The sequence below is a fragment of the Castanea sativa genome, chromosome 1 (genome assembly GCF_040712315.1).
Source record: "Castanea sativa cultivar Marrone di Chiusa Pesio chromosome 1, ASM4071231v1".
Lineage (NCBI taxonomy): Eukaryota > Viridiplantae > Streptophyta > Magnoliopsida > Fagales > Fagaceae > Castanea > Castanea sativa.
Genome location: NC_134013.1, coordinates 30,620,454 through 30,692,542, shown reverse-complemented (window position 1 = coordinate 30,692,542; position 72,089 = coordinate 30,620,454). Strand labels below are relative to the sequence as shown.

Sequence of the window (72,089 nt, the reverse complement as noted above, 5' to 3'; positions counted from 1 at the left end):
TCTTTTAGTGAAATTGTGGACCACATGACTTGTCCGCCGTGAGGACCGTGGAGTAGGTTGTGATCTTAGAATTATTATTTGTGATTATGGTCTTTTAGTCAGAATTTGAAGGGTACTTTGTGTGCTTCATGCTCGGTAGGGTCACTGAGTCAACCGGGCCTGACCCATATGCAAGCCCATGCCCGTACGGCCATACCTGTCTCAGCTCACTTGTGGGCTCAATTAATTGTCTTTATTTCCACATATTGTCTTAGATGCCCATGTGACTTAACTGACTATAATATGGTCTTGGTTCTGAACACAAGAAGTAAGAAAGATACGGGTTTTGTTGCTTTCAGATTTGGAACTGGGCTTCATAATATGCCATACAATATAACCCATCCCGAAATATGTTAATTCTATTGTTGGTGTGGATTCAAAGGAGCAAAGGAAACAACAGGTTGTTAGTGTTAGAAATACCTGTAATACAAATTGTTAGTGTTGGAATCAAGAATTAGCATAAACTGTTTCTATGGATGCACAAGAGTTGCTAAATGAAGCAGAAAAACATTCTATTCCAAGAAGATTAAGTATAAAGGCCCAACAATATATTCCTTCTACTAGTAAACATATAACTATAATGTCACTTACATATACCTTTTTTTTCTTTTTTTGAGGAACTTGTCACTTATATATACTTATGCAACAATAATAGGCATGTCACGCCAATCACAATGTATAACAAACTTTGATTGTCAATTTCTACGACTGACACTCGTATGAGAAAGAATCCTTTCACATAAACACCCTAAAAGAGGTTGTCACAATCATAACATTGCCCTCCTTAAGTGAATAGAGAAAGCAAGAACGCTAGTAAACCGAAAACCATGCCAAAATTTTGAACGGAGCTCGCTGAGGATGTAATACTAATAGGGGCAGGAGCAGGTATATCAGCAACCGAATGTATGGGAGCAACTTGAAAAGCAAAAGGATTTCCAGACGAGCCCTCTCCCTTGACAACCTTGATGTGGAGCTTTTGGCCGACCTCACAATGCTTCCCAATGCCACAATAATAGTAAAAGTCCCCAGTGTCATTGAGGTCCAGAATGGTTGGTCCCAAGTAGTACATGTCAATGACATTTTTTTGAGTGCAATCTTCGAAGTCTTTCTTGTCAATCTGTACCACGTTGTTGGAACCTGGCCTGTATGGGAAAACTGCAATTTTGGCTTCTTAGTACATGTCCATATATATATATTTGCTGAATAGCACGGTCATTTGTTCAATTTTTTGAACACTTGAAGCAGCAAAATTTTAGACAAATAATGAAATGATCCATGTATATAAATTATATACAGAACATGTTCTTATAAAGTGGTAAAAACCATTCCAACATACAATAATTAGTAGTAATAAAGAATTTCTGTGTACTTTTCCTCTGCATTTACAAGCAAAGGGTGCACAATACAAGCATAAAGATATATAGTTAAGTTAAGCCACACATCGAAGCAAGGAGTTTCTAGCTTCAATATTTGTTAGAGGTAATAGGTGCTGCGAGTGCAGGATTGTTGACTTCAAAAGGGAAAGGATTTCCAGACGAGCCCTTTTTCTTGACCACAGTTATGTGGAACTTTTGGCCTGCCTCACAATGCTTTCCAATGTCACAAATAAAGTAATAGTCCCCAGTCTCTGTGAGGTCCAGAATTGTCGGTCCATTGTAGTACGTGTCAATGGCATCTTTTTCACTGCATATCTTGTAGTCTTCCTTCTTTACTAATACCACAGTTTCGGAACCCGGCCTGTATGGGAAAACTGCAACTTTGGCTACTTAGAAATTGTCCCATTGTATGTTGCTCTAATTTTTTTTTTTGGTGTCAAATCAGTAAAAAGCTAATCCAAACGCACATATTCACTATATATGGTCTAGCCAGTTATAGATCATTGTGTTACAAAAACAGTGTTTCCTAGTACTTTGAAATGAATTGGTAAGACCACTATTTGAGATAATGAGATAACCCCCCTATTTACACTATGCCTGGTTATGTTTTGACAAAGCAACCAAATGGGACACAACTTACAAGCATAAAGATAAGCTGGATGTATAAAACAGAAATCAAAACAAAACATTCAAGCTGTTTGAAAAAGAAAAATTGATTGGTTAGACATGTTACTTAATTTGTTTTCAAAGTTGAATCCCTGAAGTTCCGTATAGGCCAAAAGGCATTAAACTTACCAAGTCTGTCACCAACACCAAAGGTTCTTGGTTTAGCCCATTCTTCAAAGAAGGTTTGGTTGTCAGGCAAACGCCAGCCATGGCCTCCTCCAACAATGTGAGTCATTGCACTAACTGAACTCATCATAAGGCACCCAGCAATTGCTGCCAACATGAACAAAGTAATTTTCAACTTTGTCATTTTCTCCCTTCCTTCTAGTGCTCTCCCCAAAATTTCTTTTTTTTTTCTTTTTTTTTAGGATAACCTTAATGTAGAAGGAGGGATGATTTTTGCGTGGTTCCCTCACCACCGAATGGGGAAATAAGAACTTAGAAAGGAACCTGTTTTTAGTTTGGCAAGGGGTCGGCTTTTGTGCTTGAGCATGGGATTGTTAGTGGTTTTGTAAGGGCTTGACAAAGTCAGCAAATGCTTATAATGGGAAATTTCAGTTGAATATTTGAGTTGAGCGTTTTATTCCCTATGTAGTTTTAGAGGAGAAGAGTATTTTCCGCAACCACATTAACAATGCAGATTTTTTTGGGTGGAGAGCATAGCCCCCTATGCAAAGCTATTCTGGAAAGATACTGAATTTGGAACAACTTTCATTGGTCCATACTGGACAAAACAACGTAAAAAGATTTCCTGGATGCAGAGCAAAGCCATTAACTAATGAGTAAAATTAGAGATCGCCACTTTTACCTAGATTCACTCCTAACAAACCATTTTTATTATGCACTAATCACAACAGATTATGTTAGTTATGGAAATATTGATGTTGTTTTGATAAACTTGTTATTATTAACAAGAGTAATGCTACATTTACAAACTATTTTACAACATTTTTACAAAATGTTGATATGGTTAACTTCTTATTAGTTTTCATCTAGACCCGCCATTAATATCATATTTTTATTTACTAATAATCACTCACCATATTAGCAGTTTGTAATAAAATTTGTAAAATAGTTTGTATCTCTAGCATTATTCCATTAACAAATAACTTGTCCAACACTCCACCTTGGCTCAACCAAGCTCAATCAGTTTTCGAGAAAGGGTTGAAATTTATAGCTTGATGGATAAACTTATTTTTTTGCTTACCTATATATATATATATATATATATAAAAGTTGAACCATAACATTTATTATTATTACACTTCTGTTGAGCCATATCAGTCACATCATCATTCTTCTTTCCTATTTACTTTTTCTTCCATTTTTTTGACAATATAAAATACATTAAATATTCAATAAGTAGTAAAAGTCTTACATCATGATAATGAAAACAAAATGATTTTACATATTCATTTTAGATGGTTTCAACTTTACATATACTTTATCATTACAAATTAATCTACTTTAATTTAAATGTTTGTAATTGAAATTTAAAAAAATAATCTTTAAAAAATTATTAAACTATTTGGTTACTTAATATAGCAAAGTGCTTTACTATTTATTTTCTTTCTCTTTTTTCTTTAAACAGTATAAAATATTTGAATATTTAATAGACAGTAAAAGCCTCACACCACAATAATGAGATTCATTTTACATATTGTTGGAATATTTTTATATAAATTATTAAAATTAATTGTTTAAGTGAATTGATGAAATCAATTTTCTTTTTACCAATTTCAAAGCCTTTATGTTTGTAATAATTTGTAAGTTATTTTGTATATATATATATATATTGTGAGGTTACTTCCCCAATTAATCGGTTATTGTCCGCTTTGGGGAGCCAGTCCCTCACGGTTTTGTTCTCGTCCCCGAGTGCAGGCAGGATTTTCACCCGGACCAAGGGCTGGCCTTGTAATCGCAGGCTTGACACCAAGTCCCACATCGGTTAGAGAACCCTCCCACTCATGGTTTATAAGCTTCTGGAGCGACCATGAGTGTACCACTACAACACGTGAGGGACTGGCTCCCCAAAGCGGACAATAACCGATTAATTGGGGAAGTAACCTCACATATATATATATAATGTTAGTATTAGAATGGCTATAAATATTCTCAATTAAATGAACATTTAGTGGCTCAATGTATATGTCAATATTTCCTTACCAAATACATTGTCATTTCCAAATGAAAACTTTTTGTCCTTATTGTTTTTAAAATGTATTTGACCACTAAAAGCAAGTAATGATATTTCCATTTATATAATTCAACTTTTTGAGGACATTATATGAGAATGGTTAATTATATATAGATTACTATTTTCTAATATTATTTCCTACTATCATGAATGTTAAGTGGATTTTTTGTTATATATATATATATATATATATATATATCAGAATATAGAATATATGAAAAGAAGATATAGGGCTGATTTTATCTTCTCCCCATTACATGCAGCACAAATATTTGAATTATATTTTCCTCTTCTTCTATCATAAAATACATATCCCTCCTATACTATATTATGGGTAAGAGAAAAGTACTATTGAGAGCTTCCTATCCTACAAGCCGTGCAGGCTTGAAGGATAATCAACGAAGGTGACTGGGTTGTTGTATCCTGAGGGTGACATGCACAATGTTTAGTCTACTACACTAAAAACCCTGTAGATACATGTATTATTTTAAGACAGTGACTTGGTCCACGCCTCAACCCTGCCATCTAAAACCATATATGAATTGACGATAATTTTTTTTCTAATGTTATGAGTTCAATTTTGAAGCATCATCAAGGTAATATCTCTCAATTGTTCTCTAATTTCATGCTAAATTCTAATTTATGTGATATGTGATTATTTAAATGATAATTTGAATATTATTTATTCATCAATTATTGTTCTTAAGAACAACAAAAATTCTACTCTAGTGGTTTCAACTTTAAATAAACTTACCATTACATATTCATCTACTTTAATTTAAATATTTATAACTGAATTTTTTTAATTAAAAAAAGTAAACTATTTAGTTGCTCAATATTGTAAATCTTTCCTATTTATTTATTTCTCTATTTTTTTTACAAAAAAAAAAGAATTATTTAAATATTCAATAGTCTCGTACCATAATAATGAGAATGTATTGACTTTTACATGTTCATCTTTTAGGTTATTGTGCTAATCACCTTTGTATATACTTTAAGAGTTCGAATTTAGTAAGAATGACGGTGTAAAACTCATGTTTTACACATCCAATTACAGATTGTCACATTAACTATTCACCTAAAACTCAATACATCCTACCACACCTAATAATATCTTAGTAAACTCTTACTGGGATTGAATTTTCAAATGGGTATTAGAAGTGATTGAATATGGTTGTGTCTACTGTTTAATATGTGTTAGTATGATGCGGTATGTTTGGATTAGAGGGTGTAAAACTTGGGTTCTACACCACATCCTTGTTGAATTAATCTCATACTATACATAATAGACGTAAATGCACTTTTAGTCCCTACATTTTGACTTTTTTCCATTTTAGTCCCTACATTTTATTTGTACCACTTTTAGTCCTTAAACCAATTAACGCCCTTCATTTATGTCCTTGAAGCACCATTCCGTCACCAAACTAACGGGAAATCTGATGTGGCTGACGGATCAATTAAAAAAATCATTATTTTACACATGGATCAATAAAATAACTAGCCAAGCTCATGTGAAGCAATCTGGCACGCAGAGGTAAAGAAAAATCCCCGGATCAGAGTTTAATCCATAGATCAGCCTCTCTGTCTCTCTCGAACCATCAACCTTTCAAACTATCTCTGCCACTTGAAGCCACCATCATCATCAACCATCTCTCAAGATCTTCAACCATTTCGAAGTCCCTAATCAGATGGAAGCAAGCTCTTCAACCAGTTCAAGCTTGAGGAGGAAAGCTCCATTTAGGTGCTACTGTGCTGAAAAACCAGTGTTTGTCGTTTCGTGGACACTAGACAACCCTGGTAGAAGGTTTGATGGCTGTCCAAACTACTGGGTATTTCAATATTTGAGTATTATTTTTAATTAATCATGTTTTTTCTACTGGATAGTTCAAGCTTTGTTACTGTTGGTGGGTTATTGATGTTATTCTATTTTAGTGAGATGGGGTTTTCTTCCTCTTCTTTGTTTTTGGTTTTTGGTTTTTTTTTTCCAATGTCTATTATTTTCTGAGAAAACAAGGGAAAATCTAGGAAAATTGATTTTGAATCATGGGGTTTTTGTGTTTTTATTTCATTGGGGTTAAGAGAAAGGGAGGAGGGACTTTCTGCATTTAGTTCATTTTCCTAGGTTTGGAAGCAATAATTTTGGGCTTTTTCTTTTCTTGTTTTACTAAGCTATTTGGTGGTGTAAAAAATGGTGGGGAATTAAGTTGTGTTGATCTATCTGTGAGTTTTCTAATAGTAGATGTTGTAATCGTGTCCTGATAGCTAATTGCTAGGGAAAATTCAAGGAATCACACTGTTTATTTATGTAAGAGATTGGCAATTGTATGATAATGGTTCTACTGATAAGACTAGTTACTTTATATGTTTACCTGGGCTGGCAACATGCCAAATTATTAAATAGTCTGTCGCATCTTATATGCCTTATTTGGTAATTTAGCATTTAATGGTATGTTTGTACTTGTAAAGAGGAAACCAGTGTGCAAGTGGAGAATTATCATCAGTATGGTAATGTACATAGAATTAACTGGGGAATATTTTCCTTTTGTTGGTTGGGTTAATTTATTGATCTTCAATGTTAATGTTTTCTTAAAAATTGGATTGCTATGGTTATATATAAACAACAATGTTTTTTCAATTTCATGTTAATTATACAGTCCTTATTAGTCATTAAGTAGCTTGATGGATGAAGAAATTGGTTTGCATTTCAGGTTGGGCGAAAGTATAAATTCTTCCAATGGCGTGATGATGAGATATGTGAATGTGGTAAGGTGCTCATCCCAGAGCAAAGGCAACGGATTATCAGACTAGAGGCCAAGGTTGCAAGATACTACAAGAGAGAGAAGTTTTACACTGTGACTTTGACATTCTTATTGGTGATATGTGAGATTTGTCTCTCTAATTGTATGGGTAGTTAGACAGGTAGTGGAAGTTTGATTAGGCAGCAAGTGAGAAGTGTGGAAGTGTTTATGTTTGGTTAGGTGGGTGGTGGAAGTGTATATTTGGTTAGCATGTTACATAGATGGGGGAGTTTCAATATCCTGTAATTGCTAATGCATAGGGCTGGCAGTGTGTAATTTTTTTGGTTAGGCAATTAACATGGAAACACCTACTGGTTTTTTTTTTGTACCATTCCTAGAATGAAATGAATACCCATGTTTACTAACTGTGTTGTTCAATGGTAAAATATTAATAATGATCCATTCTCTCCCTTGTAACTTTTTTGCCACATTGAATGATTTGGAATTTTTGTGTGCTTAACATTTGTTTTGTATTCATCAATGTGGAGCTGCTGGAATGTGTTCATGAACTGTATTCATACTGGTTTCAGTTTAATAAAATAAAAAATACAAAGTTAAATAACCAATTTGAAAAAAGAGATGTGAATATGAAATTTTATAGTAAGTCTCAATTTCAAAGTCAAAGAGAGTAAATGATACTTAATTAAGGTAATACTATATTCCCTCTTTTGTAGTTCAGTCACATCTTGAAAAAGATCTATTAAACATGTCCAACTTTGCAGCCAACTGAGTCAAATAAAGCATGTAGTAGTATTTTGTGTATTGTGGAGAATTTGGCAAGATAGAAGTGAACTTTGCAGCTAACTGAGTCAACTTTGCAGCTAACTCTTATTTTGACTAAAATTATTTTACTTACTAAAAAAGGTTCAAGAAAAGCTAACTCCATTAATTCCCATATAATATTACCCCACACATTAGGCATAACTCATATCAAAAGGGATCTCACTAAATCCTTTGAAGTGAATCCCAAACATTTACCAGTTACCACCATAGAAGAAACCTAGTAAATACCAAAAGAGATTATCCATCCTAAAACACATGATTACACATCAAAACACCCACTAGCACCAAACACCCACTAGCCAATCTATAGCATATTGTTTACACACACTATCATCATAAGTACATAAATCCATTATTGAATATTGCTCATGGAAAAATCTCAGTCAACAAAAAACCAATTTTGAACCAAACTTTTTGAGCTTGATTCCATTTCTGCTTAGTAATAATACAAATTGACAAAGGCACATCCAAAAAAATTAGAAATTTAATCAAACACACAAAAAATGAGAAACCCCAATAATTTGTTATCCAAAAATACATTCAGCATACAAAAAAAAATCTAAAGGAAACCTATGTAACAAAATTTGCAATACAAATTTCTGCATACATTCAGCATACAAAAAATATCGAATCTGCATACAAATTTTAGCATACATTCAGCATACAAATTTCTGCTGCAATACAGAATTTGAAATACATTCAGCATACAAAAATATTTCTGCTACAAAAAATTTCTACATACATTCAGCATGCAAAAAATAAAGAATCTGCATACAAATTTTAGCATACATTCAGCATCCAAAAATGCATTTAGCATACAAATTTCTGTTGCAATATAGAATCTGCAATACATTCAGCAAACAAAAAAATTTCTGCAATACAAATTTCTGCTGCAAATAAAATATTCTGCATTGAAAAAATTTTATTGCATTACATAAAACTCAGTAAATACAAAACAAAGGGTTGTGTAAGAAATAGAAACTTGCAACGTAATATAAGTAATCGATTTTTCGGCATACCTCTCTTGGCCTAAACCGATGATCACACAGGAGTTTTGAGATTGTTCTACACTGTTTAGAGCCAGCCTCCATGCAGACCAGCTATCCAAACACGTTTTGAATTCCAGTTTGTGTAACCCACGAACCAAACGTTTCTCCGACGGTGTTGCACAGTACTAGAGTAATGCAAACATAACCCACAACCTAAGAGCCTCACAACACTCTGCAAACACTATGAGAAATGCAAAAATCATTCACACTGTTCAATGGGTACCATTCTTGGTGTTTATATACACACAACTCCATTAATATTGAGTGAGATAATGGATTTAGTGGGGTAGTGTAACGGTCCAATACCATTACTCCATAACTCCAGGATGTCACAATCATTTTGAGGCAAATAGAGGGACGTGCTCACTTTGGGTGTCTGTCCATATTCTTTTCAGTTTCTAACATCTCTCATTCATCCACTGTGAGCATGACCCTATTATTTATCTCTCAATGTGTTTCTCAGTGCGTTCATACTGGCAAATAGGTTGTGCGACCGCCGAGCACACTTGAAAAACATATTTGGGAGCACTATACTAAATCTTATACCAAGACCGGCATAGCAACATCCCTAAAGTGTCTCGTTATGCCCTAGACATATATTAACACATCGAATCAAGCATCTCTAACCCCTCTTGAGTTTAATACTCAAACTTATGCTTGATCCATCATAACTATCTAGATGTACTCACGATTATTTCGCTACCATAAGTGCTATAACCTGTCAATAGTAAGTACAAATATAAGGATGTGTTACAAAAATAGTCTTCCCTTTGCACTCATGTCTTTTAACTTTGGTCCAATTGCTTTCCCAGCAATGTCCCTTTAGACCGAATCCAACCTTGCCATAGGTAACATGCCAAAGTAGTAGACATCAAAACCTCAGCTTCATGACATAGTCAAAAGTAACAAGGGCATAAGTAGGATCTTATGAAAGATCCATGGGACTCACACGGTGAAGAAGCAAGGATTTATTCTCTCACCTCCGCTTTTGGTCGAGTATGAAATACATGCTATGGTGGAGTTCTCTTAAGTAAGAGCGTATGTCTTAACTCAATACACCGTACAAATCTTAGTCTAGTCGCTACTCAAGCGCCTAACTCGAGTCCTTTATTTGCTTGCCAACTCAGGCATCAAAGAAGGTCTCACATTTGGCTAACCACAGGCTACATGGATCATGGGCTATCCATGTACGGTCTAATTAAGATAAATACAGTATAGACCTCATCTTAGTTCCAACTAAGGCGACATCTGTTTGTGTCAACCATCTATATATGCTACATAAGCATTAAATGACACAATGTCTCATATCTGCTCGCTACTTAAGCGCCAGAGGCGATTGCTCATATGAGTGAGCTGACCTAAGCCTGCCGACATACCTTTCATACCACAGAACTCATCATATGGTACACGTGTGTGTAAACATACATATTATTAGCTTAATAACATCATATGCATTTAAAACAAAAATATCCCAAAAGAGTACAATAAATGGTAACTAAAAACAACATATCATCATATTTTACGTAGCCCTAAACTCCTAACGTGAGCCTAAAAGACATCCCTTCCTATAGGCTTTGTAAGAGGATCAGCAATCATAAGGCTTGTAGAAATTTGTTTTAAAACCACTTCATTGTGAGCAACCATGTCTCAAATGTAGTGATATTGTATATCAATGTGTTTGGTCTTACCATAATACTTAGAGTCTTTAGCATAGGCAAGTGCTGCCATGCTATCACAATGTACCGTTACGGGATCTGAGGCATCCTTGACAACCTCAAGATTCTGAAAGAACCTCCTCAACCAAACTGCTTCTTGAACAGCTGCTGAACATGCTACATACTCAGCTTCCATAATTGATAATGCTATACAAGGTTGTTTCTTGCTATATAAGGTTGTTTCTTGCTACTCCAAGTGATGGCACCATTATTTAGCAAGAAAGCATATCTAGATGTAGATTTGCGTTCATTTAGGTCACTACCCCAATCAGCATCACTATAGCCAATCATATGCAAATCTGAGCCTTGGTAACAAAGGATGTAGTCTGTTGTCCCTTTAAGATACCTTAATATCCTCTTGACAGCTTTCTAATGAGCAAGTCCTGAATTAGACTGAAATCTACTGACTAATCCAACAGCATAACATATATCAGGCTGAGTACACATCATTGCATACATCAAGCTTCCAACTGCATTAGCATAAGGAACACGTGCCATCTTTTCTTCTTCATCTTGAGTCTTAGGACACATATCAAGACTTAAGCTCTCATTTTTTGCAACTGGAGTATCTATGGGTTTGCAATTATGCATTTGGAAACGCTCAAGAACTTTCTTAATATAGGTTTGTTGTGATAAACCTAAAAGTTTCTTTGAGTAAACCCTAAGGATTTAAACCCCTAGAATATAATCTGCCTCACCCATGTCCTTCATCTCAAAGTTAGAGGACAACCACCTTTTTGTGGCGATAATCATCTCTATGTCATTACCGGCCAATAATATGTCATCGACATACAATGACAAAATAATGAAACTTCCCTTGGATTGTTTTACATAGACACAGTGATCTTCTTCGATCATCGTAAACCCATTCGATAGAACAGCTTGATGAAATCTTAGATACCAGTGTCTAGATGACTGTTTTAAACCATATATGGATTGCTTAAGTTTGCATACTTTGTGCTCTTGACCTTTGGTCACAAAGCCAATAGGTTGATCCATATAGATTTCTTCATCTAGTTCTCCATTGATAAAAGTTGTCTTAACGCCCATTTGGTATAATTCCAAATTCAAGTTTGCAACAATGGCCATAATGAGTCGAACAGAGGCAAACCTCACAACCGGAGAAAATGTTTCCTCGTAGTCAACACCCTCCTTTTGAGTGTATCCTTTTATCACTAATCGAGCTTTATACCTTTCTATTGACCCATCTGCCTTGTGTTTGATTTTAAGAACCCATTTGTTCCCAATTGCTTTATGCCCTGACAGTAGGTCCACCAGATCCCAGACCTGATTAGTCCTCATAGACTCCATTTCATTATTCATTGCTTTCATCCACTCATCACTAACAGAAGATGAGAGAGCCTCTTGCACTGTTTTTGGCTCATCATCATCCTATGAAACAATCATGAAAGCTTCCCCTTTAATCTCAAAACGACGACGAGGTATATTTCCACGGTTGCTTCTATGTGGCTGAGGTTGTTGTGGACCAACTTCTAGTGGTGTGCTCCCACTAGGTTGTGAGTTGCTCCCATTGTCTCTAGGAGTTTCAAGAATTTCTTCCTTGTCCTCTACTAGTCTACTTGGGGCACCTACCTCTTGATCCATCATTTTATAAAGAGTCAAGTTCCTTTCAACCTCACCTATGTTAGGGAATTCACTTCCAATAAAATAAACATCACGTGACTCCAATTTAGTCACACTTCCATCAGGTTGTTCACCTATCAACACATAGCCTTTGGAATGCTTAGAATATCTTATAAAGATACACTTCTTTCCTCTAGGCCCTAAATTCCCATATCTATGAGAAGTATTGTGAACATAACCTGTTAAACCCCATGGCCGCAAGTTATTCAAGTCAGGCTTTTTGCTGGTCCATAATTCATAAGGTGTGGAAGATACTGATTTAGAGGGCACTTGGTTAAGTATATAGGCTGCAGTCAAAAGTGCATCCCTCTCAATACGAAATCGGTAAGTTTGTTGCGCCATCATTGACCTAACCATCTCTGGCAGTGTTCGATTTCTCTTTTCCGCCACACCATTTTGTTGTGGTGTATAAGACATTGTTAACTGCCTTTCAATTCCCTTTTCATCACAGAGCTCCTTAAATTGCTCAGATAAATACTCTCGCCCACGATCAGTTCTGAGAGCCTTAATGCTCTTATCTAATTGATTCTCAACCAATCTCATGTATTGTCTAAAGCAATCTAAAGCCTCAAACTTATGAGAAATCAAATAGACATGACCGTAACGTGTATAGTCATCTATAAATATGATGAAGTAGAAACTTCCATGCCTTGCTCTCACATTCATTGGATCACATATATCAGAGTGGATTAGTTGCAATGGAAAAGATGCCCTTGTGGCTTTTCCAAACGGTTTTCTTTTTGACTTTCCCATAAAACAATGTTCACATGTGGACAAAGTGACCTTAGCGAGATTGCCAATAAGGCCTTCTCTAGCCAACCTAGTCATCCTCTCTTGCCCTATATGGCCAAGCCTAGCATGCCATATAATTGAATTATTAAAAGCATTATCAGATGAAGTCAAAAAAACTGAACTATCATTATTATAATACTCAATATCCAAAATTAAAAAAACCATTTTAAATAAAACTACAGCCATAATAAACTGTTCCCAAATGCAATAAAACATAATTATTCTAAAAAATATACCGGAAACCAAGTCTTAACAATGTAGCTACGAAAAGTAAGTTCCTCCGGATCTCTGGAGCATACAATACGCTGTGGAATAACAGAGTGTGACCACCTCGCAACTTTAGCTTGTAAGTACCAATTCCAAGTACCTCCACGCTAGGTCCGTTTCCTACCTTGATGTCTCTACTCCCAACAGGAATCCGGCAGTACTCCACAAATCCCACTCTATCTCTCGCTACATGTTCTGTTGCTGCTGAGTCTACAGTCCACATAGGAGCAGAATTAGCAACAAGGACATGACTAGTTACAAAAACATGGTGAGATATAGGATTAGGTGTTACCTTTTTTGGCTCAGTGAAATCACGAGCAAAATGTCCTTTCTTTCCGCAATTATAACAAGTCAATTTAGACTTGTTTTTCTTTACGCGCTTTCCTCTAGTATTGCGCTTGACAAACTTAGCCTTCTTAGGCAGTGGCCCATTAGGTCTCTCTTGTCCAGGAGCGTAATCAGGTTGCTTGCATTTAGGCCTAGATGCCTTACGCGAGCTAGTCTCAGCCATGTGCACAGAACTAATCGACTTGGCTGCTTCAAGGCGCTCAGCTTCAAGTTCCAAGTGACGGGTCACATCATCAAATGTTTTGATGTTCTCATTATGTGTCAAGTTTTGACACATTGTCTCCCATGAACTTGGTAGTGAACAAATCACTGCCTGGACTTGTTTTTCGTTAGTAAGATTGTTTCCAACTGATTTAAGCTCTCGAATCATGGAGGACATCTCCCTAAGATGCTACTTCATCGTATGTTCAGAGCACATCTTATATGAATCAAATTTCATTGTTAAGCCACGCAGTCTAATGGCTGATGTCCCTCCATATCTTAGCTTTAGAGCTTTCCACATGTCTTGTGCAGTTGTATACTGCTCAAATTCACCGATCAAGTCATTGTGCATGTTGCTCAGCATTATAAAGCGCGCACACAAATCCTTCTTGCACCAACTTTCATAGGCAGCAAGATCACGTTGGTGTTGCTTAATGCTTCCCTCATTGGGTTTACTCAACGAATGAATTAGAGTCTCTAGGACTTCTTGCTCATTCAGCACATACTGGATTTTGCGATGCCAAATATTGTAATTTTCACCATGCAGTTTCTCTCCTTTATTGAGATCAGCAACTATACCTTTGGAAGCAATTTCACTACTAAATTTCACAAATGGAACATTACACACACATTTCAAAAATTTTGACGTTTGATCTAAAATAAACTTAGATAATCAACACATGTCGCAAGATGAAAAATTCGCTAAGCTTCTTAATCATCTCTTGCGCCACTAGTGTTTATTACTAAGCTTAATTTTAATCTATTCGTGCAAAATTATGTATAAGAGATAACGCAACTCAATCGTACTCCCACTATTCTATATTTCATATTTACAAAAAATATGTATTAAAAACAAATCACCAATTTTATCAATTAACTATTAAGCCAAACATGCTATCACAATTTAAACTCACGAGAATAATTCATATAAGCATCTCATTATTTCACTAAGAAATAATTATTTCTTTGTCGCGTTAAATATAATATTTAACATTGTGTAAATATACCATATTTCACTAAGAAATAATAATGGAATTAAATAATTCACAAAATTAAATCAATTCCATATCATTGAAGCATGTACCTTTTATGTTTCATGAGAAATAAATGCTAGGCTTGTATAGTATACATTTCAATTGAATGTGATGATGCAAAGAAAATCAGTAGGCTGGATGCTTCGGACTTGAAAGGACTACTGGCTGTCTTGATGGCCTGAAAAAGGAAGAAAAACAATCAAAGGTGACCGGTGTCGCCGGCCAAGAACCCTTCAATGGCAAAGTTAGTTTTTCTCTCTCAAATTTTGGAGTTTCAACTTTTTAGGAAATGTAAAAAACTTACCTTTGTTTGGTCTGAATGAGCGTTTATATAGTGTCCTAAAGACAGTTATCAAACTCATAACCTACCCTGGATTTGAGGAGGTGTGAGGGTTCAGGGATAACTTCCACAACCGTTTAGGAATTACGTTTTTCTCATATAACGGTCACTGGAAGTTATGCGTGTAACAAGGAGTCGTGGTGCGTACTCAAGAATTTTCCTAAGTCGAGCGTATTTAGCTTCCGGGTTGTTCCCTTATGGACGACCTTGTAAGGAGGAGGTTCATGGCTCCCAAGGACGAGATGGTGAAGTTTTGTAAAATTTGACCATGAGAACCTTGTCCAAGCATTCTCCTGTAAGGACGATCTCTCAGGACAAGGTTCTTTCAACATTTGCTTTCCTGGTCTTGTCCTGGACGACGTCCATGGATGATGTTGGAGTTGCATTTTATCATACCCCATCAGAATGGATTAAATATAATTTTAATCCAAATAAATTATTGCAAATATATCACTGACCATGATATAGAGTTGGTCATGTACTTGCGCCTTTTAAATAATGGTGAAACAATAAATTATTGCAAATATTTCACTGATCATGATATAGAGTTGGTCATGTACTTGCGCCTTTTTAAATAATGGTGAAACAATGCAATAGGCTTAATATGCATAAAATTAAAAAAATAAAAACTCACAAAGATCAAAGATCCCAAACGGAGCACATGTGCACAGTGCACACTAATAGAGCAAAAAGAAAAAAAATAGGTGTTTAAGAAGTAAGCCATTGTGGGACCTCCCCTTTTTTTATATTATATCATTGGCTGTCACTCTAACCCTTTTGGCGAGTGGCAGACACGTGATGTCTAAAATGTTGTCTTCTACCTTCATCCACTCCTCTCAATTTCTTTTAGCCAAAATATAAAACGAGTTTCATAACTTCAAAGTTTTATATCTTTTTCATTTTAAGTCCATTTTTAACGTACCATGTACCGATTTAAAGCTTATAACATATAGATTCATAATATGAAATCATATTTTGTAAATAGAAATCATATAAGAGTAGTTTTGTCCTTAAAGTTTCAGTGTTCTAAGTTTTGTTAAACTATATCTCATGGCACACTTAGAGATTTACTACGAAACTTAAATAAGATATTAATACATGTAATATAAACAACATATATTAATTTCAAGGCACAAAATGCTCAGAATCAAAACTTGTCATTGAAGGCCATGTGAGGTGCATAGAAATTCATAACATATCTCAGAAGCATAAAACGCATCAAGGACTAATCATATATGCCTATGACATCGAGAACAACCTATAAACACTCTGATACCAATGTAAGAAATAGAAACTTGTAGCAGAATATAAGTAATTGGTTTTTTAGCATACCTTTCTTAGCCTAAACCGATGATCACACAGGAACTTTGAGATTGTTCTACGCTGTCTAGAGCCAGCCTCCACGCAAACCAGCTATCCAAACACGTTTTGAATTTCAGTTTGTGTAACCCATGAACCAAAAACGTTTCTCCGACGGTGTTGCACACTACTAGAGTAATGCAAACATAACTCACAACCTAAAAGCCTCACAACGCTCTGTAAACACTGAGAAATGCAAAATTCGTTCACACTGTTCAATGGGTAACATTCTTGGTGTTTATATACACACCACTCTATTAATATTGAGTGGGATAGTGGACTTAGTGGGGTAGAGTAACGGTCCAATACCATTACTCCATAACTCCTGGATGTTACAATCATTTTGAGGCAAATAAAGGGACATGCTCACTTTGGGTGTTTGTCCATATTCTTTTTAGTTTCTAACAGGCTGCAAATTTCTACTGCCTCAAACAAAACTCAGTAAATACAAACTCACTAAACGCTGCTGCAACAAATAAAATTTATACTGCAAATTTCTTCAAATAAAAATTCTGCTGCATTGATTAAACATATAGAATGTTATCACTTTCTACAAAACAAATGGTATTGTTCCATAGTTAACCCTATCACCATAAATACACAAAACAAGCAAAGGAAAAAATGAACATGTGCTCTCTTCATTTCCTTGGACCATGCACAGATGATTGACTCCTACCATGTTTGATTGCTTCCATGTATTTGGATGCATTCCTAGAAGCCTTTAGAGTCTCTAATGTGACCACCCTTGTCTTTTTCTACCTTGGATTTAGGTTACTGTTGTTGGAGTTCTGATGTGCACCTAGATTTTGTGTGGTGCTGCCTAATTGGTGTGGTGCAGCTGGAGTGGAGTTGTGCTGCTGTGTATATGAGTGGATGAATGTGCTTCTGCTGGCCTGAAATGGAATGGATGAGCTTGTCCTGGCATGAGGTGTTACATTTGGACTGGATTGGTGCATCCTGGTCTGATATGGTGCAAATTGAGTGGTTGAGCTTGTCTTGGCCTGAGATGGTGCACTTGGCCTAAAGCTGGGCATGTTGGACTGGTATGGTGCACTTGAAGTGGATGGGCTATGCATGCTGGACTGAGGTGGTGCACTTGGAGTAGAGCTGAAGCTATGCATGCTGGCCTACAAACAAGAAATTCACACACATTAATATTGAATATTGAAAAGCAAGTATTTCACACACGTCCATATATTACCTTATTAGATGTACTGGTTCTGTTTGTGGTGCTTGTCAGTGAGGAGTTCCCTCCAATCTCATCCTTGCAACTTCTTCTATTATGCCCTAACTTACCACAGGCCTTGCATTTCTTATAGATGCTAGCTCTCCTACTTGTTGGCTCATTAGGTTCCCTTGCTCTCTTCTTCTAAGGTCAGCCAGGTGGCTTTATTTTAATGGGAGGCTGAACTGGGGTCACACCTCTAGGTCTCCACATATTCTGTCCATTGATTGGTGCTTTGATTGGTTCATAGCAGGCCTTGTATGTAGAGACATGGTAACATAGGTGAACATACTGCTCAGCATCTTGTCTGTTGAAAAATATGCAGGTGATTGCATGAGCACAGGGCATGCCACTTATATCCCACTTCCTACAATTGCAGTGTGCTGTGGCCAAGTCAACAATGAAACTTTGTAGGCTATTTTTTACTTCAAACTAGGTCTGCCCTGCCCAACAAGCTAACCACCTACTGGCTGCCACTTTTTCCTTGTGTAACCTCTTTAGAACCTTGGCACAAATATCTGACTCTACTCTTAGAATCTTCTCTCAGTTGTCTTGAAACCTAGTCATGAGATATAGCCTAATACACTCAAGCTGCAAGCACATACAAGTACAATGAAACATTAGATTTTAATTGCAACACCTGCTAAAAACAATACCAAACAATGAATCTAATTAACTATAGGTGATCGCAAAGACTCATACCATGCTAATTATAGGCTTAGACCTGAATTTAAGAATCCTACTGTTGAACCTCTCACACATATTGTTTACTATAGTGTCAGTCAAGACATCCTCACTAAACATGTGTTTGGCCCATTTTGTTGTTGAATGAGCATCCAACCAACTGTGTGCATCAGCATCAATGCCCTTCAGCTCATCCATCACCCTATCAAACTCTTCTTTATAAGTTGCCTTGGCTGCCCTCCAAAACAGTTCTCTGATCAGAACACCAGGATGGTTCTTCCTGAAGTTGTTGTAGAGGTGCCTGCAGCAAATCCTATGTTCATACTGTGGCCAGTTATCAATGAAAGTTTGCACCAACCCCTGTCACAAAAAATTTCAAAGGAAAATGTGTCTTAGAGATAGATACAATGAGTAAATGAAGAAAAAAACAACCAAATAGAGAATAAACTACACACCTTCTGCTGATCTGACATAAACACCCATCTGCTATTCAGACCTATGTCTGCAAGTAATAGATTGATGAACCAAGTCCAAGAGTCCTTGGTTTCAGCCTCTACCACTACATATGCAAGTGGGAAATACTCCTCATTAGGATCTCTGCATACTGCAGTAATCAATTGCCCCCCTGACTTGTTCTTCAAGTGGCAAGCATTAAAACCAATGAATGACCTGCATCTAGCTAAAAACCTCTTCTTGCAGCCCTCCAAACATATGTATAGCCTCTCAAAATAAGGCACCCCACACACCAAATCCGTTTCAGCTGCCAGATCACCATCATGGAAGGTATGTACCTTCATAAGTATGGTACTACCAGGACTAGCCCTCCTTAATTCCTCACAGTACTCCCATAGTTGGTTGTACTGTTATGTATAAGCCCCATCAACATATTTTCGATCCTTATCCCTAGCCCTACTTGCTTTTTTTGCATTTATGTTTAGGGTATACTTGCCATGGACAGCCTTTTGGATGTCTTTAGACTTGATATTAGGCTGTCTTTTCACCTTCTTCATTAACTTCTTCCCAATGTATGATGAAGTACACCTAGGATTCTTATAACTTCTAGAGCAGGTGTGTTCCAATGTCAATGTCCTTATTTGGTAGCTCCTCTCCCTTGTTACCATTGTTAGATAGGCAACAAACTTGCATCCTTCTTGGCAGACAGCTCTTACCCTTTGCAGATCATTTTTAACAAATCTGATCCCCCATCCACCATGAACTGCATAATCTGTTATAGCTTCCTTGAATTGCTTAGGTTTAGTAAACAGCATATCTTTCTCAAAATAAATATGCTCAACCTTAGCCACTAGCTTAAACACAGGGAACTTCCTTACTTGCTCTTCTTTCTATTCCCTTTCATCTCTCACATGTGTCCTGTTATCATCCTCAGACTTATCATCACTATCATACCCAAGCTCATCATCAGATGATGATTCCACAAGACTGTGCAGTTCCTCACTCTCATAATCAAAGTTCATTACACCAGCACCCATTTGGCCTGGTTCATTAACATCAGCATCATCCTTACCATTCCAACTGTCACTACTATCTTCAACAAAGTCCCTAACACCATGGTTCAGCTCTACATCATCTTCTAGGCCACTTTCCCCACCATCACTTCCCACACTATCTTTGCTATCACTTATATGAAAGACCTTAGGTGGGTGCTCAATGATAGGCTCTTTACCTACTCTCCTTGAACCCACTTGAGAAGCAGCCACCTCAGTAGGAACAACAACATTAACCTCAAGCTCATCCTTATTGTTAAAAGTTTGATCATTAGCATACGTGCCATCACTATCATAAAAACTGTAAAAATCATCCCCATCATGGTCATCATGTTCACTGCCATCATCATTGTCATAATAACCCGCAAAGTCTTGCTCCAATGCCAATGGTTGCACACCCTGACCAACATCCTGTTCTTCATCAACTAATATAGGGTCATGTATTGGGTGCTCTACATACACATGAATATCTTCATGACCCCTCACTAATTCTGTCAGGTACATGGCATCACTATCATCAACAATCAAATGGAAGTCTGCCAGTTCTTGGTCCACTCCAAGCATTTTATGCCATAACCTGTTAACAGATGTGTACCCAAAGTCCCTACATATACTCTCTATCTCAACCTTGGACCACCTTTTAGGGTCACAATTATCAACTACATCAACTGCACCTCCCACATATTTTCGGCCATCCTCAGTAAAATGGCCACCATGATGCACAGATATACTAAATAGCTCATCCATTATGCACGCAATATAACCCCAAAACCAATTAAACAATGCTAGTTACATAACAAAAAAAAAATATATATATATATATATATATATATATTATTTAACAAAACAACACTCATACCTAATAAAATATTCCATTCTGCATGCAGACAACACAACACAACACTTAATAAAGTATTAGGTGATCACAACACTTAATCAAATATTTAAGTAACAATACAACACTTACTTCAACAGTTTTGTCATACTAAGAGAAATATAGAAAAGTACTTTTGTCATACACGGGGAACACATGGACCACAATGTAAACCATAAACAAACACATGCAAACAAGGACCAACAAACAGTCAAAAAGCCAAAATATACAAAAACATTGTGGCCCCTACTAGGAGAAAGCCAACAAGCTTATTGTAAAGCTATAAATAAGGACAGAGAGAAGAGAAAGAAGACCTTTCCACAAAGACAGAGGTCTCCCAACCTTCATTTTCTCCACTTCATGAAAAGTGTGGGTATCAAGTGACAGAGATTGACAGAGATGGTGGTTTTGAGAGATGGTTGATGATGATGGTGCTTCAAGTTGGTGTCTTTTAGAGATGGGTTTTGAGAAATGGTTGAATATGATGGTGGTTTGAAAGAGAAGTGGGATTTTTCTTTATGGTTGATGATGATGGCTATTCGGCAGAGGCAGAGAGCTTCATTAGGGTTTAAGTCTGATTTGGGAAAGCTTTACTTGCGCGCCAGAGAGGTAGGTGAGTGACACACACGTGTGGGGCGGGAAAGCCACGTGTCTCAAAGTGGGTGAGATGATTTATGTACTTGTGCGCCAGATTGTTTCAACAGTGTTTCACGTGAGTTTATTTGTTAATTGCTTGGTGAGTCTGATTTCTTTCCGTTATTTTATTGACCAACATGTAAAAAAACTATTATTTTATTAATCCATCAGTTTCCCTGTTAGTTTGGTGACGGAATGATGCTTCAAGGACTTAAATGAAGGGCGTTAATTGGTTTAGAGACTAAAAGTAGTAAAAATAAAATGTAGGGACTAAAATGGAAAAAAGTCAAAATACAGGGACTAAAAGTGCATTTACGCCTACATATTATTCATGAACCTTCTTCGTCAAGAGCAAATAGAAAAGACAATCATGAAGAAATTATGAGATTTTTTTTTTCAATAAGATTGAGATGTAGTTCTTACAATAAAACTCATTGAAGTTTAGTATGTTATTTAACTTGCTCACAATACTTTGAATTTTTCCTATATTTTGCTACTCTTCAAGTCTATTATTAACTTTTAACACTTCTCTTTTGCACTAATAGTTCTTTTCTTCTATCGCAAGCTACCAAAGTATAGTCTCCATCACATTAAAATCACATATTCTCTATTTTCATTACTTTGGTTTATTTTGAGTTTTGCAAGTGGCTTGAAGTTTCTCACACTATTTAAATATGTATTTCGTTGTGCATACCAATTATTTGATTAATTGCCTAATACAAACAATAGTTTTTATAAATTGTATTAGAGTCATTAAAGTTTTTTGAATTTTAAAAAAAACATCACTTACGAACATACAAGCACAAAAATCATTAGGACACAAATTAAAGAAACAATATTCTTTATAAAGTATGTTAATGGATATTTTTGTTAATGTTTTTTGATTGCCAAATCAAATTTGATTTTGTATGATTGTACTTAATTGTTGATTATTAATTTAGATAAGTGAGTGTGAAAGTTGATTTTATTGCACTATAAATTTTTTAATATCTTCCATATGGCCATCTCTCTCTTATTTATTTCTCCTCCTGACAGCCTTTTTGATTTCCAATTAAGGATTACTAATTGACGTTTGATTTCTTTTATTTTTTTTCTTTCTTTATATATATATATTTTATTACTTGTATTTTTTTATTTTTCTTTACATAAATCTCTCTCTCTCTCTCTCTCTCTCTCTCTCTCTCTCTCTCTCTCTCTCTCTCTCTCTCTCTCTCTCTCTCTCTCTCTCTCGGCAACTTATTGTTTTCCCATGCATGAAATATGTTTTATATATATATATATATATAATTTTGATGCCCTTTAGTTAGTATATTAATAATTATTAGTCTATTTATGGTATATTGGGTTGGATATCCTCATTAATTTAAAATTTAGCTTTTCTAGATTTACATGTGTTCTGTATTCTATTTTTCCTTTTATGATTGTAAAATCTCTCTCTCTCTCTCTCTCTCTCTCTCTCTCTCTCTCTCTCTCTCTCTCTGTGTGGAAGGCATATTGTAAAATCTCATAAGAATACTTTATGACACAATTTTATTTATTTGAATTTAAGCTCTTCCAACAATTGTAAAAATTTCAAAAAGTAATTCAAAGATAATTCATGTTATAATTCATTTTTTGATTGAGTAGTTGTATGTTGGAGTTTTATAAGTTGTTCAGGATGTTAAATATGGTGTTGCGTGTGATTTATGGAGTAGTCAATTGACTTTTCATTGTCTTTTAAGTTAATAAAAACCTTACATATACCTCTTTTTTTTTTTAAACCATTGTCCAAATCGCACAAAAAGAAAAGACCACCGTAAAAAATTATCACGCATAACGCGCGAGTCCACGACTAATTGTTCTTAAAACAAATAAAACGAGTAAAAGTAGATTGTACCTAGAAAAAAAAATGTTGCAATTTTAACAAGGACCGAGCAAGTCAAAATTATTAAAAATTTGATCCCAATTTTTAAATAATTTATAACCTAGCATATTTGACAAGCATTGCTTACGAAAAAAAGCTTAAAGTTAAGGATTAAAAAAAAATCTTTTTCTTTTTGAACCTTAGATATTTTTGTTAGAAATACAACAAAAAGAAAAATGTCAAATGAGGGTTCAAGCTTACCTAATCACCTTAACCAATGTATCATTTAATTGGTTTTATATTTTCTTATTTCCAAGGGTTGACCCTAGGATCTTTTACTATAGAAAAACCATAATTGTGGGGAGAGGGGGGGGGGGGGTAATAAGTGGTGTGTACACACACACTACTACTACTACTACTACTACTAAAGATACAACAAATTTTACTTCATAGGCTTTATAAATTGATGTGTCACCTACTACTAAAGATACAACAAATTTTACTTCACAGGCTTTATAAATTGATGTGTCACCAATCACAATATTCAAATAATCATTTATCATCTTTTCAAATTACCACCCATTGATATTCGCTTTGTGATGATTTTTGTTAGTTTTTAGACCCTTGAACAAATAAGGTTTAACCAATTTTAAGGCCTATTTGTTAATTAGATTAATTATGCAAGCCTTAGGTTAAACAAAAAATTAAGCATATCATGCACAGCGAAAAAGTAAATGACACAAGATATGATGACCCATGAAAACTAATGAAACGAACTAATTTCATAGTAAAAACCTAGGGGGACCAATCCCAAGATGAAAAATCCACTATCAGATAGAGATTTTATCGTCAGAATATCAATTTATAGTAAACTTAACTAGAGTTAACAAACTTAGCTCTGCATCCCACAAACTTATCTGACATAGATCTATTCCAAACATGAATCTCCAATCCACGCACTTCAAAATTCCATTGAAACTTTGAATCAACGTAAACCTCCAGTCTACGACTTCAAGACCACCCTTAAAGATTTAGATCTCTAGCACCTTTGATGACTAGACTGATGGCAATAACTTTTACAACACCGGATCTTGAGTTTCTTCAAAGAATAGCATCGGTAGAAGATTTGAGAGAGCTTTAGTAGAGAAACCCTAGATCTAGAATAAGAGGCACAAAAGGCTCTTCTCTCTCTCTATTAAAAATCTCTCTAGTGTTAGCTTATATTGTCCTTTAAATATTGCAACAAAAAGATCATGATTTGGGCTTGAAACGAACAAGTTATGAGTTTTTCACGTTTGCTGATTTTTGCTGAGCCACAACACTCGATCGATCGCAATTCAATTTCGATCAATTGAAACTGTGAAAAATCCAAATTCTTGAATCAGCTTCTTTCCTATTCTTGCACATTGAATACCAGCATCTTGAGCATTGTCTAATCAATCCTATAGACTCTATGAGCTATATCAAGACAAGTTTGTGTTCATGTGATTGCCAACAAATCTAAACACAAATAGAATTTAACAATTTCTCTTAAATTTTTCATTACAAGATGTCCGAAGATTCTACGTAGGGGGTTCATCCATCGAAATGAAACTGACCCAACTAGACTCATCATATATATAAGTTTATTTAATTAACCTCATTTTAATTTTTGATTTTGATTTATTTTTATCTTTTGAGAATTAATTTAATGAATTTGGAAATTTAGCATATAGTTTAAGAATATTCTATGACACTAATGATTTATAGAAAAAAAAAAGTACTTAAAAATATGATAAAAGTCATTATTTTTTCACAAACTATGAGAGATGTGGGCACAACCTAGGTCGGATTAAATTGGATTTTACACATGTGATAGGTTGGGTTAGGAATTTCTCAGCCTTAAAAGGTTAGGCTGGAAAGACCCTTCATCCTAATCCATGTACACTCCTTAATAGAGTATGATAAATGTGGTGGTATATTATGTATCAATTATATGTAGCATCTCTTTCACATCGTATATATCTTATATACAATATGAGATAGATGTTACATGAGATTTTATATATTTATATATTTTTTGATAATTTGATAGTTGGTGTTGGGGATTTGAATCCTTGATTTGGAGAAGGTGTTTGGTATCAAATGATGAGTTATTATTAGGTATTCCCGGAGTACGGTGATGTGGTACTCCTTTCTTTTATATTCATGATAAATCCCACTAATTAAATTCATAGTAAAGTCCATCATTAATATAAGAGGAGGAAGCATCACATCACCATCCTCAAGAGTACCTAATAATTTTCCTCAAATAATACCATGTCACTCATATCAAAATCTAATAAATAAAAAAACATGTGTGCAAAAATAACCATTGTCAGCTTCTTTAAGACCTTCTCCCCTCTCCCCGTGTGTGTGTGTTAAAATACTTAGCATTCTTGAAAAAAATAAATAAAAAAATAAATAAAAATAAAAAAAATCTAAGAGGACTAGTACCAAGTGTGCCAAATGCCAAAATTTTGGCATTTGGCACACCAAACACTAAAAACCCTCCTACATTAAATGTTCCAAATGCTAAAAGTTTTAGCATTGGTGAACAATACAATTCTAATAATCGAATTGTACGGATAGAAATGCTAAACTTTTTTTAAAAAATTTATTCTACTTTTCTCTCTCTTGTCTCAGCCCTCTTCCTCTCTCATTCTCTCTTCCTTTCATCCACTCTCCTCTTTTCCTCTCTCGCTCTCACCTCTGATCTCGCCTCAGATATCGCTGCCGATCTTACCTCCTATCTTACCACCTTGTACACCACCAATCTCACTCTTAGACGCCACTACCGATCTCGCTCGTCGACTCTTGCCAAGCCACTGCCATTTTCTAGCCTCTAATCTCGCCCAACTATCACTGATCTCGCCTAGCCTCCTCTCCCCAAGCCACCATCGATCTCTCCAACTCTCTCTCTCTCTCTCTCTCTCTCTCTCTCTCTCTCTCGTTGTAGTTTTTTTTTTTTGGTTGTTGCAATGGTTTTTAGTTGATTTTGGTGTGTTGTTTACAGCGGCTGTTGATGGTTGGGTTGATTTTGGATTGTGATTACGGTGATTTGTGGTTGATTCTGGGTGGTGGGGAATTTTGCATTTATTTATTTTTATATATATTGTAGGAGTTTTTTTTTTGTTATTTTAATGTGTTGTATATATTATTTTAATGTGTTGAAGGGAAGAATAGAATATCTGAAATAGGGTGTATTGTAAAGTGGTGTGTTAAAATAGAAAAAAAAAAAAGTTTTTGTGTGTTAAAATGACATTTGGGGTAGCATTGTTGATGCTAATGCTCCACCATCTTTGAGAGTAGTGGTAGAATACTGATATAGTTAGTCTACATAGATGTTTCTTAATTATTGGATTTTAATACGCTGACATTGTATTATTTGATATTATATACTTTTTCCACGATTTAAATCTCCTACGCAATATTTTGCCAACTGAGACACTTTTTCACCAACGAGCATGAGTCACAAGGAGCATACCTAGTATTTGAAGAATTCTTCTAGTATCATAAATAAATTCACAATTTTTGCTATAACTTTCCTATGTGGTTGGTTGGTTGGTTGTCTATTTTATATACACTCACCATTTTTCTCTAATATTCACAATATTTTTACAACAATTATAGGTGGTTAGTTGTTCTTGATTCAAATTTATACTTAACACTAATATTACTATTTTACCCTAACAATAACAACCAGTAACAACTTACCACCTAGAATTTGTTGTAAAAATGTTGTGAAAATATTGTAAACATATTATTTCTTTTTGTTACTACCTAGAATTTGTTGTAAAAATATTGTGAAATATTGTGAAAATGTTGTAAACATATTATTTCTCTTTGTTTATAGAAGTAGATTTTTTTGGTATTTTAATATTTCAAATTCAGCCAAAAAAAAAATAAAATCCTCATAAACACCCGCAGTTTCTAGCGTTTTCAAAGTGGTTGCCACGCTGGCACACCCCAGCCTGTTGTTTGCTTGGAAAAACAGCACAGAGCCGCAGTTTAGCTAACAAAACCAAAAGAAATAGAGAGCAGCGGTCCAACACCAAAATTTCCCACAAACTCTTTCTTGGGAACCAAACAATCCCACGTATATATATATATTTTTGAAACAAAAAAAAGAAATACAACACCTTATATCTAAAACCCTGGGTCTAGTCAAAACCCATCCAACAGAGTAAAAAAAAAGCAATGGATCAAAGCGGTGTTTCTCAAAGCAAAAGTCAGAGCGAGCCCGTGTGTGGTAAGGAGGCTCTTGATCTACTCAACTGCGTTACCCAATCGCCTTACGATCAAGACAAATGCCTCCGCCTCTTACAGTCCTTGCGAGACTGCGTGCTCACCAAGGTACCTTTCTCACTCTCTCTCCCTCATTGTTTTGTGATGGGTTTATGAGCTTTGTTGCTTGTTTGGAACCGAGTACAATTTAAGTTATAGAATTTTTTTTCTTTTTTTAAGAGTTGGGATTTGTTGCCTTTTTGGAATTTTGTTTCACACTATGAAATAATCAATGGAGTTATTACGCGTATTGGGGTTTTCTAAAATTCCTGAAAGGACTGTTAGATTTTGCGGATTTGGGTTTGGGACAAACAATGCCAAGTTTTTTTGTGTGTGGACGAGTATTGTGTTTTTGAGTTTTGACCCAGTAGTAATCTGCACGGTGATATTAAATATTAGAATGGATTTTTATCTTTCGTCAATAATTAGTGTGTTTGGTGTTCTTGAAGTTGAAAAATGAACTTATGTGATGTTGGGTGTTTATAGTGACACTTCAGATTATGTGTATTGGGGTATTCTAGATTTCCTAAGAAGACTGTTTGATATTGGGGATATGGGTTAGGAACAATGCCAAGTTTGTGTGGAAAACTAGTGTGTTTTTGACCCAGTAGTTGTCTGCACGTTGATATTATAATAGAGTAGAATTTGCAATTTTCGGCACTAATTATTATTTTTTTTGGTGCTCTTGAAGTTGAAAATGAACTTATGTTGATGTTGGAATTTTATAGTGACACTAGATTATGATTTCTAACTTATATTTTGATTAGTAACACATGCACCTGGTGGATCTTAATATCTGCTTTACATGATACCTGGATTTTTGTGTGGTTTTCCATTTAATCTTGAATGAGCCTTCTGTTGAGAGGTCTGTGAAGATATCCAAGCATGGAAATTTGTTTTTTGCCTAAAGAAAGGAAACAATGTTATAACTGGACCAGCTAAAGCTAGGATGGGGAAGTTGTGTCACTACTTGCATTAAGGTTCTAGTTCAGATCAGTCTGACGTGATTGCCTCTTTCATACCAGTGCCTTTACATCCCTTTGATGATAATAAGCATTACTTGCTTCCTAAACAAATATTAGAGATAATGAAGGTGCCACCTAAATCATGTCAAAGCTTTTGTCCTCAAGTGGCCATTTAACAAATTTGGACCAGTTTGCTTAGCTCTTTTGTTTCAACTGTTATCCCTGTCATGTACTTACCGGTTTCCAAGCTTGAAGTTACCTTCTTAGCATTGGTACTTTGTTGTCAAAGGTAACATGAGAATGCCCTTGTTCAGTCCATGGGTTGGTTTTTTTTCTTTTTTTTGGTTGTGGGGGGGGGGGGGGGGGGGTATTCTGTCTAATCCATACCAAGAACCAAACCAAGATGACTTCTCATTTGATTCCCTTTCTTTATTGGGTTATATAGCTTCTTATTTCTCTCCTTCACAAGCACCCTAGAGTAGTGTCCTTGCGATTTTTCAAATTTTCCCTACCTGGGAATGTGAAACATGTTGGTCTTAGGTTTAAAATAATGATCCTAATTGAACTTGCCTTTCAGTTATGACATTCTTGGCAGTAAGCCTTATTCCAAAAAACACACACAAAATGAAGAAGACATTGTTGGCTGTAAGATCAATAGATTATTTGGCATCATAGAGCAGACACCACAGTTATGACAACCTACTCTTAATATGAAATTAAACATGGTACGAACAATTTGGCTTCAAGTGAGGGTGCATATTTTGAATGGAGTAGACCTCTGAAATGCAATTTAAGAACACATTTCTCAATTAGATCATGTAAGGTCAATGGCCTTGTATTTCTATGTTTCATTTTGTACAGCATACAATGCGTTTACTGCCTTTTCATTTTGTTTTTTTTCCCTCAAACAGAAAGTCAAGAAGTTCTCACTAGCTGATCAAGAACAGCAAGAAGCAAACACAACAGGCAAGAAAGCTTGATTGAATTTTGTCTGAAGTCTGTTTTATGTCACTGATGACAAACTTGATAGCTAGCACAAAATTGTTTTCATTTTGACCCAATATGCAAGTCCATAAAGAATGCTGCTTTGAAAACATTTTGATATTAACAAAAGTATTATTCACTTTGTTGTGTGAATTTCTTTTGGAGGATCAAAAGAGTGGCATATGTTTTTCAAGCGTTGAATGCTTGATTTTATTTTCTCCAATGGAAAATAATACTAAAAATATGTCAAACCTTCTATACTAGTTTCGCTGTTGCGACTACTAGTAATAATATAGTAACAGTTTTGCCATTCTTACTGATACTAGATTATTACCAAGAATTCAGACATTTCGAAACGAATCCATTTTTTTGACCCCAAATGTTTCAATGTGAAATTGTGTCTTCAGTCTGTCTTGTAGGTAGATGCAATTATGCTTATGGATGACAAAGTCAAGCAGCATTATATTTTTGGTACTTTTTTAACACATCCAATAACTTATTGTACAATGTTATTGGTTGTGGTTCTGTGACGGTAGTAAGTGGGAAACATGGCTATATTATAGTGAACAAAGGGCTGTAGAACCATTGCGAAACCGTCTAAAAATGTTCGATATAAGTATATAACTGGTTGTGATTGCTCTTCTTATCCTTTTAAATAATTTATGACGTGGAATTTCATCAAGGTAGGATCTTTTGAACCCACCCTTAAGGAGTAAACCATGAATATATGATCCCATCTGCCAGAACTTTGCAGGTAAAATCAAGAGAACTCCTAGTGGGAATCAACCCTAAGATGTTTTGGGCTGTAGTTCATCCTAAATCTCCAACCATTAGGTTGCAAGTGCTCTTTAAGACCTGCGCGAAGAATGTTGGATTTTTCTTTTTCTTTGGCTTTTGCGTCCCACTTTTATTGTACGCATTTAATGCCCATTAACGTAGTAACGTGCAAAGCACAACCGATTATTGGTCTCCCTATAAGATGCGTTTAATGAGTAATGGTCTCCTTATTAAATGCGCTTTATGAAACATATAATTATATTGTGTAGTTCAACCATAAGGTCCATAACTGAAACTAATTCAAAATTGAGTAAATTCAAAAACGCTTTGTTTGGTGAAGAGAAGGCAAAGATAAACCACCACACATTGGTTTCAATTAATACTCTTATCAAATTTGGGGCTCAAAATTTCTCATCTCTTGTATGTTCGACTAGGTCATAGCATGTGTTCATGTTTCATTTTAACAATAGTGATCACCCTTAAAATTATGAGATAGCAAAACGAGACCAATGAAAGTAGTGCTATTTCCCTTATACAGAGAGTAATTAAGACAACGAAAGAGGCAGATAAATGAGAAAAAAGATTTGTTTCAGAGAAGAGCAAGGTGAATATTAGACTGCCACCAAATTGAATAATAACATTAACAGCAGCCACTATCCCCAACAACAATTTGTTAAATGTCAGAAAACTACATACACAGCCATACCCATCCCACAACAGTGTCACACACACACACACACACACACACAAACACGAACACAAAACACCAGCCCCACCTAGAAACGCCTTTCTCAATTCCCAACATTACATTTGCCGTTGCATTTTCAACCTCATCCCTCAAAAACCCATTCTCAGCCTGGAAATTCCATGTGAAATTTAAAAGCTTTAGGACATGTCCGCAGAGTGGATAAGGTATGTGAGCACCAAAGCCAACGCCATCAACACATACGCAATACCTTGGTCAATTGATGTCCCTGCGAACACACATTAACAATACCAACCCCATCAGCTACATTTCACAGCAGAGACTACAATCAAAGTTCTAAAAATATAAAAGTAATCAAAGTTGTAATGAGAAATTATTCAATTCTTATGGAGCAATATTCATTTCTCAGTTATAATTGTGAGTCTTACTAATTAAAATTTATCATGTGACCCATTATTCATTCGAGCAAGAATAAGGAACATTACTTTTGGAGTATCAAATAATTTCACACAAAAAATGTGAAAGAAAGAAAAGCCTCACATTTTCTTTCAAAAAAAATTCATGACACTTCTCTCTCCTCAAGGTGGAGGACAAGATTGCAAGTTCAAAACAAAGGGTAATCTTCAAAAAGTTAAATTGTCCCTTATCTTCTAACATAGTTTCTTTCCTTTTGTTTTGTTACTCAACATCCTACAATATAGTTTTCCAAAGCTCATTTTCTAGATTTGAGTTTTACCCAATACCCAAAAGAAACCTTAAAAAACTCAGATTCACATTGCAATGAACCAAACCATTACATATCAGATCTGCAATATATATATATAGAGAGAGAGAGAGAGAGAGAGAGAGAGAGAGATGTACCGTCACTGGTAGGGGCAGGAGCTGGAGCGAGGTTTTGAGGGTGAACGGAAGGCAAGAAAATAGCGAAAAGGAGAACCAAAACAGCAACAACTCCCAATGAAATCCTTGGAACCGCCATTTCCTTTTCCTTGCTTTGAAAATTCAACTGAAGGGTACAACCACAAATACAATACAAACCAAAAACTAAAGCCTAACCTCCGATCTCTCTCTGCGACGCCTCTCCAAGCGACACGCAGAGAGAGAGAGCGCGAGAGATAGAATGGTCACTCAAATTACAAATGCAATGAGTGTTTCTCTTCTTCTGTTTTTTTAAGAGGTGGTGGCTGTGGCTGTGGCTGTGGCTGTACTGAGAATATGAGGATGTGATAGGAGGGTTATGAATCAAAAGCGTTTTTTTTTCTTTTATAATTATAGTACATACAGATACAGGTGGGTTTGGTAAAATATTGGGTCTGTTTGGATAAAGTTGAAAACTGAAAATTAAAAGCTGAAAATTGAAAATACTGTAAGAAAATAATTTTTAAATATGTGAATAGTATTACAAGACCTATTTTTAATAAAAAAAATTGCTGAAAATTGCGTAAACAGTGCGTGCACAGTGTGTGAAAATTGCATAAACAGTGTGTGCACAATGCATAGTTAACATCTTGCCATCTTGGCCTAGTGCCAGCAAACCAGTTAAGTTTAAGACTTTTCTTAACGGATCAACTTAATTTTTAAACTATTACTTAAAGCTTGGTTTGGATAGCGCTGAATGCGTTCAGCGTTTTCCTTTTTATTTTATTTTATTCTATTTTTCCTTGTTGCCCGTTTCTGCGGGGATAAGTCATTGTGCGTGCATAGTGTGCGCACTGTTCATGCACTGTGCACGCAATTTTCAACAATTTTTTTATTAAAAATAGGTCCCGCAATACTATTCACACATTTAAAAATTATTTTGTTACAGTATTTTCAGTTTTCAGCTGTATCCAAAATTATTTTTCTCATTTTCATCGCGGTGATCATTGGTCTTAAAATATTTGGATCTGATTTACGTATTAACCCAAATTTACGGTGATATATGTATTTTAACCTTCTTTTTTTTTTGGGGTAAATTTCAGTGATATATTCGTACCTTGCTTGGATGTTTTTAAAGAGAGGAGCGGTCTAATTACTTTTAACTTCTTATTTTTAATTCCCTAAATTTGAGAGAATTGGAGGAAAAGTAGGGTTGCGTTTTGATAGCTTATTTTTTGCCAATTTATTTTACTACTCAGCTTATTTTTGTTAATATTTATGGGCTCATTATACTTTTTGGTACTATTCATGGGTTCTACTATATTATTCCAGCTAACTTTTACCTTTATTTACAGTAATTTCAGCAAAAAAGTTTTTAGTTTTAGCAAAATAAGCGGATTCCAAACAGAACTTAGAGCATAGAAATGTTTGACCAAATAAATTACCAAATTTACCCTTACCATATTAACAAAATTACAAACTATGAAAATGTTAATTATTCCCCTCCCCTTACTTAATTTTAAAAACATCTAAATAAGGTGGAGGATAATCATTCCCCTTTACTCTCCTTCCCACTACTCTCCTCCACTCTACTTTCCTCTCCCTTCAAACTTCCAAATATAGCATAAAGTTTGGATTAATGTCAATTAAGTTCAAGACTTTTCAAAACTAACCAATTTGGTCTTTAAAATCAACTTAATCATTAATCAGGGACTAAATTGGCTCCAGGGATTATCACTACACACCATTGACATGACGGTCACTTTATAAATATAAGTATTTATGGAATATGAGAATAGCAGTTGGTGGCTCAAGTCTATAAGAATGAGTTTCACACAATGCTAGAGTAGAATTCTAACTAAGTAAAAAAAAAATTAAAAAGAAAAAAAAAAAAAAAAGGTTAGCTTAGGTGTGAAATTGATTAGTTTTGAAATTTTTTGAAAAATATTAGCTCCAACTTACTATATGTTAATTTTATGAATTCAATTAATGTATGTCCTTAAGGCATATACTAATAAATTTGTTTTTAAAAAAATTTTATCGAAAATTGAAAAAACTGTTAAAAATTTTTCAATTTTCAATAAATTTTTTTTAAAAATTGGTATACTATTGTTAGGGTACTCGTTATTAAAATCTTAGTTTTATTATTAACTTTTCAAAGAAAAAAAAGCTGAGGAGAGAGAAAACCGGTAAAGGGGAAAAAGGACAGAGTGGGGTCGAGAGGATGAGGGCGCATATTTGGGAGCGAGAGCATGTGAGTTGTGAGCGGACAATGGACATGACAGTTATACAGAGAAGAGCAGACGACAGACTTTTTCCTTTCGCTTTTGGTCTGACAGTCTGTAACTTTCCTTAGTTGGCGCCATTACCATATGCTGCCCTCCTCATTCGCCCACTTTTATTTTTCTTCTCTCTCCTTTTCGTCTTTCTCCATTTTTTTACCATTTTATTCCCTTTCCTCCTTTCTTTTTCTTTTCCTTTCGGTTTTGGTTTTGGCTCTGTGTCCAAAAATGTTAATATACTGGTACAAGTACACAGTCACACCCCACATATAGAGGGCAAAAACAAACTTGTCAATTTATTGCATTCGGTGGATTTCAACCGAATAATAAATAAATATTTTAATTAATTTTTATTATGGGTAATTTACTAATTGAGAAATTGCAATGTTGGTAATAAAGTAATTTTAATTGTGGGTTTAAATTAAAATCAGTAATAATTTACCACTAAAAATTTGTTATAAAAAATATTATAAATGTAGTGGTTAAAATTCTTATATTAATTTGTAAAAGTTTTTTTTTTATAGTAATTTTTTAAAATTCTTTTTCTTTTCTAATAAAAAATTACTCAAGTATAGTAGAAACGGTATCCGAAGGATCTTGCATACAACTATATACATGGTGCTATATGTTATATTGTTTACCACTTTAAATGACATTTCAATATGTTGTTAAATACATTTTTAGATTTGTAATATTTATTCAAAACCTTTAAAATCAATACATTCAAATGTGAATAATCTTTTGAACTTATTATTTAACCCTTCATCTCATTAGTATAGAAAAAATATATACATTTTCCTAATTCATTGAATAATATTAGACAATTTTGAGATATCTGTTTTTATTTTGGGTAAGGTATCTTTGTATTTTTATTTTTAGGGTATAGTAGCCATTATGATCATAAACTTATATTTTTTTCAATAATTTAATCTTCTCCATTCTTTCACCCAAAAAAACTTGAAATAAACAATTCTCATTATAGTTAAAATTAGTTAACATTCCTTTTTATTTATTTATTTATTATAGATATAATAGTATTTTAAATCTATGACGTCTGTTGTATGATAATTACTCTTTATCATTAGGTCAAAATACCAATTAATTTTTGTTATAAGTGAGGATTGAATTTCAAATATCTTATTCAACAATAAGAGGCTTTACTAATTAAACTAATTAAAACCCACAATTAGTTAACATTTCTTATTTGGTCAAATAAATTTTTAAATGATATAGCATTTTGAACATGTTTAAACTCATAAAAAAAAGTAAAATTTCTATCATGAAGAGAAATGGCGAGCATCTACATCTTGTATTATGAAACGAAGACATGTTATATGAAATAATTGAGCCTTTTTTGCTATTTATTTCTCCTAATTTGATATTTATATTTTGTTTGGTTGAAAGGGATGTAGAGAAGGGGAAAACAATGGAAGTAAGAAAAAAATATTTTAGGGGAGAAATTGCAAAAACAATAAACCCCTCAAAATGGTTCTCTTTTGACAAATTAAATCCTTACCCTCTTTTTTAGTTTAAAGGCTTAACTTTATAAGCCTTGACAATTTGAACATTTTGTGACTTTTGTCCATACATTGTTGAAGATCACTAATGAAAAACTTAAGTTTAGTAGTTATTCGTTTATTACTTTAATTCATCTCTCTTAAATTTTATTTTGGCTATTTCATATTTCGTATTTCATATTTACTCTTTATGTGGTGGGAGAACATTTATTTGGAATTCTTAATTTTTTGCATTTTTTTGGTTTTCTCCTTATTAGTTGTAAAGATGATATAAGATGGAATCTTATTTATTCAATTACTTTTTAACCTCAAGTTAATAATTTAACATCTAACCTGTCATGATCACTTCATTTAGCAGTAGCATTTGTTTCGTGCTATCATATTTTGCACGGAATTTTCCTTCCCTAAAACGAGAACGGAACACCCATGATCCAGTTTCACTTTGTCTTTCTGTCATATCTAATCAAATGGAGTATTTAGACATTATTGTATTATTTTTTATATGTGTATTTAGACATTATTTTCAATGGGTAAAAGGTAAAGTCATTTATTATAATTTACATTCCTTTTTTTCCCCCTTTGAAACCTAAATCAAAGAATTACAATTCATTTCCTTCTTCCCCTTCCATCATCCAAACACACAAAGCAAACTCATTGTCGTTTTTTCTCTCCTTGCTTGTAGGCACCAAACTTGGGTAATGATCGTTCAAGACATCATTATCCCCAAATTCTGTTTTTTTCCCCCTTAATAGAGAGATGTGGACCATATAAAATGCCTATGAGACATACAACCATTTTTATTTTTATTTTTTTAATTTTATTATGAGGATTTACATTCTGGAATGCAATGACAGCAGTTTTGTGATTCTATAAAATAATACTAATGCACAAGTGGCTAGAACAACGAATTGGTTGCCAAGGTGGAATTAGTTGTTAGTTTCTCTGGCAGCTATACTTTTGAACCTTCTCTTAGTTGCCATTGCCAACAAAGACCAACAAATATTCGTCTCATTCTACAAGTTGGAACATTCAACAACCACAAACATTTATGCCAAAACATCCTGTTCAATTAATAAAGGCCGTCTTTCACAAATTGGATCTTATTCTGATTCAAGCGGAAGAAAGAAGATATTTCTTTTTCTTCTTCATTTCTAGAACCAAAAAAGGAAAATAAAGAAAGACTGAACAAGATGTGGATGCAATGAAATTGGTTGAATCACACATTCATGGGTCTCAAAATCTCAATTATTGATGTAGTGATTCTAAAGGTCTCATGAGATTAATGAAATTCTAAGTTTGAAATACTTAACTAGTGCCTTAGGGCCATCCCGAAAAGATTTTTTTATTGTAATTAAGTTGTACGTGTGCGACGGGTACTATACACAGATGAGGAATTGTCAAGTGTTTAAAAAATTCTAGACACCATGAATACTACAAACATAACTTTTCTCACAACAAATTTCATAATTATTGAAATAGTGGACCGTGAGTGATGGGCACAATTCACACTTATCACTTATGTATTCATTACTTTTTCTCCTCCAGCCAACCACTTCTGTGGAATTTATTGTGCATAATAGTGTCAATAGCAGTGTTGTAGTTGTAAACTCCACCAAGTTCAATGTTCTAGACACAAACACATACGAACCCATGCGTACAGAGAAAAACCACCTTCAATTAGTATTATTTTAACATGTGCCAGTGCAAGATGTTATTTTGTTTTCTTTTTAATGAATAAAGGAAAATATTCAGCCAAAAAAAAAAAAAAAAGATAAAGGAAATCAACTAAGCAAGAAACAAAAAGCAGTTAGAGCATGACTAAGGGCGATGGAAGAAATGGACCCCAAAGCTAATGCAAGAAGCAGCCCAAGCTGCCATGCTATATGGGCTAAAAAATTAGCCTATCCTGGTACAAAACAAAAATCCTACCCCACAAAAGACCAAAAGAGAGGTAAGTTTTTATATCCAATTCAATATTTACAGGCTACCAATCAAATTCTGCAGTACAGTTGAGAGTGGTAGAGATTAGATTATACACCTTCTAAAGTTAAATTAATTAAGGCCTTTGTGAAAAGCTAAAGAGACTGTAAGTAATGCTATTAATATTAGTCTATTACTGCCTTTACTTCTACCTAATTTATATGTGAAAGCATATTCAGTAATGAACTTACTACTAGAATTTGAGATGGTTCTTTTTTTAATTTGATTCGAGATTGGCTCATCAAATGAACTTACATTTGAATGCATTACTTGGCATACGATTATAAGCACCATTGGGAAATGAAGAATTCTTCAAATATTATTCAGTCATCAACTTGACCCAGAATTTGTCATTGCCCGTTATCAGTTGCCAACTTAGCTTTACACTCAAGTCAGTGACTCTTCTCGTGCCCAAAATCCCACATTAGATATATGATTTTAAATGGCATTTTCTCTTATTTGACATATTTTCCTTTTCAATAACAATTTAACACACACACACACATATATATATTGGTATTTATATTTATGTTCAAGATATAGTATGGTATTTATATTGCAAGAGCTGCCTTGGATCTTCTGAATTTACTAGTAGTGAGATTCAATAATGGAATGCTTTTGCAGAAGATAATGTATTATTGCCTTGGTGGGTTGCTTCAAAAGGTGCACAATTGCTTGTCTTATATTGGTGGAATGCACTATTATTGTCTTGTTGTGTCAGCAGATATACAATACTTAAGTGATGTTCCTCATGTTCCAATTTTAAAATTTTGCCATGTGGATTTTTTCTCATGAGATGAAAGTACATTTCTTAGTTAAATAGTCATATGCCTAAATTTTAAAAGGGAAACTTAAGGAATAAAACTTAAGGTATTGTATCTAAATTTTATCCAAAATAAAAAGAGTCAAGCTGTGCACTGTATGGCCAAAGCCCATAAGGTATGACTTTGGGCCATAAATTGGCAGAGCAAGCCCCACCAAACTGATCAGCCTGAGCCTACAAAGTCCAACCCAGCTAAGTATCCTTGGCTGGGCCTGGATCCCAGTTCCATATTTTTTTCCTTTCACTGTGTGAGGACCAGGCCCAGCACAAATTAGTAATATTTGAGACCCATGAGCTATTCGTGTAACATGCAAAGCCCAAACACCCAAAGGGAATTCACATACCTGCCATGCAAAAACAAAATGAAACACAAAGCCTCCTTTAACAAATGAAGGCCTAATTATCCCTCGAATTTAACAAATTGGGTTGTACGAGCATCTCCAATGGAGTAGCTAAAGGCCAAATATTTTCTATAATAGAGAATGAAACAAAAAAAATGGTCTCCAATAGATTCTCTAAACTCTAAATTTTTTTTGGCTCATGAACAGTAGCTCATCAAATCTGATGGGTTACTATTCATTCTTCAAATGTCTTTTATTATTATTATAATAATCAGACATTGATTAAAAAAATGTTGGAAGATGTGTAGTTGTTAAAAAAAGAATAAATAATAAATGAAGAAATAATATTTAAATGAGATAGATAATGGGATAGAGAATCTGTTGGAAAGTATATTTGAAAAAGTGGGTAGCTAAAAGGTAAAAGTCACTGTTCATTCTTCAAACAGTACAAAAATTTGGAGAATCTGCTAGAGATGCTCTTAGTCAACCAAATTACCATTTTTTAGAGAAAAACCATATCAGCTCACCTTCCTAAGAAAGCTCACCACTGAATACCTGAGAAAGTGTTTACCAAATTTTGTGAATTTGGAATTACCTCAATTAAGAGGACTTTAAAACTCCTCAAAAAAAAAAGAAAAAAAGAGGACTTTAAAACACATTAATGTACTAAAATAACAAGGCAATTCCAAACGCACAAAAAAAAAATTATATAAAGAGGACTTTAAGACTCATAAAAATTCAATCAAAATATTCAATTAAGAGGACTTTAAGAACCGAGGATCAAACCGAGGAAGGTGTTATAATGACTTAATGTGTTATGGGCAAGGTGTTGTTGTTTCAATTAAAAGGACTTTACGACATAAAAATTCAGTAAAGTAACAAGTAATCAATGAGATTCACACTCAAGGGAATAAAGACTACCTTTCATTAATTCAATTTGAACAAATACAAATTCAACTAGAAATCTCACTGGATATTTCAAATTTTCAATACAATAGTCAATTTAACCGCTAAGCTCTGGGTTCCAATTATTTCAACTGGTAATATCTCTGATAATTGTATAAGAGATTTGAGATTCAATCTCCGCCTACACCAAAAACTGATTGATACCTTAGTCTAATGATAAAGAGCTATCATTAGAAGCAGACGTCATAGGTTGAAACTTTCTCTAAAAAAAAAACCGCCAAGCTACTCATAGTGCCAGGATTAAACTATACTGAAGATAACACGTACAAATTCTGATCAATCTTGTTCTCTGTGGATCCCCGTTTCTTTCTGTCATCCTTCCTTTTATCTACTTCAAATTCCTTCCTAAATTTGAATTTCACAGAAAAATTGTTTGGCTTTAGATGTTTCCATGAATGGTAAAGCACTAGGCATAACTATTTTTGGCAATTATAAAATACTTCGATAGTATTCTATGAATTTCCTAAACATGTTATTGCACACTCCAAAAATGATGTGTTATTATTTTATTAAATAAGCTAAACACGCGTGACAAGTTTATGTGGCATTTAATGGAAAATATAGATGGAATGACTGTTGATACAAACATAATAGAACTTCAAGGGATAAAATCTAAATTCTAAACTTTCAAGTTGTAAAATTCAAATATCTCTAAACTTTAAAAATGTTTGCGATTTAGTCTTTTTATAACTATAAAATTATCTATAAAAAAAAGGTTATTTTATTTTATTCGCTGCAAATACAAGTGAGTTTATGAAGGATAGGTTAAGAAGCTGATGAATTATAAGACTTGCATAATTCCTTGGATGCTCTACTACTCATATAGTCACATCATTATACAAGACAAAGAAAGGATAGATAGAAACAGAACTAGGATTCAAACTTAGGGAGGACAAAGTTCTTTGTTCAAGAATTTTAAAAAGTTGGAATATTAATACTAGAGGTTGACAAAGATGCATTGTAACTGTTTTTCTTGATATTCTTGGGACAACCAAATAATGAATGATTTGATAATTTTTTTCATTCATGAGTCCGCTTGTAAATTGTTTGGGAGAGGGAGGCCAAGTATATTAATTTTAGAGCCAAAAGTAAATTTTTTATGCAAATATATAAACTAGGGATTTTTTTTTTTTTTTCAAAGGCTGTTTGGGGGGGGGGGGGGGGCGAAAATTGCCCCTCAGGCCTCATTGTAGTTCCGTCCCTGAGGATAGAGTCCACAAAATGCCAATGACATGGTAAGAATATCATTAAATACTGTGACACTAAACATTTTCAAGAAAGCTGTCTTTCTTGATTGAAAGACATTTCTGCATTCCATTATATATGTTCATGCCGTGGATGAGAGGTTACAGGTAGTTGTCAAATTTAATGAGAGCTATTTAAGAAGCGAGCTACACATTCAAATCATTGTACAGTTGATGATGGTTAGCTTTTATAATAGCACACGCCACACGGTTACATAATAGACATTCAACAAAAGTTATCCAATTTTAGTTGAAAAATTCTTAGGTATTCTCGGAGTACGAAGAAATTGTGCTCGGAGTATGAAGAAATTGTGCTCTCTCCTCTTATATTAATGGTAGATTCCATTATGAATTTAATTAATAGATCTCACTATGAATGTGAGAAGAGTGAACATCATTCTCCATGTTTCGAGAATGCCTAAATATTAGTCGTTTTAGCTAAGGGAGCTATAAAATTGATCTAATAGGTTAATGGTCTATTTGGTTGGAAGAATGGAAAAGTGGAGGTTAGAAAAGATTTTAGTTTCTCTTGTTTGTTTTTGGTGGAGGGTAAGAAAGTAGAGGGATGAAAAAAGAAGTAGAAGTGAAAAAGTTACCGGTGAGTCCACCGAAAAGGAAGAGGGGGTAGTTCAGTCATTAACTATTCCTCTTTCCTCTATTTTTTTTCTCCCCAAATTAGGGAGATAGAATTTTGGTGGCTAGGGAAGAAAACACTTGGCCTTGCCAATTTTCCATCCAGCCATTTTTTCCAACTAAACCGTCATTAAATTAATTTTCTCTTCACTTCTATCTTCGATATTTTTTATATCCTCCATATTTCACTCCAACCAAACGGACCCTAATACAAGTGGCCAATCTCTAGAAAAACAAATTGCAGTAATAATATGTTTTATACAACTACTAAACAAAACTTAGTAAAGCACATAAGAAGGTGAAGCAAGTCCTATAATTTTTTTTTTAGAGAGTTTCAACTTATGGCGTCCACTCCTGATAATAGCTTTTTATTATCAAACCAAAACGTCAATCAATTTTTTGTGTAGGCAGAGATTAAACCTCAGATCTTTTATACAACCATCAGAAACTTTACCAGCTGAGCTAACTGGAACTCACAAGCAAGTCTTATAAATTCGAAGTGCTTAAACAGGTTAGAAATTTAGAGAAATCTGTCAAGATAATTTTATCAAAGGAAGATAATAGTTGGTGATAATATATCTATTAATCTATGTGGCATTGAAGCTTACTTCCAGTTTGAGATTCGAGCCATATATCTGAGAAATTGCATGTTGCTCTTTTTTCTGTTCTTTTTCTTTTTTACTAATAACAAGGACTGCAATCGAAAATGCAAAATAATAAATTATATATGATATATCATTTACAGATACATAAAATTGGCTCTGTCAAAATCTAAGCTCAATTAGCATGATTGTAAAGCGTTAAGGGTAGAAAAGGAACTGTGTAATGGATAGCATAGCACATAGGGATGTTTCAAAGCAAATTGTAATATTATCAATCGTTTTATTAAAATGGACACTTTAGGCTCAATTGGCAAAAACCTCTTTGTCATTAGTCACAGCAGTTCAAAGTCTAATGCACAAAGCTGATAAGAATGCCGAAGTATTTATGCATCACTCGCTAGATTGACCTCCATTAAAACACACAGCAATGATTTATCACTATCTTTAATCACATGTCCTTCTCAACTAATTAATATAATCCAATACGTGGTTGCAAGTTGCTTCAAATTTTATGTCTACAATCTCATTATTGTCAGACTTTTTTTTTTTTTTGAGGGGGTCATTATTGTCAGACTTCGTTATGGGATTTGCAGCAATCACATAATCAAGCATAATGAACCTTATCAAATGAGATGTAGGGTCGTAAGTCGTAACCATGATATTTTGTCCCCAAAAAAAAAAAAATAATAATAATAAGGAATTATATATATGAACAACATTAACTTCTTTTTTTTTTTTTTTTGAGAAGAATGAACAAAATTGACTTAAATTGTAAGATTACAGGCAATATTAAATATGCTAAACTTATACATTGTTATAGTATGCATATAGGGGTTTGCCTTTTAGCACAATTAATATTTAGGTATTCTCTTAACATGTAAGAGAGTTAGGTTGAAATTCTCTACCAAAAAAAAAAAAAAAAAAAAAGTAAAGTAAGAGAGTTATTAGTTATTACATTGATAAATGGGCCTTTCAAAATGATGTATAAATAAACAATCTACCTTCAATTGTCTGCCATCACGTGGTCATCCAAAATTTATATGAATAAAAGAAATGTTTGGAAAAAATATGCTAAAAGCCTAAAACCACTACCCATTTTACTACAAAAGGAAACCGACATGATAAGGAATTTGATTAATATCACATAAACAACTTAATAAATGAGGATGCTAGTAATATTATAAAGTTTACTAAGTATACCTTACAAACTAATGAGTGAATAATTAAAAATTTCTTATTTATTTTTTGTTTTGAATTTAAGAGTTGACACGTTAGTTTCTAAAACGTGTACAATAAAAATTTGTAGACAATCTTGCATCACTTGAAAATTTTCCATCGAATAGATAATTGAATCCAATGTTATTGTCTTTAAGTTATAACTATTAAAATATTTTGAGATTTTTTAATACAGAATTTGTGTCGCCTCTAAAAATTTAAATTTCAACATATAACATTATTTTGTAACACGTCTTGTTAAATAATGTTGGCATTCTATGATGCACCCCGGGATCCAAATCAATAATAGCAAAAGACAAAAAATAAATACGTACACACATAGAGAACACACAAAAATTTATGTGGTTCGGCAAACTACCTACCTCCACGAAGAGAAAGAGAGAGAGGGAGAGAGAGAGATAAAATCCATTCTATTCAACAAGGATTATAATGCTCAACCTCTCTTACATAACTCTCAACCCTAAAAAGAACTATTGAATTACTCTTCTTCTATCAGGAGAACTATTGAATTACTCTTCTTCTATCTTCTCCTCTATCAGGAGAACTCTTCATCTAAAAGTCTTCTCTTCTTATAAGAGTATTTTCTTCTTCTCATATGGAAGGAACCTTGGACCAAGACCACTGAACCTTTGCAATAAGGCATCAATTACTTCTTCAACAAGAAAACTTTTTTCCTTCCATATAAAGGAGAATCTGTCTTGCAAGTCAAAGAAAATCATTGTCTTCCACGCCAAGGAAAAACCTTCCGTTCCACGTCAAAGAAAACCAAACTGAATCTAATTAGGAATTTGAGGCAATTTTCAACATACTATAATTTTGCCTTACCAGAGGCAAATTAAACCTCAGATAATCAAAGTTCGAAATTTTTTTTCCTATGTCTCTACAATAATCATCGTGGTAATTCTGCCTTTTTTGTCTATCTCCTAGCAACTTGACTTGCAGAAGGTCACTCTGGCATAAGAATCTTCTATTATTGATTTATTGTCATAGGAAAACATAAAACTGTGTTCTGGCATTGGACCCCTCTATACAGTAGGTTTCTTACGGAAAAATCAAGATGTTTGTTGAATTATAAGACCTGCATAATTCACTTGAAGGCTCTATTTACTTGTATTGATTAGACAACTAAAAAATGAAGTCCAAACTGCTTAAGCAACAAGAACCTTTAAACAGCTATGATACAGTGTGAGTCTAGGTACAATTCCTAAGAAAGCTGTGCTGTACGTACAAGATACCATTCATATATGATACATGGGATTCACATTTTGGCATTCTATGATAATAATGTTTGTGCCGTGGGTTGAAGGTCAAGCGTAGCTATCATATTTAATTAGAAATATTAAGAAGCAAACTACACATACAACACTTGTACTTGTGATACATCCCTTATTAGATATCCTTCTTTTGTCATATCATAGCACACCTTATCCGAAAAAAAAAAAAAAAAATGAAAAATCTCATCCATGTCTACGTAATGTATCCATCAAATTGAACTTAATAGCTGAAAAAAGTGGTCCTACCACTTAATGGCAGAATTAAGAAAGCAAGGCAACAGGTTCTCAAGTTTTTAAACATAACCAAAGAGCTTCTGAAAGCAGGAAAAGGAACAACAATGTTTTTGTTCAAACTTAAATATTCAATTAGGTGCTGAAATTGTGCCAAAAATCCAAAAAAATTGCATGTAAAATAATTTTGTTGGACATTTCAAGTTGCTTTCCAAGATACCACAGTGAAACTTATTATGATCATGAAATAATAGTATAGGATTCAAACATTAAAGTTTATTGGAATCAAATCATGACACTATTAATACTAAGACAATAACCTATTCATGGTTACAAAGTTGTTTCTTGCATCAACAGCATCACACTGGCTGTAGAAAACCTGGCCTTTCAATTAAGCCTATTTAGTTTTAGAGTCTTTAGACACAACATGACCACTCAGGAGTCATCGTATCCAGTGCACACAATTCCCACCTCTACAGGTTTGGGAGAGATGATTGGTAGGCACCTTACGCCCAGCATGATGATTCATGAATGCCAGTGAAAAACCTGGCTATTGAAGCTGCTTAATCTGGCCATGTAATGCTGTAAAACATATAGACGCAGGTGAGGCCAGAATTTTAAGATCAAGGGGGTCAAAGTAAACAAAACACACGGATTTATATTTTAAAAATGAGAATTTTTAGGAGGGTGATATATACTCTCTACAATTATGTTCAAATTTAAGAACGCAACTACAAATCTTAATAAGTTTTGGAGGGCCATGGCCACCCCAACCATGCCTGCAGTTCTGTACCTGTGATTACATATATACACATACTTTTAAGTTGAATATCTATCTTCATTATATTTGCATAGAAACATTACATACACAAAAGATGAACATTACAGTATTAAAGATTACATAATCTAAATCTATCCCATAGCTAATCCAAGCTTATCATCTATGGTAGTACTTAGTGAAAACTAATAATTAAGTTCTCAGAACATAGTGTTGCTATAGACTTCAAATCATTCTTGGGAAGGCCAAAGAAAGGCTCCCATGGCAAAGTTCCTCTTCTGGGTGACATCTCCAGTGACAGGCAATCCATACTCATTCAACAGGCAGTCCAGTTTCCACTCAGGCATGGTCTCATAGTCACTCTTTCTGTACCTTGGGTAGTGCAGAGGCATCTGGAAGTGGTGGCAGTTGTTGCTCTTGTTCATTTGGTGCCCATTTGGCCTTAGCCCAGGCATGGCAATAGCAGTATTGGCAAAACTAATTCCACTCATCCTACCCTTTTCTATTATGTCTTTGAGTTGAGCACTACTCAATGCCAAGAAGTCCTTTAATAGACATCCTAGAAAGTAGAATATTAGGGTATGTGCTAGAAGAGAGAAATCAAGAATGAGTGCATTTAATGTTCGAAAGTGAAGAATTTTGATTTTAAACATTATGATGGATATTTAGTAGAATTATTGTAAGCGAGCTGGGGGTTGAGAGTCACAATTTAATGCACCTGAACAACATTGAAAACTATATATCAGAGTCCAAATTGAATTGTTTAAGATAAATAATTTGATTCAGTTCTAGATGCAGTGTTAGACCATCCATCTTCTAGAGCTTTCTATTCAAGTTACAAAATAAATGATCCCAGTTGCGGCTTTGATGTTACATATGTACATATCCATATCCAATCTAAAATCAAGAGGCTAGAAAAGTAGAAACTAGAAAGATTTGGACAACCAGGACAATGGGTAATTTGAAATTGTAACAAAAAATTCATTTTCAAAAATTTAATATCGAATGCAAGAATTAGACTGTAAACTTTATTCCTACATTTTATTTTTAGGCCAGCGCACTTTATTTTGTGCCTGAAACGTTCTGACTAATTTCCCGACAATACGAACTGTTTTTTTATGCATTACTTAACATACTTGCAATGAAGGTGAATTTACTTGGTTTGATGTCCAAGTTTTGACATTAGTGCTAGAAACAATTGAAGCAGAAGGAATAAAACCAGGTAAACAAACCACCAAAACTCTCTCTTTTAGCAAAGCTCAGCTATGCTAAGTAGCTTTCCAAGAGTCAGAAACCTTCTCTAATTTACTTTAGCCAATCTTTTATGCTTATTTCTAAAAGAAGTCACAAGTGGAATTTGAATTTGAACAAGTAAATTCAACACACATTCCTAAAAGAATTTTTAAGTTACCAAACTAACGGCAGAATTTTCATGGAAGGTCGAATTGTTATCTTGACAGCAATTGTAGGCTATGAAGAAGAATTGATGTCTGAAGGATGGAACTGATTCCAAATGAGCACTTGTTAAAAGCATTAGTTTCCATGCATAGGACAAACATCAGGAATTTGTTCTTCGTTCAACTGAAACTTCTATTTAATTATCTGAGAGATGTTTAGGAGATGATGGTAACTTCTATTTAATTACTCGCTAGGGCCACACAAACAAAAAAAAAATTACAATCCTTTTCACCACCCTAATGCGGCAAGTTGTGATTAAAAACATCATTTTTTATATGGTCTTACCATTCATACCACTTTATTAACGCAAATCACTACACACCACCTCAACAGTTTTGAAAAAATGTTGTCAATATTATTTCAAGATGTGTTTAGGTGAAACTTAAGCACCTCTACAAGTCTGAATATCAACTAAAGAAAACTTTCCATTAGAAAACCTTGGTTTCCAACGCGTAATAGAAATAACATATTGAGAGGATTTTTTCTGACTAAGTAAACCTACGTGTTACCCCAACAAATCAAATCCTGCTATTTGAATTTAAAAATAAAAAAAAATCACTGTCAATTTTTTTAAAATCTTCTCCCCTTTTCCCGTGTGTGTTAAAATACCTAGTATTCTAAAAAATTTATAAATAAATAAATAAAAACTTTGCAAGTGCTCTCAATTAGTAACCATCTGTTGTAAGACTATTCTTATTTCTTACTTGTCCAAATCTAGGAAAATTAAATGTGTTTTTGCTAACCTTAAACAGATTGGCACATCTGCCTCTGGAGAATTCTACAAGTGCAGCAAGGTTACAAGCTCGCAACAGTAAGGTTCAAACTAAGTATCATCAGCCTCTCATACAAATTTGAGTGTTAAGCAAATTCCAGGATAAACAAAGAACAAAGCAGAACCAAAAAATATTTTGATTCAAAGATTCTGGTTCCCAAAACTTTCTTGTTGCCATTCTCTGTCACATATTAAAAAAAAAACACAGGTGGAACACATTTTTGAGGAAGTATATCCAGTACATATTCCTAAAAGAATTTAAGAGAAAAATCTACAATTCAGTATATTCATACAAACAATGGATTTAATTTGTTCTCTCACAACTTTGGGAGAGTAACTGTTACTGAGGGAATAGTTGTCTTTGACAGCAATGAAGAAACTGGATGACTACACGATGGTTCTGATTCCAGCTACAGATGATTCTCAATGGATATTGTGACATCCCACTCTCTATTATATTCTAGTTGCAGCATTGCATCAAGTTAGGAGCAACTTCCACTAGGCACCTGATAAAATCATTAGTTTCCCTGAACGAGACAATCATCAAGAATCTGTTTTTCGTTCAATAGAAATTTCTTTTAGATTTTCAGGAGCTGCTATAGTAGGTGATGGCATATCCACCAGCATGTTTGGAGGGGCAAAATACATGTGTAGTGACATCATACAGACAATGATACCCAAGAACAGCTGCAGCAAGATAAGAAAAGTAATAAAAATGATCATTGATCAAGTAAAAAATACACACAGGCATAAGATATAGAGAGAGAAAGTCAAGAACTTTTTGACTTTAAAGTGCATGGCAGCTTACCTGCAGTGTAGGCTTGAAACTGAAAAGGTATACAGATATAACCGTTGTAAGCAGCATGGCCATTGATGTGGAATACACCTGATTTAAGCACAAGTTAGCAGCAGGTAAGAAGAAGAGAACACATTAATTGAAGAACCCATATTGGGCTCAAGTTGGACTTGAAAATTCTACGTATTCTACTAGGAAACTCCATAAAGAGGTATCTAAATAAAATGTGTAAACAATTTCACTTTTGTTAGTTTCTGAGAGCCTTATCTTTCCACACAACCACTCTGATCGGGGACCAGGGCAGAGGTAAATTGAGTGTAACTTCAATGAAAAAAGATTCCTTGCTCTAAAAAGGGTGTCTCCACTCTCCATGGAGAAAAGGCCCATAACATGGGTCTTTCATTAGCCAAAACTGGAATTTTGGATCTCCTCTGGATCCAGGTATTATTACCCAGGAAAAGGTCAAAAATAGGCACCATTATTTACTTCACAGATGATAAGATAACAGAATGCTTGTTAGGAGTAGGGGCTTGCCTTTCGCTCAACAGGGGGAAAAAAGTGCAACGATTTTTAGGTACAAATAAGTGAAACCTTGTCCTAAATGAATTCACCACTTGTCTGTACATTTTCTGTACTTGACATGGCAGTTTTGCCAAAACCTTAGGCTGACTATTCTAAGCAGTTTTCACAGTTTACTGGACACTTTATACAAACTATATTAGAAAAAAAAAAGTACTATTATTGGATTCACATACATCTTATGTTACATAACCAAAACAAATAATAGATAAAGAAAATATGAAATGATGCTCCATCAATAAGGTTGTATGCAAAAACTAAGCAGCTAAAATGCAAAAATCTACCAAATAAGAGTGGACCTAATCCAATGGAGGCCACAATAGAGGAAGAGAAAATTTTAAGGCCCAAATGCTCTCAGGACTGCAGCCTATGGTAGCAGGTTTCAAAGTAATTTATGACTAGGATAGCACAGGCTTACAGCCACTGAAGCCAGCTAACTAACCGATGACCTAAGAGTCAAGTCTCCTGTTTTTGGTCTGAAAGGCCGCAAATTGCTTCACCCATTTCCCCTTAAGAATGTCACATCCCAGTAACAAGGAAATAAGCATACACTGCAAATGATCAGGTCCTGTTCTGAAGTGAAAATAATTCTAGTGAAGTGTAAGCTAGGTGAGATTGGCATATCTCCCTTGATGAATACAAGTTATACAAAACACAAATGCACAAGAGATTGTAACAGGAAAATTGCCTTTAGACAAATTGTTTGAATACGCAATAATCATAAGTACTAGGGGTCAAATTCAAAAATCCCTGACTTTAAGAATAGTAAAAGACAGGCAAGGACCCTTCAAGCATTTTTTTCATAATATATATATATACACACACACACACACACACACACATACACATACGAAAAGGATGAAGTAGCCTAATTTGCATATGAAAGTGAGGAAACACAGTTCTTTATTGAATTAGAGAAAGCATTCTCTTCAATGATCCAGCCTACTAAGCTTGGAGCCCAGTGCATAACATACCTTCGATGATACAACTTAGTTTAAAGTACCATTTTTTTATACTTATGACACTAATGTGTTCCATGAAGCCTCTTAAACAAGTAAATCAGTCACAAAATGCAACTGAAAGGTCATATAACATTTGGGGGAAAAAGGGAACCAATAGAATATTTCATTGATAAGCATTTTCATGTAGTACATATTTGCGAATGAAAGATTCAAAAGAAATTTGATAACAAAACCATGGGTATTAGTTCAAAGGTAAAAGCAATCACCTTCACAATATTGTCAGCATACTTCATCAACCATGACACTAGCAAGCCCGTGGATCCAAGGTTTAATACCACCATCCAAGTTGTAAGATTATATCCATTGAAAATTCGGCTCCACCAAGGACCTCTCTCAAATCCACTTCTGAAATCATCCACAAGAAGCCGTGCCATATTGAAAATTACACCAAACCTGAGCAGGAAAAAATATCTGAAAATGAACTGGTGTAGTAGATATACTGAACAAACAAGAGAGTTGACACACTAAAGGACAATCAAAATATAATTCAAGTACATATCTAACAGGAAAGGAAATTGATGTCACAGCAAATTCAATATTTCTTCATTTGATTTTAAAAGGACTGAAAACAGAGGAACACTTGAAATCTCATTGCCATTTTTGGGAGGGAGATTAATGTCGAACATCTTTCGAGAATTCCAACAATGAAAGATTTATGGGTGAGGGTTTCTAATGCAGCTACTCAAGATGCAAAGGGATAATAAATAGCTGATGTTACCCTAGAAAAAGCAAGTTATTGTGTGGAGAAAAGATACCTACGTATATAATTGAACATTCTGCCAATACAAGCTATCATTGTTCTTCTTCATCAGAAACTCTGTGTATACACCTGCCAATGCTGATAGACAGGCAGATAGGATTCCTAACATGTATCCTTGGATTGGTGCTGAGAACAGAGAGTCACATGATGCTTCTCCACAACCTTTAATCTACGATAATTGAAAATGGAATAGTTAAACTACACATGTTACATCAATACTTAGCTCAGATTTAGGCCATTACTCAAGAAATTATCCAGTCAAGTTTTCATCACCTCAGAGAGAAAGGAAAAAAATTCAAATGTAAGAGACACTTTTTCATATAGATGTTCATATCACACACCATTGAGAAAGGCAATAATAGAAGCATTCTCTCAACCAAAAAAGAAAATGGAAATGACTACATAGAGTTTGATCCATCTTAATGCATTAGAAATTACTTCAGATAAAAATAAACAACAAAATTACTGCAACAATGGAACCATCATATATAATGCTTTACACCAACATTTTTTGTTGTCTTTAATAAAGAAGATGATATTCAAAGAACGAAATGAGCTGTTGCAACCTTATAAAAAAATGGATACAACATTTGCCATAAGCACTTCACATGATTTCTGCACTTGGTAGAGGAAACACAAAGGAGAAGCTTATTAACTGTCTATCACATCACATTGTGAACCGGTAGTTTGCTTCATCGTTTGATTATAAGGTTTCACTGTCCTCAGCTCACAGTGGATGTATTTCAATCACCAGAGAGCTGTGGGTAAGAGGTCCTACAATATTACTCACTCAACAGTCAAATCGTGGAAACCCTGTTTCCAAGATCCAGGAAAACCACAGCTAATGCACATCAATGTTAGGGTAGTGACCCACTTACAGATGAAAAGAAAATGGACAAAAAAAAAGAAACTATCTTTTCATGTTATCTCTAATTAGCCCAATTCCTGATCTCCCTTGTTTGTCCTTCAAGTAGCCATTTCAGATCAATTCAAACGACAAGGTGGCAAAACTTGAATAAAAGGCTATACTTCTGATTATAAAATATACAAATAATACATTCCTATAAATGGATTCAGCAAATATCGGTTTTCCAGTCCCTATAATGTACGCCATGCCATATAAATGCTAGGCAAGAAGTGCCTCACATTAATTCAAGTACACTAACTTAACTAGAACAAAAATAATCATATTAAAAGAATTGATCTCCAACAGAATTACTACACCACTAAAAATATCAAACATTTAGACCTATAGTTCATACACACACAAAACACTGCATTTTCAAGTTCGTAACCAGCTCCAATTTACATCATAACAATAATTTCAACTCATCACCTGGCTTGTGGTTGTTCCAATGGCTAACAAAACAATAGCCATCCACCGTAGATTCGACAGCTTCCTTCTCAGGAATATCCTAAGCACGAAACCAAAACCAACTAATTCAGCCAATTAACAACAACAACAATAACAACACACTAACTTAAGGCGAAGGAATAAAGTCATACATTAGATTACAGAAAAATGCTAAAACTACTACAAAAGACTTACAAAACTAACATGACACTGAATTTATTTGGCGCCACATCAACAACATAATAAATAAATTTCCAAACTAACTTTTTCTTTTTTGTATGTGACATCGAAAAAAGTACAATGTAGGCACCTGAACAATATGCCAGTGGTGACAATCTTCAAATTACCCATGATTTGATAAGTGGATGTGTCCACATAAGTCAACGTGGCGAATTGAACATTGTTGTGAAATAGATATATAACCGAAGGGATCACAAACAAGCGCACGCTTTTCCAATCTGTAGTCATCCTAGTAGATGGTAATACCCGGCGCTCTCGCCATAGAAGTAAGCTAGAAACCACTAGCTGTAATTTAAATTTTAAACAATTGTAATTGCAGTATTAGCAGAGCTAATCAAATGATTAAGTAAAAATGAATAGTTTGATTAATAAAACAAACAAATAAACCTTAAAAAATTCTGCTAGAAATGGAACGGTTCCATAGTCATAGGTATAGTGTCCATTACTTTGAGATAGAGTTGTCAAAATTCCCTGTCACATTTAATTACAAATAATAAATAAATGAGCAATAAGAATAGCTAGGAAATTTGAATTATTGAAATTGAAAGAGATCTAATAGAATAGAATAGAATAGAATTTTAAGATTTAGGGTTAAAAATTGGGGTTGGGGGGACCTGAGAGCTGGTGAGAATGGTGAGGAGCGCGGCTACGAAGTACCACTGCATCGTCTTCTACGGAGGAGCGGTGATCGCATGTGACGCAGTGCAGTTGTAATCTGGGTTTCTTTTTTGAAGTTTTGAAATTTGCCCAGTTAGCTTGTGAGTTCAGACTTTCAGTTATGACTTGGGCTCTGATTTTTGACTGTTTCTTTTTTGTTTTCTAAATATGGAAATTGCGTGGTTTCTTGTTTTTTCTTTAGTTTAATTAGTATTTTGGGGTTTTTTTTTTTTTTTTTTTCTTGGACTAGATTTTCCGACATTTTTAATTGGAAAAGTGTTATTAGACATTTATTTTGGTCAATTTACTTTTGAACTTCACATAATTGCTAAATCAATATTTTTTTTGGTCTCCCATTAAAACACTAATGGAATACTGATATGCATCTCACTTTAACTTTAAAAATACCAGTGTAAACACAAATTTCTCAATTGAAGAAAAATCAAACAAATTGAAAAAATGAGTTCTACAAATATATTTTTTGTATTAATCAAGTAATGAGTTCAATCTCAGTTTTGACAAATGCTCCTCTGATTCTATCTTCTTTATGGTCTTGACTCAAACGCGAAATTTTCTTCAATTTGGTTGAAAGATGGATCAAATGGTCTTCACAACAAATCTCTGGCTTTAAGCTTGTTAGAGATTTGTTGTCCTTCAAGTTCTTCAAGCCCTTCGAATGTTCTTCAAATGTTCTTCAAGTTCTTCAAAGATTCTTGAGACATAATTTCTCCAGAGCTTGGGTCTCTTGAAAACTTCCTTTAAAATGAGAGGGGATGTCCTCTATTTATAGTGATTTTAGAGGATAAGCTCCACTTTGAGTTGATATGCTTGAAAGTATGTAGTAGACTTTTGATTGGCCCAAATTCTTCTTAGAGATAATTATCTCTATTTATCTATATCATATTTTGATAAAAATAATAATCAACAAAGATAAATCATTATCTCTATTTAGTTTATTTTAATAAAGATAATTATCCATAAATTTTGAATAGGAAGTTTATCTTTATCTTGTGGGCCAAATGACATGTGGCAAATTTTGATATGCCAGTGTGATGTCAATTTGGATGACACATGTCATTATCTAATTTAATTAATTTAATGACATTAATTTGGAATTTGCCACTAAATTTTAATGTGGCATTTTATAATTGGCTTAAAATTTTGCCTCTTACAAATGCCCCCTTGAGACTTGGTCATTTTCACAATTTTGAACATGGGAAGTGATCAAGTCTCGACAAATTTCACGCTTTGATGCAACTAATTTCAGCGCCTTTCATATATACATATTTTTTTTCTTTGCCCCATATCACAATGATCCTACTGTTGGTCCACTGCCCAAGTAGAGATTGTCTAATGTGATAGTAGCCACGTTCAAATCCAATGGCCAAAGTATACCAAGACTCAAAAGAGTTCTAATGTTACTCATTTATAGAGTTCCAATAGAACTAAATTTCAGATAAGTATATGACTTAAAAGAGTCCTAATGCACGCAAAACTCCACCATGCAAGAATCCACGTTTCTTTTTTCCTAGTCCGAGTTGAAGAAGAATTCCCTTCCTATGAAAAGATAATCTCAAGAAGGAATTGGTTTCCTAGCTAAAGTGGTCTTAGATTAGATAGGTAGGAATTAAACAAATAACCTGAGACTTCTTGATATCAGTGTCCCAACTATATAAGGACTGAAATTCCATCATTTGGATAAGCCCAAACTTGCTTATTTAATTGCAATGATGATTTTTTTTTTGCACTTTCTTAAGCGTAACAGACAAGAGTTAGTGTCCGTTGCAACTTAAAATTGTTTTTTTTTTATATAGAATTTAATTCCCAACAGATTAAAGGGATTCGCACTGCTTTATCCATTCCATCAGGTACAAGAATTCTTCTTTATTTTGACTTCTTTTCCTGGCCAATTCAGTCTTTACTGGATGAGTTTTAATTGCAGTTAAACTCTGTCTGACCAGCACTATAAAAGGCCAGCTCCAGCCGCACATAATTCACAATTTTTTTTTCACAATTTTTTTTTCATAGTGCGTAAGCTCAGAAATCTCAAAAACAATTCTTGGAGAAGGCATAAGATTTTTTTTTCTTCTTTCTCAGTCAAGTAACTAGGTATACTCTCCTCTTCTTATAATTTTTTCTAAACTAATATCACATATGTATGATATTTAGTTCGATAAATTCAATGTACACTAGTTTTTTCATATAATCTTCACTACTTGACGATTTTCTTTGCATGCAGCGGATCCATCTTTAAGGATTTGGCGTTAAGTTTTGCAAGAGTTCAATCACACAAACCTTAGGAGGTACATTCTTGATCAAAGCTTTTCACTTGTGCATGTCCCTTTTTTTTTTTTTTTTTTTCACCTCCGTTTAGGATAGGCAATATGATGACTTAGTGGCACTACAAAGAACTTGCAAGAGTTTATTTTGTTCCTCAAGCCAAATAGTCCTCAAGCCAAGTAGCTACCAAGACAACAACCTCGACGAAAATCTTGACAACGAAGTCTATCTGTGATGCGAAGACTTCCTTGCAGACAATCTTGACAACGAAGTCTATCTGTGATACGAAGACTTCCTTGCGGACGAAGACAACAACGAAGTCTATCTGTGATACGAAGACTTCCTTGCAGACGAAGACAACAACGAAGTCTATCTGTGATACGAAGACTTCCTTGCGGACGAAGACAACAATGAAGTCTATTGTGATACGAAGACTTCCTTGTAGACGAAGACAATCTTGTCAACGAAGTCTATCTGTGATACGAAGACTTCCTTGCGGACGAAGACAACAACGAAGTCTATCTGTGATACGAAGACTTCCTTGCAGACGAAGACAATCTTGACAACGAAGTCTATCTGTGATACGAAGACTTCCTTGAAGACGAAGATTGCATTGAAGAAGAAGGCTACTTTGAGGATGAAAATTGTCTATGCCAAGATGTGTGTCCATTGATATCTTGCAGTGGAGCAATACTTGCATATGAAGATATAATAACTTTGCTTTTTTTTTTTCCTTTTTTTTTTTTTATTATTTTTTTTATTGCATGTCCATGCCCCCTTTTTTTTAACCTTCTTTGCACCGTAGTTTATATTCTTTTGTACACATTTTTTTTTTTTAGGTTCGCCCTTTCATCATGGTGCTCTTCAAGGACTTCTCTTCATCTGGCAAGAAGTATCTTGTTGTTACTAAAGAATCGAATGACACTAAGGAAGTAGACATATCAATGCTCGTTGAAAGGCCGATTATTGGTCGATTTGCGGAAAGGTGGCCTGAACTTAAAGACTCAAGAGACATTGTGGAGTGGACCTATGATGTCTCTCGGAATTCTGATTCCCCCTCTAAAGCGTGGTCTTTGCATAGCTCTCTTCACAAGAACACTGCAGAGTCTCGTTATCTAGTGACTCTTGGCCATCGTATAATTTCAGGCAGAACACGTTGGGGTGCTCTTTTCAAGATCAATGGAGAGTGGAATTACATACCTCTATATTGGGAATGGCTCGAAGATGTTCTTTTTAGAAGCAAGAAGACTCTTGACAAGGCCCATATTTATGATGCAGTTTCAACATCTCTGTACACATATGATCGAAATGCTGATGTAATGCGAGCATTTTGCGAAGGATGGTGTCCACAAACCAACACCCTCCACACATCACTTGGTGAGATGTCTATCTCACTTTGGGATTTGTATCGACTTGGCGGGCTTCCTATCTTTGGTCGTCTTTACGATGAAGCCATCCCTTGCCGCGAGGAATTGACAGGAAGTGACGAGGTAGAGAGGTTCATCCCAAAGAGTTGTAAGCACCTATTCGCGGCCTTTCATCTTCTTAATTCTAAAAAGGAAGGAGAAGACCCGCGTGTTTCGGCGAGCGATTGGGTTAACTTTTGGTGTAGATATGGAATGAAATATTCAAAACCACCAAGTCGAAGGACAAAGAGGTTAAGTCGTGCAATCAAGACTCATAATCCTGATGGTTCGCTTAATAAAATTCAAGGTTGGTCCAAATGTGGGAAAAAGCCTTTTATTGAACTCAAGATTGAGGATGGGCTATGGGAAGAGACCTACTTAGCTGCATTACTTTCTTGTTGGCTTTGCACCTTTGTTTTGCCAAGTGAAGATCCCAATACAATTCGCCCTGGAACCTTCAAGATTGCAAGCTTCATGGCAACATGTCGCCCTTTTTGTCTAGCAATACCAGTTCTAGTTAGTCTCTACCGAGGACTAAACAAGATTGCTCATTCTTTTCCAATGATTAGTCATTCGGGTACCTGCTTCCCTGTTCATTATATTTATGGCTGGCTAGGTCTTTATTTTAGGACTCATTATGAGATTGATGTCCCAGGACCCAAGATGGTTGTATATTCTGGGGAAGGAGGGGCCAAACACTTGATGAACACGAAGCAAGGAAGTTGATACAAGGTACTTCTATACAATGGGATGCAAATTTGTATGTCAGGAATAGGGAGGAGACTTTTCTTTATGATGGAGGACTTTCTCGTAATTCATCGTCATATTTTATAAGTATCCGTTCTTCTTACTTGTCTATGCGTCAAGAGGGTCATCTCATAGTGGAACCTTATAGTCCTTTTCGGTTTAGCCGTCAATTTGGACTTTGCCAAGACATTCCAGGTACCATTAAAGAGGACATTCGTCAAGGAACTTTGGATAAAATTGTGGAGTTTTGGAGATTATGTACTCTCTACAAGACTGGTTGCAAAGCATTCTTTCCAGTGCCTCCTACCCCAGCTAATTTCAAACTTTATACTACAAGTGGCTACAAAAAGTGGTGGAATCATATTCATGGGAAGTATCTTGATGATGGTGTAAATATTTTGATTGCAAGTGCACATCCTCCTCCTTCCAAGAGTAAGGTAATTCAGCCTATCAATGTCAAGAGCAACAATAATAAGGATATTCGATTATCCAAAGTTCATGTGGCAAACACCATCTCAAAACCTGTGAACCACCATATTCAGCCCAAGGAGTCTCAAGGTGTCACAACTAAATTGAAGAAGCCTCCTCCAAAGGCCCCATCTGTTGAAAGATCCTTAGAAGTGCATGATGCATTTGAGGGAGGAGCAAATCCAGTCCTTGAAGAAATGAGTGATGATAATGATAGTGATCATCATTGGAATCGGACTAAAAAGCCCAAATTGACAATACCTATCAACCCAAATTCCCTTAGAGGCATCACAAGTGCTTCTGAAAACCTTGAGGGTGCAAAGGATCAGGTCTTTTTTTTTTTTTTAGAAGAAACTTTCCTTTTGTTTATGCAAAGTATATCTTACATGAACAATGTGTATTTGATTGCAGTCTGGTCAACAAGTTTTGAACATGGAGGTTGACAATGAGGCGACTTTTGAGAATAATTCCAATCCACAATCTCTTGCTACATCACCAAGAAACAAAGTTCAGGTATTCATGATTAGTCTTTGACTCTTCTTCTTGCTTCTCTTCTTTTTTTTCTTTTTTTTAAGTTACTCCTTATGAACTATGTATTATTATTATTATTATTTTTTTTAGTCCGATCAACGAACCTTGCCATTGGACATTGATAATGATGTGGCCTCAAATGATAGTGAAAGTTCAATTTCCGGTCCACGGTCATCTACTGCATTGCCAAGGAGCATAGAAGAGGTGGCTAATACCGATTCTAGGAAGAATGTTACAAGATCTCCTCAAAGAACTAAGTCTTGTGCTCCTGAAGTTTCTAAATATAATCCTAATGATGAAATTTTGAAGCGCCGCATTGATCTTGCATTGAATCTTTGGAAAAGTCTTCAACAAAAGATTGTTAGAACTCCATTTAACAAGACATATTTACTCCTTGATGGGGCTAACAAGATTTTTGAGGCCATAACAACCAATCAAGCTATTGATCCTTCACCATTAGAAACATTGGTTGTAGAATATTTCGATAAGGCCAATACTTTTACATCTCTACAGTCTTCCTTTTCCTCATGTATGACGCCCGAGCAGCGTGACAAAAAGTTGACAGAATATAAAGTTCAACTTGATGATCAGCTAAAGGTAGAGGGTGAATTATTAGCACATGGTGAGGCACTTAAGGATGGATTAGTGAACACCGATTCTAAAATAGCCGAGCTTCAAGAAGAACTGAAACGGTTATTCACCCACAAGCAAGAACTTGAAGCTTCCGCCCTCAAAAATGATGAAAAGCTGTCAAGCCAGAAAGTAACTGTTTCAAACATTCAAGAAGAGATTTTTTCCGTAGAGACTTCTCATACTTTAAGCAATGCAGACACTGAATCCTTGGAGTTGTTAGAACAAGAATTAAGGACCGCCCGTGATGAATTAGAGAATTACAATTGGAAATATTGACTTGTAATAGATAATCATTATAACCATCTTCTTCTTTTCTTTTTTCCTTCTTTTTTTTTTTGTGAACAATAAAGAAATTCCATCATGTCAATTTTTTTAATGGATTGTTTATTTCTCTAGCTCTTGCTTCAATGATTGTTAAAAGATTTTTTTTTTTTTTGGACATGTGACTGAACTTAGCATAGAATACCAAGTTGCCTACGTACCCCTTGAGGGGGATCAAGTCATTACGTAGTTCAAGGAGGGTTTTTTTTTTTTTTTTTTGGGTGAACACCTTCAAGAGTAATGGAAAAACATCATGTACCCTTTGAGTGTTGAGGTAGGCAGTTTAGGCTCCTACCAAGGAGTGCTTCAATCTTTAGGCATAATAACGTTTCAAGAATTTGCTGTTAATGGGACCAATTCTTAAACCATCTTCAGCAACCAACTTGTATGCTCCATTTGTATAGGCTTCTTGAACAACATACGGTCCATCCCATTTTGAAACAAACTTGTTCTTAGTGCGATGGGTGATAATGATGGGTCTTCGTACAGTAAGAACCAAATCTCCAACTTGAAAAGATCGAGGACGAACCTTTTTGTTGAAAGTCCTAGAAATGCGAGCTTGATAACACTCAAGGCGTTGTTGTGCCTCCAATCTTTTTCATCCAATGCTTCTAATTCTTCAAGTCGTAGACGAACATTGTCTTCATTAGAAAGACCTTCTTGAATGGCAATCCTTAATGAAGGAATTTGGCGTTCAAGTGGTAGAATAGCTTCTACCCCATAAACAAGAGAATAGGGCGTGGCTTGGGTAGGTGTTCGATATGTTGTACGATACGCCCATAAGGCTTCCTCAACTCTTTCATGCCAATCTCTTTTTGACTTCCCTACAACTTTCTTGAGCAAATTGCAGAGTCTTGTTAAAGGCTTCTGCAAGACCATTGGCTGGAGCATTATACATGGAGGAATTATGCTGCTTAAAACCAAAGTCATTGCAAAGTTTGTCCATCAACTTGTTGTAGAATTCCTTCCCATTATCAGTGATGATGTAACGGGGTACACCATACCTAAAGATGATATTTCTTTTGATGAAGTTCACGACAGTTTCCTTCTTCACTTCATGAAATACAGTAGCCTCAGCCCACTTTGAGAAATAATCTGTCGCAGCTAGGATATATGAATGTCCATCAGAAGATTTTGGCGTCAATGGCCCAACCACATCTAATCCCCAAGCATCAAATGGCCATGAAGCTACAGTAGGATGTAGGGGTTCTGGAGGTTGATGAATGAAGTTTGCATGGAATTGACATGCTGAGCATCTTTTTGCATATTCCATACAATCCTTGACCATAGTGGGCCAGTAATAACCCATCCTCTTAATTTGAAAATGAAGTTTAGGACCTGACTGGTGAGCACCACAAATCCCTGAATGAGCTTCTTCAAGTGCCTTGGCAGCTTCCTCATCATCCAAGCAACGAAGGAGAAGACCATCAAAAGAACGGCGATATAAAGTATTCTTGTAATAAACAAAACGTGGAGCTCGTCGCCGAATTTCAGTTCTATGTCGAGGGTCATTGGGCAATTTTCCATGTTCTATATAATCAATGATAAGTTGCCGCCAATCTTCTCTTTCTATGTCAAAAACTGAAATTGCGTTTACTTCTTCTTCTATCTCATCCTCATCAAAGTTTGGAGGTATTACCTATGTTTGGCATATTGGAATCTTTATTTTGGGATCTTGTAAGGTAAGAGCCGTTGCTAACTTTGCCAAGGCATCAGCTTGTTTATTCTCATTTCTTGGGACATGTGTAATACTAACATGATCAAACCATCCCAAAAGCCTCTTGGCGTATTTGCAATATGGAATCAATTCTGGCTTTTTCACATCATAGTGCAGAAGTACTTGATTTATGATTAACTTTGAATCACCAAAGACTTCCAAACGAGTTGTTTTTGCATCCATTTCCATTTCAAGACCTAGGATTAGTGCTTGATATTCAGCAACATTGTTTGAACAACATTCTGTAAGAGTAAATGCATATGGGAGTATATCCCCTTCTGGAGTTACAAACACTACTCCAGCACCGGCACCACAACGTTGAGCAGCTCCATCAAAGAACATCCTCCAAGGCTGTGAAATTTCAACGAGCATTACTTCTTCATCAGGAAGGTCATCAGACATCTCCCAATCATCAGGAATAGGATGGTCAACAAGGAAATCGGCCAAAGCTTGTCCTTTCACTGCTTTTTGTTGGACATATATTATCTCGAACTCTTGGAGTAAGAGAGCCCATTTTGCTAGCCTTCCCAAAAGAACTGGCTTAGTCATAATGTATTTAATGGGATCTGCCCGTGAGATGAGCCGTATTGAATGGGCATGCAAGTAATGTCTTAGCTTTTGAATGGCAAACTTCAAAGCTAAACATGTCTTTTCAATTGGTGAATAATTGAATTCAGCACCATGCAAGGTTCTACTCAAGTAATAGAGAGCGTTCTCCTTTCCTTCTTCATTTTCTTGAGCCAGAAGCACTCCTAATGATCGTTCTTGTGCTGCTATGTAAAGAATAAGTAGCCACCCCTGTATGGGTGCTCGTAGAACAGGGGGATTTAGCAAGTATGTTTTGATGCTCTCGAAAGCATTTCTACATGCTTGATCCCACTTGAATGGGACATCTTTCTTCATAAGGCGACTGAAAGGTTGACAGCGTCCTGCCAAGTTGGATATAAACCTTCTGATGTAAGCAAGCTTTCCTTGAAGACTTTTGAGCTCGTGAATATTTCGAGGTTCTGGCATTTTTTGAATAGCATCAATCTTCGATCTATCAATTTCAATTCCTCGGTGTCGAATTATGAATCCTAGGAATTTTCCTGATGTAACTCCAAACGCACACTTCATGGGGTTCATTTTAAGTTGGTACCTACGAAGTCGCTCAAAGACTTGACGAAGGTCTTGCAGATGCTCCATTCTTTTCTTCGACTTCACAACCAGATCATCAACATAGCACTCTACATTCATGTGAAGTAGGTCATCAAATATTCTTTGCATCGCCCTTTGATAAGTGGCGCCTGCATTCTTTAATCCGAAAGGCATAACTTTATAGCAGTATATTCCTTTTGGAGTACGAAAAGCAGTGAGCTCTTCATCTTTTGGAGCCATGCGAATTTGATTGTAACTAGAGAACCCATCCATAAATGAAAGAGCTTCATGGCCTACTGTAGCATCAACCATAATTTCTGTTAAAGGAAGAGGAAATTCGTCTTTTGGACATGCCCTGTTAAGGTCACGAAAGTCGACACAAACACGAATTTGCCCATTCTTCTTTCTTACAGGGACAATGTTTGATACCTATGTGGGATACTTGACTTCACGAATAAAGCCAGCTTCAATAAGCTTGTTGACCTCTCCTTCAATCTGGGAGATTAACTCAGGCCGGAACCTACGTTGTGCTTACTTCGTTGGTCGCACCCCATGCCTTACTGATAAATGGTGAACAGCAACCTTTGGATCTAGGCCTAGCATTTCTTTGTATGTCTAAGCAAAAACATCCCTATATTCTTTAAGGAGTTCAACATAAGCATCTTCTTCCTCTAGGGACAAATTTGCATTTAAAAAGACTGGTCTATGGTCTTCAGTAGCGCCAATGTTAACTTCCTTCAATTCATCAACTGTAGCTTGCACGCCTTCTTCAAATGTGGGTGGAGCATCTTCAACATCGTCTTCAATAGGGGACTCCACCTTTGTGACTTCAGTGATTGTTATATGATTTACTGAAACGGCAACATCGTCTTCCACCTTTTGTTTTGTGGATACCATTGTACGTTTTTTTGCAGTCAAGGTTTCTCCAGTATTTACTTCCCAAATACTTCTACGCTTCATGCGAGATGGAATGGAGCTGCGAACCTCATTTGAATCTTGATCCATAAGGAGTGTCTCGTCAACATCTCTGTGAAGGAAATTTGACATCTTATTTTGCTTTTGTCTTAACTTCTCATCCTTTGAGAGTTGAGAAGAAGTAGCATAACTAAGTCTTGTAAGAGCGAAACTTCGAGTGCCATTTTGGGAAGAAGTTGAACGACTGAGTCTTATAAGAACAGAGCTTCGAGTGCCGTTAACAAAGTTATCATCTTCTTGTGTCCCCAACCTGTCGAAGACTGAGATAGGGGGAGTGGGTTGGCCAATGCGATCAAAAACAAATGGTTTCTTTGATGGCTTTGAAAATTGTTCTTCTTCTTTATCATCTGCCGAAATCACCAAAACACTAACTTTCCGAATGGGGATATGGATGGGGGTTGGTGGAGTATATCCAATTCCGGCCTTAGAACTTGTTGCCCCAACACCTTGGGCTTTCGATGTCTTTTGTCCTTTTCCAGAGGCTTCAGGGATAAGCTTACCCAAACCAGTTGGCCTCTCATGGTTATAACCAGCCTTAGCCATGAGTCTATACGCGTTAGGGTCAAAACCCTCTTCTGTTCTTTTAGTGGGCAAAGTCCCATGCTCAACAATCGGCCCTTGGGATGGTCTTGTAAACCCTTTCAATGGTTGACTTGAGGATTTCGGTTTTATGATTTTAGTAACTCGGTGTTTAATCCTTGCAAATCCTTTGATATAGACTCCTCATCTCCTGAAAATGGGGATTGGCCTTCTTTTCTTTTGGCGATTGGAACATAGTGTAGCACAGGGGCTACTCTAGTTACTTCTGGAGTATGATGCTTCCTATCTTCTATAAAAGTCTCAGTTTGCTTGGTTTCCTTCTCCTCAATTGGAGAATTAATCCTTGAAGCTTTGGAGTGGGGCTTTTCTTCTTTGCTAGATAGTGAAGCCACAACTTGGGTTTCTTCCACCTTATCATCTTCCAAGTAAAATTTTGCATCAGCAAAGTGTGACTCAGCTACAGTAAAAGGCTTGTCATCAGCCACTATCTTCTTGACTTGTCCATCTTGGAAATATTTAAGGCATTGGTGATATGTAGATGGCACAACACCATACTCATGCAACCATGGTCTTTCAATAAGCATCTTATAAGTGGTCTTGGCATCGATGATGTGAAAGAGTGCGCTTGATTCCATTTCACCAATGAGCATTTGAAGTCTAATCTTCCCAATAGCTCTTTGTCCACCCTGATTAAAGCCTTGAATCATTAACTTACTGGGAAGTAGTTCATCTAAGGAGATTCCTAATTCTTTCAATATTTTGAGTGGGAGAATATTGACTGCAGACCCTCCATCGATAAGGATACGATTAACTCGTTGTTCTCGAATGTACCCAGTTACAAACAAGGGGCGATTGTGAATCTTGGGGCCCAATAAACGATCATCATCAGTGAAAATGATTGAAGACCAGCATGCCTTGTACACGATAGCTCGTTCTGTCTCCTCCTCGCAATCTGATTCTTCCTCATCACTTATTTGATAGCATGTGAGAGATGAAAAGACATAATCTTGAAAATGCCGGGGGATGAATTCTTGTAAAGTAACTGGTTGTCGTGGGCTTTGCATGGATTTACCTTCAAGAGATAGTACTGCTACTTCAGTTCTAGGCTTCATCACCTTCGTTGGCCTTTTTACTGCACAAGGTGTCTTTGGACTCTCCTTTGCATGTACATTGTATTTTGCTTTATGATTCTTTCGTCGAGTCACAAGGGTCCATCCTTCTTCATCGGTAACTGAAGGTTCATCTTTATAAGCATGTTCATTCCTATGAGGGTCGTCATCAGATATCTCAAGAATTGGTATTGGGGGGAAAGGTACCTTTACCTCAATAGGCTCAAATGAACCAAATTGAATGGTAAGAAAAGTAGAAGTGGTTGTTAAGGCCACCATGGCAAGATTAGAAGTCACAACTTCATCATCAAATGTGATCTTTCCTTGGTAGGCTAGCTCCATAATTTTATCTTTCAACACAAAACATCGTTCTATAGGGTGGCCTATGAGGCGATGATACTTGCAATACTTAGGGTCATTTGTTTGGTCAGCTTCTTCAGGACGCTTCATCTCTGGTAGCTCAATCAACTTCAACTCAAGTAAATGATCCAACATTTTGGAGATATCGGAATCAAGGAATGGATATTGTTTTTCTTGCATCTCTTGTAATGTTGGTCTTCTTCTTCCTTTATCTTGAGTGGAAGTAGGCATTTGTTCTTTCATCTTGGGCTTAATCGGAACTTTGAGAGGAGCAATAGTTACAATCAAAGACTGCTTGTTTTCCGGTTTAGGAGGGAATTTGCCCCCTTTGCGAGTATCTTGTCTTTCTCTCCCCTTACGGGGTTCTTGAACAGGGGGACCTTGGTGGCCATTGGAGGCAATACTAAGCTCCATGTCATGAGCACGTGTTGCTAATTCTTCAAATGTTTTAGGCTTTATTCCTTAAAGAATATAGCTTATAGCCCAATTCATTCCTTGAATGCACATCTCAATTGCAGACGCCTCTGATAATTGATCCTTGCAGTTGAGACTAAGATTCCTCCACCGCTGAATGTAATCAATGACAGGCTCTTCTTTCCATTGCTTTGAATTGGTGAGTTCTATCATGCTAACAGTACGTCGAGTACTATAGAAACGGTTTAGGAATTCTCGCTCCATTTGATTCCAACTATCAATGGAGCCAGGTGCTAGATCGGTATACCAATCAAATGCATTTCCCTTCAAAGAGCGAACAAATTGCTTGACCATGAGATCCCCATAAGTTCCAGCATTATTACAAGTTTCCACAAAATAGGCTACATGTTGCCTTGGATTGCCTTTACCCTCAAATTGTTGGAACTTCGGTGGCTGATAGTTTTGAGGCATCCTCAAGAGATCTATCCTTTAAGTGTATGGTTTAGCATAGGCAATGGATGCTTGACTTCCGCCCCCAACTTGATCTTTGATAGCTTCCTTGATTAACTCCTTGAGCTGGTCAGGAGAGATAGACCCATCTGTAGAGAAATTGAAATCCTTTATTGAACTCTCGGGTTTGTCATTATGGGTTTGGTTTGGCCTAGAGCTTTCATCTTCGCGATTCAGTCCAGATGTATTCCCCATCTTATCCATTAGGAGAGTTATTTGCGCGTCTCTCAATGCTTCCCTTTCTTTCATAGACTTCATTAATTCTTCTAAAGTCTGAGCTATAGTCGAGACTTGTTCCTCCAAAGATGTTGTGTTAGTCATCATGACTGGCATGGCAAATGAACTAACAGAGCGAGGAGAATCCATAAGCTTGGAAGTGGGGATATCTTCTGAAAAGGAGAACTCAGAGCCGTCAGGTGATTTGTTCTCTTCTTCAGCTATTGGAACTTCTTGGATTGATTCCGAAGTTCGAGACAAAGCTGGCTGAGACAACATTTCTTTGACAAGACCAGCTACATCTTTGCTTGCCCTTTGCGTAGACGAAGCCGTTTGCGACTTCTGAGCTTTAGGAGCGTTGGAAACAAGTGAGGGCTGAGATATGGGTGTTGTTTGAGCATAAACCTCTGCAAGAGCCTTTGTTCTTCCCCTTGTCATAGGTCCAGCATAGGAAGTGTCAAAACATGATGAAGAGTTTGAATCCATTATAGGATCAAGTTCACTTGTTCCAAAAAGAGGGTTGTTGATTTGAATATTCTTTGAAGCCATAGGACTTCAAATGATATGACAAATTGATGAAGAAGAGATGAGAGGCAGAGATTGTCCCATTGGGCGTGCCAAAAATTTGTAAACACAAATTTCTCAATTGAAGAAAAATCAAACAAATTGAAAAAATGAGTTCTACAAATATATTTTTTGTATTAATCAAGTAATGAGTTCAATCTCAGTTTTGACGAGTGCTCCTCTGATTCTATCTTCTTTATGGTCTTGACTCAAACGCGAAATTTTCTTCAATTTGGTTGAAAGATGGATCAAATGGTCTTCACAACAAATCTCTGGCTTTAAGCTTGTTAGAGATTTGTTGTCCTTCAAGTTCTTCAAGCCCTTCGAATGTTCTTCAAGTTCTTCAAATGTTCTTCAAGTTCTTCAAAGATTCTTGAAACAGAATTTCTCCAGAGCTTGGGTCTCTTGAAAACTTCCTTTAAAATGAGAGGGGATGTCCTCTATTTATAGTGATTTTAGAGGATAAGCTCCACTTTGAGTTGATATGCTTGAAAGTATGTAGTAGACTTTTGATTGGCCCAAATTCTTCTTAGAGATAATTATCTCTATTTATCTATATCATATTTTGATAAAGATAATAATCAACAAAGATAAATCATTATCTTTATTTAGTTTATTTTAATAAAGATAATTATCCATAAATTTTGAATAGGAAGTTTATCTTTATCTTGTGGGCCAAATGACATGTGGCAAATTTTGATATGCCAGTGTGATGTCAATTTGGATGACACATGTCATTATCTAATTTAATTAATTTAATGACATTAATTTGGAATTTGCCACTAAATTTTAATGTGGCATTTTATAATTGGCTTAAAATTTTGCCTCTTACAACCAGATTAACAAAAGTTGAATCAGTTGAGAGGGTGAGAGAAACCTATGGCTTAGTTGAGAGAGAGAAAGAGATACGATCGGACCAAAACTACTATTGCCGGAGTTCTTTTGAATTACTGTCTAATTATTCCAAAACTTTCATTCAAATTAATTAAGAAAGAAATTGCAATTAGGAAAGAGATTTTTTTTTTAATGGACATAAAAGGAAAAAAAAACTATGGGGGAGGGGGGGGGGGGCGGGGAAGGATCCAAAACAATTGATAAAATAGGTAAGGGCATTTCTAACAAGTCAAACCTCGGGAAATATTAGCAGGATGTCGTTGGAAAGTACTCACCTAACTCATGTAGGCTAAACAGTTGACGAGGGCTCCAAGGACACCTACTTAACCTCAAAAAGTCGAGAGTCAAAGTTAAAGGGAGCACGACGTAAACCGATGGTGGAAAAGGGTAACTTGGCATTGAGCAAGAAAGACAAGAAAAAGGAAGAACAGAGCAGCCATCCCCTCCACATTAAATGCACTGCAACCACTTAACAGGTCGCATTAATGGGGAGATGACTTTGAATAGTGCCCATGTAGCTCATACCTTAGTCTGATCCTAACTCTCCGAATGTAGAGTCCAGATGCATTTTGGCTAACTATATAAAGCCCAAAAACACTTGGATCAATGGGAGTTTTTGGGAAACTAAAAGAAGAGAGATTATCCAATTGTAACCTTATCCTCGAAGAAAAACCCAAGGATGAACACTTAGCCATTTCAAGGCTTTTCCTAATTGAACACAATCATATCACACTAGAGACTGATTTGATTATCATTATTTATCTTTTAACGAGTAATTAAGGTTGACTTTGCATCCCACCTCTAAAAAATTAATTACGTAAGCAAAAAGTAGCACGTCAAAACCCGTCTAATCCATTAGTTATACTTTTTTCCCTCCACAAAAACTATTGTCTTTATCATATTATAATAATATAATCGCTAAAGTACATTAAGTATATTATTATACTCTAGGGTTAACAAAACTATTTTACGTGGCACCCATTTTGAACCATTTCGGGTCACTTTGGTCTATTTCGATCCACTGTAAGTTCATTCGGTCCATTGTGGTCCACTATGGTTAATTCAGTTCATTTTGGTCTACTTAGGTTGCTTCGATCCACTTCAATCTACTGCAGTCTATTTGGTCCACTTCGGTCCATTTCAATTAACTTTGGTCCTTTTGATTCATTTTGGTTCATTTCAGTGCACTTACTTAAAAATAAAAAAAGTAGAAAAAGACAAGTTTTCACTAAGAGTTCCTATTTTAAATCCAAATTTATTAAAAAAATATGGATCTCAAATTCATTTTAAATTTTATTAAAATTTTAGTGATTTAATCTCAAATTTATTCCACATATATTTAATGAATTCAAACCCATCTACTTATTTATTTTATTTTCCTTAAAAGGAGTCAACTTAATGTTACTTATGTTCTAAGACACTATTAGAATGAATTCAAGCCTTGGAGCCACTAGATTTAATTCTGAGGCTTGACATATATTGAGTAATATTATTCTATAAATTGTTGGTGTATATTCTGTGATTATATCTACCAATTACTATTAATATTAGGAATATTTAAATAATCTAATAATATTAATAATCTTAAAGAACGTTCAGATTATACCGCAGGACTGGGAGAGACATAAATAAATGGACAATAAAATTTATCATAAAGAAATTATGATAAGGCAAAATGCCTAATAACATGTTGTAGTTAACCCTTAAAAAATTGTACTCACCCAAAAAAATAAAATAAAAAACTGCAATACTTGTATGTATTTGCTAATTATTAGTCAAAACTAAGATGATTTTGCAAGCTTAATGCATATGGCGTTTGAAACCATTTTTTTTCATTTGTTTTTTGTTTGAGATTGGGATGTAGTTACAAATTAACAATTTATATTAGTGTTTAATATTTGCTTATTTTTTACTTATATTATTGTTGGGTAAAATTTTGTTTTGTTTTTCAACTATTGTGCCAATAATACTGATGCAAATCTAATTGTCTTTTTATTAAATCAAATTGACGAATTTATATAAAAAAGCTTTTTATTAATTATTTTCAATTGAAATTTTAATTACATACCAATCCAAAGGAAAATATTCATTCTGTGAATTGATGTTGTAAGGTTTTTGTAAAAGCCAAAATTGCCCAGCCCACTTAGAACAGTGGAGTTAGATATTACAGGCCTAGTGCAACTAATCTGTTAGAGGATGGTTTGCAAAGTCAACTTTAATGCTTTAGTATGATCCAGATTTGAAGTCAGTGGAGTTAAGGCTTATAAAGTGTAACAACAGAAGTACGAAATATGGATAAAACACTTCCTCAGGTTTGGTCAAGAAGGCAATGTTTATAAAAGAAGTGCTTAAGTGTTTGATACAAGATGATATTCTGTCACTTCCAATCATTTCTTAATGATTCGTCCACCTTCTTGAAGGGATTCTTTTTCCTTATATAGTCCATCTCATTGCATCTGAGCCCTCTACCTGTACATCTAAAGGTATTAATTTGGATGCTTGTCCAATTAGGACTCTGCTGGAGGTGGTAGAGTGTGCTGTGAGCTATGAGATTACTATTCATGGGTCATTCCTTCATTAATGCAGCTAGCTGAGTTGGTACAACACATTGAATGCAGATGTGATGACTACTTTACCTAGATATTTTTCTCTCTTCTTTACTTGCACGTCTCTATTGTATTCATCAGTATCCTGTCCTTCGGTGCAAGTAGCCAACTAAAGAATTCCCGAGGAGTACTTGCTCTTAGGGCTCCTTGGCTCCTCAGATAATGGGTCTCTACGTTTTCCCTCCTCAGACTTTTATCCACGTGTCTGGCCAGGACTAGTGTGTGAATGGCCCCTTTTTCCATCCTCGAACTAGGCCTGTGGGCTCTGTGTCGTATTCTGATCCTCCCCTCCCACAGTTTTAATTTCTCTTTTGATTTTGGTTGTCTCATTTCACTTCAAATTTTGTTACTAAAATGCTATTATTTTCTTTGTGTTTAATATTTAGCAATACAATAATATAAAGTTTTTTTTTTTTTTTGAGACCGAAGATATAATATATATTATTGATTGAAAAAGTGTTACATGAAGTGGGTTCCAGTTAGCTCAGCTAGTAAAATCTCTGATGGTTGTATAAGAGATCTGGGGTTCAATCTCCGCCTACACCAAAAATTGATTAGTGTCTTGGTCTGATAATAAAGTGCTATTATCAGGAGCGGACGCCATAAGTTGAAACTCTCTAAAAAAAAAAAAGTGTTACATGAAGAGTACAAACAGGTTACACATAAAGATTACACCTGACCGAGTTACGTTATGGGCCTAGTGCAGCACTCTAATTAATAAGCCAAACACTGCAGACGTTGGACCCCCCTTAGGAGGTTGTTTGTGTAGCTGTGAGGCTCTGAAACTCTATCAACATGCTGGTAGCTCCCTCAACGATGCCCTCAGGTTGTAGCTGACCTTTTTCGAAATAAAACTTATTTCGTGCTCCCCATAAAGTTAATAAAACAATAAAATGTGGCATTATTTGTGTTTAATAATTGCAATTTTCCAAACTTGTTAGAGCATTTGCACACCTGGCTGCTTCCCTAAAATCATATGTTTACATTTGTGGCAAAGATTCTTCGCAATAGAGACCTGTAATCATTCACTAAAGCCATTAACCCCGGATAAAATTTAACAAGACTAGCAAGATAGGAAACTAGTTACAAAACATCTAATTCCACCACAAGGTGTGAAAAATCCAAAAAATACTACAAGGCTTAGCC

General features: G+C 35.2%; 3 protein-coding genes across 3 annotated transcripts; 1 reads left to right on the top strand and 2 right to left on the bottom strand.

The window, feature by feature from the left end:
• Positions 1-5,966: 5,966 nt before the first annotated feature.
• LOC142624792 (uncharacterized) lies at positions 5,967-7,193 on the top strand. The gene is made up of 2 exons (XM_075798545.1): positions 5,967-6,107; positions 6,987-7,193. The coding sequence occupies exons 1-2, from the start codon at positions 5,967-5,969 to the stop codon at positions 7,191-7,193; spliced, it is 348 nt and encodes a 115-aa protein (XP_075654660.1).
• A 23,796-nt stretch (positions 7,194-30,989) lies between these two features.
• LOC142618532 (arabinogalactan protein 41) lies at positions 30,990-32,345 on the bottom strand. Its single transcript, XM_075791486.1, has 2 exons — positions 31,974-32,345; positions 30,990-31,380 (listed from the first exon to the last, which is right to left on the bottom strand). Exons 1-2 carry the CDS (start codon positions 32,089-32,091, stop codon positions 31,292-31,294), a joined length of 207 nt encoding a protein of 68 aa, XP_075647601.1. The 5' UTR covers positions 32,092-32,345; the 3' UTR covers positions 30,990-31,291.
• A 15,878-nt stretch (positions 32,346-48,223) lies between these two features.
• On the bottom strand, positions 48,224-53,660 carry LOC142639730 (CMP-sialic acid transporter 1). Its single transcript, XM_075813870.1, has 8 exons — positions 53,473-53,660; positions 53,246-53,329; positions 52,929-53,143; positions 52,601-52,679; positions 51,264-51,433; positions 50,711-50,897; positions 48,916-48,993; positions 48,224-48,794 (listed from the first exon to the last, which is right to left on the bottom strand). Exons 1-8 carry the CDS (start codon positions 53,521-53,523, stop codon positions 48,651-48,653), a joined length of 1,008 nt encoding a protein of 335 aa, XP_075669985.1. The 5' UTR covers positions 53,524-53,660; the 3' UTR covers positions 48,224-48,650.
• Between the last annotated feature and the right edge of the window lie 18,429 nt (positions 53,661-72,089).

What these genes read in the sequence shown, in the direction of transcription:
- LOC142624792 (XM_075798545.1), top strand. Translation starts at nt 5,967, where the DNA reads ATGGAAGCAAGCTCTTCAACCAGTTCAAGCTTGAGGAGGAAAGCTCCA. An exon ending in ATGGCTGTCCAAACTACTGG is followed by an intron (nt 6,108 to 6,986) that starts GTATTTCAATAT and finishes TTTGCATTTCAG; the next exon opens with GTTGGGCGAAAGTATAAATT.
- LOC142639730 (XM_075813870.1), bottom strand. Translation starts at nt 53,523, where the DNA reads ATGCAGTGGTACTTCGTAGCCGCGCTCCTCACCATTCTCACCAGCTCT. An exon ending in TTCTAGCAGAATTTTTTAAG is followed by an intron (nt 53,144 to 53,245) that starts GTTTATTTGTTT and finishes TTTAAATTACAG; the next exon opens with CTAGTGGTTTCTAGCTTACT. An exon ending in ATGCTGACAATATTGTGAAG is followed by an intron (nt 48,994 to 50,710) that starts GTGATTGCTTTT and finishes TGCTTAAATCAG; the next exon opens with GTGTATTCCACATCAATGGC.
- LOC142618532 (XM_075791486.1), bottom strand. Translation starts at nt 32,091, where the DNA reads ATGGCGGTTCCAAGGATTTCATTGGGAGTTGTTGCTGTTTTGGTTCTC. An exon ending in TCCTGCCCCTACCAGTGACG is followed by an intron (nt 31,381 to 31,973) that starts GTACATCTCTCT and finishes GTGTGTTCGCAG; the next exon opens with GGACATCAATTGACCAAGGT.